The sequence below is a fragment of the Mytilus californianus genome, unplaced genomic scaffold (assembly GCF_021869535.1).
Source record: "Mytilus californianus isolate M0D057914Y unplaced genomic scaffold, xbMytCali1.0.p SCAF_3, whole genome shotgun sequence".
In the NCBI taxonomy this organism is placed as follows: Eukaryota; Metazoa; Mollusca; class Bivalvia; order Mytilida; family Mytilidae; genus Mytilus; species Mytilus californianus.
Genome location: NW_026262679.1, coordinates 83,311,623 through 83,372,038, shown reverse-complemented (window position 1 = coordinate 83,372,038; position 60,416 = coordinate 83,311,623). Strand labels below are relative to the sequence as shown.

The 60,416-nt window shown below is 33.3% G+C and overlaps 5 protein-coding genes across 5 annotated transcripts in view; all 5 read left to right on the top strand.

Moving 5' to 3' along the window:
* Nucleotides 1-8,585: 8,585 nt before the first annotated feature.
* On the top strand, nucleotides 8,586-18,651 carry LOC127735225 (multiple inositol polyphosphate phosphatase 1-like). The gene is made up of 4 exons (XM_052245342.1): nucleotides 8,586-9,741; nucleotides 12,413-12,534; nucleotides 14,369-14,478; nucleotides 17,528-18,651. Exons 1-4 carry the CDS (start codon nucleotides 8,970-8,972, stop codon nucleotides 17,970-17,972), a joined length of 1,449 nt encoding a protein of 482 aa, XP_052101302.1. The 5' UTR covers nucleotides 8,586-8,969; the 3' UTR covers nucleotides 17,973-18,651.
* Nucleotides 18,652-22,791: 4,140 nt separating this feature from the next.
* LOC127733665 (multiple inositol polyphosphate phosphatase 1-like) lies at nucleotides 22,792-27,735 on the top strand. The gene is made up of 4 exons (XM_052242978.1): nucleotides 22,792-23,446; nucleotides 24,284-24,405; nucleotides 25,427-25,545; nucleotides 27,239-27,735. The coding sequence occupies exons 1-4, from the start codon at nucleotides 22,798-22,800 to the stop codon at nucleotides 27,600-27,602; spliced, it is 1,254 nt and encodes a 417-aa protein (XP_052098938.1). The 5' UTR covers nucleotides 22,792-22,797; the 3' UTR covers nucleotides 27,603-27,735.
* Nucleotides 27,736-30,342: 2,607 nt separating this feature from the next.
* On the top strand, nucleotides 30,343-35,493 carry LOC127735226 (multiple inositol polyphosphate phosphatase 1-like). The gene is made up of 4 exons (XM_052245343.1): nucleotides 30,343-31,098; nucleotides 32,753-32,874; nucleotides 33,901-34,016; nucleotides 34,562-35,493. Exons 1-4 carry the CDS (start codon nucleotides 30,369-30,371, stop codon nucleotides 34,968-34,970), a joined length of 1,377 nt encoding a protein of 458 aa, XP_052101303.1. The 5' UTR covers nucleotides 30,343-30,368; the 3' UTR covers nucleotides 34,971-35,493.
* Nucleotides 35,494-46,187: 10,694 nt separating this feature from the next.
* Nucleotides 46,188-50,621, top strand: LOC127735227 (multiple inositol polyphosphate phosphatase 1-like). Its single transcript, XM_052245344.1, has 4 exons — nucleotides 46,188-46,979; nucleotides 47,677-47,798; nucleotides 48,637-48,743; nucleotides 50,264-50,621. The coding sequence occupies exons 1-4, from the start codon at nucleotides 46,268-46,270 to the stop codon at nucleotides 50,604-50,606; spliced, it is 1,284 nt and encodes a 427-aa protein (XP_052101304.1). The 5' UTR covers nucleotides 46,188-46,267; the 3' UTR covers nucleotides 50,607-50,621.
* Nucleotides 50,622-58,961: 8,340 nt separating this feature from the next.
* The window catches only part of LOC127735230 (sorbitol dehydrogenase-like), a 21,275-nt gene continuing 19,820 nt past the window's right edge, over nucleotides 58,962-60,416 (top strand). The window contains exon 1 of the mRNA XM_052245348.1: nucleotides 58,962-59,101. Coding sequence (XP_052101308.1) covers nucleotides 59,048-59,101 — 54 coding nt within the window. The 5' untranslated portion in view covers nucleotides 58,962-59,047. The remainder of the gene's footprint in view (nucleotides 59,102-60,416) is intronic.

Genomic DNA, 60,416 nt, shown 5'->3' with positions numbered 1-60,416 from the left:
TTTTTTTATTGAATTTAAAAAATGAGAATGGAAGAAGACACTGATTAACTCAGTACACTATTAGACTGCTCTTTGTGGTAAGTTTTTTTTAAAGTAGGTACTTTATATATTTAATTGCTCACTTTATTCTTGTCTAAAACTTGTATTTCAATACCTTTTAATCTCAAACAATAATAATCTGTTATCTTGAAACTATATACGAATTTGTCAATACTTTTATTGGTATAAACGATAATTTCTTGCTTTTTGTATACGGCCTTCTGTTGGGGTTACGACTTATGTTTTGCTCTATTTCCAGCAAGTATTTAATATTAAAGCCTTGACATTACAATATAATCTTCAATTTTTCATAGTATCAAACTCTGACAACGATCGACTTTATAGCTCAGTATCCAACCGTGACCGAAATTTTATTTACCAAAAACTTTTACTTAATCGGGGGTGTTTAATGACATTGTCATTATCCCGTTGAGGCCGGTCTCCATGATAGGACCAACAACCAGTTACCATAATATCTGATACAAATTATATATATAAACGTTATTTGTTCACTTGGATTTATTTAAGCCCTTAGCACGGTATTCGGTTGTGGTCGGTCAATCACAGTACGCTATTTCAAGCCCTCGATGTACCCTTTTGTACTGCTGAATCATTATATAAACACCCATAACCAATAAATTTTGCTATGCATAATCGCCTAAGAACTTGGATATTGTTATAATGATGAACACAAATAAATTAATGATTCACTGATTTACATATGAAAGTTGTAAAATGGCATTGGTGTTATAATAAAAGTTAAACATAAGGAATTCAGAAAAATAAATGCAAGAACTCCATTTTATATTAGTACTTATACAGCTCATTTTTCGAATATGTTTTAAATTTGGTATTTACATGTATAGAAGAAGAAGAAGATGTTTTATTTCCATTAAATGGGCTCACAAAGAGTATATTTCAATGTAAGACATTATTTAAACAGCCACAAAAACAATAATCAAGTATGCATATAGATAAAAGAAAAAGCAGTTTGAACATGAATGAACTACACACACACACACACATATAAAAACATATATATATATACCACACAGAAAACAATAAACTTGCGGAGAAGATGGTATACCGCAAACATGAGGTGCAAAAATTTGTACACCATATCCGGATTTCGACAATTAATGTCTCTTCAGTGATGTAAGGGATCGAAACGGTATTTGGAAGGCCGCATATAATTCACCTCAATTTAGGATAGACTCTTGAATTTTAAAGAGTCGAAATAGGATGAACGGATCATATAAACCCAAAGGAAAATATAATACAAGCCCAAACGAAAAAATATAAACAAGTCTAAATTGAAAACAACGTCCAAATATGTCTGCGCAATACTAGGCGGTGTTGTCGTAGAAGTTAGAAGTGGAAAGTACAGGTTCCAGCCCCGCTCGGGGAGGAAGTAAATAATCAGATCTACTCTAGCATTGTTAGGTTGATTTTCTAGGCACTTATATTTATATACGTTTACAAGTGTAATATATATAAACAAGACTAGCATTGTGGTGATTTGACCAGGAGCATGTTTGCTGCCTGACTGATCTCCATACATGAAGCATGTCCATGTTTGGATCCAGAGTACAATTAACCTATACCTGCACTACCATGGTTTGTATCTTCCGAGGGATAGTGTGCATGCAAACACGATTCGCACAGGGCCACTGCCCGGAGCAACTGAGATAACTTAAGCCACACATTTCAATTGATATTTTACATCCTCCAAATAAAAACAAATTAGCGACACAAAATTATAAACACAACTAAAGTTAATAAATAAAACCTCTTAAGTACTTTTACTGAAGTAAATATATGTAAATATAAGGCGCAATTTCCCACTGGAAAGCTCCGTCTAATCACCTACAGCCATACTGTTGTGAACCTGCGTCGCTGCATGCAATTGCTTGAGGTAACATGTAAATACTTAAGGGCATCCGATACAGTTTCTCGATATAATGTCATTTTTATAATTTTGAAATATGTTGTAGGCCTTGGCGAGTTATTAAATAAAACACAAAATAAAACATAGGTCACCATGCTTGTTTTCGAGAAAATTGAGGCTGAAAATTGGGGATTTGTGCAATTTTGTAAAAAAATTAGGCAATGTTATAAAATTTTTGGAGCAGATATTCTTCGTCGTAAATTATTAAGATCGGGTTCAATTTGAAGCTGTGATAAGACACAATAAGGAAAAAATAAATCCCTACACGAATGACTATACAATTATGCAAACCTTGCTTGACATTGCGGACCAGATGCTCAAAGTGGTATTTTTTTTAACCTAAAAATAGGGAAATAAAGTGTTTCTGAAAATGTCATTTTTATCATTTTTCTACATAAACTGCATTTTGTCATGCTTTCTCCAAATCTCAAATAAAAAATATATGTCACCGTGCTGAGTTCCATGATAAACGCGAGTTATCCTAAAAATTGAGTCCCCCCCTTTGGAACCTCAACGTTAGCGCTAAAATGCACGACGTCGCTGGCAGACAATTTCGACGTTATCTCTGCAAGTTACCGGCGACATTTTTATGATGTATAAATATTGCTTGTAAACAGCTACCTATAAATTGGTCAAATTGTTTTCGGAAATAAAATCATGTGAATCATAAATACCTGTCTCTGTTTGTGGTCTAAGTGAGAAACATCGCAAGAAAAGTTATTACGGACTGTTGATAATTTTACGGCTTTTAGAATTAAAGACTCGGCAATTTAGAACTTGACATACAGGTACATGTACTGTACACACTCGTATATTATTTTTTACAATATGTTGACCTCTAGATGTTGTTTTTTGTTTTGTTTTGTTTGGTGGGCTGCTGTTTCATTACAATACTCCTTAAAATCCTTTTATTCACGTTTTAATCATTTTTTTAGAATTTCACATTTATCCATAAAATAAAACTTTTATTACGGTCAATGATTGCAATTGAATAAAATTTATAGGCTTCTGAATAGTTTTAAAGTTCACTTGATAAAATTATCTCCACTGGATCACAGCACAAAGGTTACTTACATGAGGTCTTTTCCTGCAAACGGAACTTCTTTTTTGTACATAAATTAGGCCGCTAGTTTTCTCGTCTGAATTGTTTTACAGTGTCATTTCGGGGCCTTCTATAGTTGACTAATAGATGCGGTATGGGCTTTGCTCATTGTTGAAGACCGTACGATGACCTATAGTTGTTAATTTCTGTGTCATGTTTGTCTCTTGTGGAGAGTTGTCTTATCGGCAATTACACCACATCTTCTTTTTTTATGTTGTCAGAAAACAAAAACAAAATCTTATAAAGGAGAATCTTCAATTTGCCAAAGGATGCTTTTGTCCAGACAGAGAAACTAAACCATAATTTTGAAATTTTTGATTTGGCAAAACGATTGAATTAATAGCGAAAGGACTGGACATATTACCTATTCCCCCACCCACTCCCAGCTTTGGTTTTGTTTCTGTTCCTCTCCCAACTTTCCACACTATACCCACTTAAAGTACGATTGCAAAGCAAGTCAGTGGCGGATCCAGACATTTTCATAAGTAGGGGCCCACTGACTGCATAAGAGGGGGCCCGCTCTCGTCACGCTTCAGTGATTCTCTATATAACCAACCAAAATTTTTCCTCAAAAGGGGGGCCTGAGCCTCCCCCTGAATACGCCTCTGCACGTCACTTTTATAATCTTGTACTATTATATACTTTCTCTTCAGTTTTTAATGCTGTTTTTTTAGGGGGAAGAGGGGAGAGAGTGGGAGAGGGTAGCAAGTTGCGATTAAAATCCATGGCCAAATACTAGTACTTCTCTCATAGCGTAATTTTATTGGTAAATAACTATATATATTTTTTCACCACAGCGCGACGCATTGCGGGGTACATAAAATATCACACGCCCATTCCTCTGTCTGTCCTTTATGTCCTTCTGGTTAATAGATTTTTCAAGTGTACAATTCTTGCCAAATTTTTATAAAACTAATATCGTATGGACACGTTCGAAAATCAGTGCATATCAACTGTTCTTTAAAAGAGTTATGCCATTTGGAAATATTAATTATATTGGAAATTGCATTGTATTTGATGTCAATCCGTCATTTCTCTTATATATTTGTAAAAAAAATAAAGAACAAAATAAACAGCTGCGCTAAGAGCGCATGATACGCCCATCGTCTTATGAAAAAAACCCATAATAAATGTTTTTAAAATAACACGGGGGTTGTACAGGAATTCATGCTAAGTATATCCTGACTCATTCCTTGTTCTTTCTCAATAGGAAGTTTATATATCACATCATGTGTTCTATGATATCAAATTGAAGCTCAATAAAAATTCAAGAACTCAAAAATGAATTAAAGAATCATCACGAAAAAGTATACAGATCTTTAGATTAATTTAAGTAACAAGTATGTGAAGTTTTATGCAATAATTATAAATAGTTTCTGAGATACGGCGCGACATGTGAAAACCCCCTCTTTTTTCATAAACTCAATAACTGTAAAATAAAATTTTGAATCATCCCCAAAAAGTACACAGATCTTCAGATTGATATAACTAAGAAGTGTGTACAGTTTTAAGCAATAATCATAATTCGTTTTTGAGATACGGCGCGAACTGTGAAAAAAACACCTCTGTTTTAGTTACAAAGTCCTGTAACTCAAAACGTTCACCAAAAAGTATACTTATCGTTTGACCATCATAAAAAACAACTATGTTAAGTTTAATGAAATTTGGATATTTGTGCTGTACTATGTTAAAGACGGACAGACAGACGCCGGACATTTGTATACCATTATTACGTTCCGTCAAAATTTTTCGGCCGTTAATATTGTTGACTTTTGCCTTTTGTTAGATAAAATACGTGCAACGTGGAAGAAATAGGAACTTTGTTGTATCATTTTTAATATTTGCGGCATACCATTATTTATTTTAGTAAATTGTTCAGTTAGGAAATTTACTTCTTCGTGTACCTAAATTTTCGGTATTAGTTTTAAAATATCATTGGTTTTCTGTGCTGTAATAAAATGTCAGAAAATCGGATTCGGACCAAATCATAGATGATGAATGATAATAAAAATGATAATTGACATGCATTATATTAGTAACATCAAAAAAGGGTCAGTCGTCTTGAGATTGCTCACTATACGATACTTTGTTGAAGATCTGACAGAAACAGTAATATGTTTTATTTCTTCTGATTTTATTAGACTGTTATCCTGTTAGAATCAAATGCACTAATATTAATGGTTTAGAAGTTAGCATGCGGGAGAAACAGAAATTGAAGCATCGAAAATCCACATTACGTTTCTTATTACGGAAAATTACACGCATTACGTCCCGCAAAAAGTGACGTTTTGCGGGAATTCAAACGCATAACGTCGCGCCAAGAGTTAACTCCCTTGAAACTGTATCGGATGCCCTTAAAGCGTGATTGGTCATTCCCTTAAATCATTGAAGCCAAGAAAAGTTTGATGAAATTTTCCTTGTATAAAAGGCGTTGTAAAATTTTAAACTATCGGCAAGCAGGAAGAGGCTGCACGGCAGATTTTAAAATTGATTACACCTACAACTCAACATTATCAAGCTGAAGACCAAATATAAAATGATTCCCTTTCTTAGAAGCCAAGAAACCTTTGACGAAAGTTTTCTACCCTAGGTTTTTCGGGTATACATACAAACGGACGGGCGTAACGTCGGGCGGGATCGAGCGGTTAGCGACGCTTTTTACAAAGACTTAGGGAAAAGAAATGCCGGGATAATGCAGTATTGTTTTCCCAGTCTTCAGCTTTACAAGGACAAGAAGAGAGATTGAGGACATCAATATAAATTTGAACGTCCATGATATACATAGCAAAATTTGCATTGTGCATGAAGTGACTTGTTTAACCCACTCAGGAAATGAATCATCGGAACTGCAATTTAAGAAATACATTCGTCTGTCTTTAATTATTATAAATGCTAATAGTGATGAGTCAATGAAGCAAAAGTACAACATACGATGCAAGTATTAGATGCATTCATAAGGGCGTTGGCCCGATTGGGTTTATATAATTTGCACCAAGATATTATGGCTGATGCAAAAGGCTAGCAGTTATTAATTGAGGAGAGGGTTTTATATATAAATGTAGGTTATCCAATTACAAATAATGACATCTTAGTGTAAATTGTGCTTTATTCAAAAATAAAGGAAGAATGTGTCCATGGGGATACAGATGCCCCCGCTTGTAAATGTATGGCAAATATTCAGCAATTTTCCCATGTATAAAGGGACATAACTCAAGAACCCTGAAAGTGACGACACTTCAATTCAAACTTGATAGGCGTTAGGTGGTAATAAGCATTGTATTTAAGTTTCATAACATTTGATTGGGCAAAGTAAAGTAAGACTGCGGAAACGGCAAATTCAGCAATTTTGCTATTTATAAAGGGGTATAACTCTAGAACAGTAAGTCACTCACTGCCAAAATTCGAACTCTTGTCTGCTAGTTTTGGTTTTCAGCATTATGTGTGAGTTTTATAAAATTTGCAAGAGGCAAACTTATTATATAAGTTAAGAGTGCAAAGTATAAAGGAACATAACTTTAAAACGGTAAGTGACTCACTGCCCAAATTCGAACTCTGTCAGCGAGGTTTGGTTCTTAGCATTGTGTATGAGATTCATAAAATTTGGATGAGGAAAACTTAAGTTAGAGTGTGGAAACGAAAATGGGACGGACGGACGGTCAAGGTGGGGGCAGAAAAACTGAAAGGTTATTCTCATCATGCTCGGTTGTTCATTATAAACTAACTGGAAATAATTAAAAGAGAACAATGATAATTCATCTTGTGAAAAATACAAATCATAAAATTATAAAAAAAAAATATGAATATGTATATACTAAGAGTTCCCCTCCCTCAGCTCTAAAGACTGTTTTAAAATGAAACCTGGTTTTCTTATATACTTGATGTAGATTTGAGGGATTTAGAAGGATTACTAATTTTCAGTATTGAAAATATTTGGAAATATAGGATTATCTATGTCAAAGTCATTTAAAAAGAGATATGTGCGTATTTTTTTGTTATTTGACAAGTAAAAATAAATAGTGGTTTTTATCTTCTATGGTGTTGATGGTTTACAGGTTAGACACGTTCTTTGTTGTCAATGTGAATTGATTTTGTTCATATTTCTACCAGTTAGTCATAATCACCCATTCTTAGTTTTGTAAATAAGCGTTTTGAGTTTCAAAATTTGGATGTCTTAGAAAAAAATTAAAATGTACCTATATGTGCAAATTTTATTGCAATTCATGGATTTTTCCAGTGCTTTATCGCAGGGGAAAAAAAGGGGGGGGGGCACATTTTGTATTTGCAACTCCTCACCTTTATTAGTATTCATTGAAACTTACTCAGAATTTTAGCGATACAATATGTCATCTTATGTGTACTTTCTTTTTTTGATTGTTCATCCAAATTGTTTTGGGGTTGACTAGCAATTCTTATAGTTTGCCAAATATTGTGCTAATTTTGATATGTTGACAATTAAAGATCAGTTTATTTGGTTAATGAGTAATGAAAACAAGGATATCTTGTATGAAATGTGTGCTTTCATAAAACAGAATGAAAAATACTCATAATTCATACCATTGTTTGTGTTTTTTGTGTATTCTCTTTTTTATCTCAGAGCATTGCGACAAGTTGTGCTAGAGGCTGCATCCAAATCCAAATATTTTTACACAAAAATTTTACACAATATATTTCTATGTCCCTTAAGCGCCTGCCCTTGGTGGCTCCTTCATTTGGATAACTACATATTAATCTTAATTATGTGCATTAGCCACAAGGAGGACTATAATATAGTAATTATATTAAGTATTAGTTTATGCTTGTTTTGTAAAGTGTTTAAGTGTTCATATTTCTGTGTATTGGCTTGAGTGTCCTTTAAGCACCTGCCCTTGGTGACTTCTGCATATGAACAACAACAATACTATTTGTTCATATGCATCAGCCACGAGGAAGGACTTGACTCAAAAGCTTTTTTTTTTATAATGGATATGATGCTGGTTCTGGTGCATGGTCAATAAACACTAAACATACTGGTTTACGTGACTACATGTATTATTAACTATTATTTCATGGTTTTTTTTTTTCAGTTGTATTTCTTTTTTTTATTTTCTTGTGTATTGTCTATTGCAATTGTGTGATATAAAAAATCAAAGTACTGACTATGCCTATAATGGGTCCTCTATTGGAAATAAAATTTATCTTTATCTTTATATTTTGCCATACATTTATATCAGGGTTCATCAGGGTTGGGGTACCAGTTTGTGAGCTTTTGTAAGCGTACTTTCATTCCGCCGTGTATTTATTCTGGGTAACTGTTTTTCACTAGAGAATATTGGATGTAAATAGTGTGAAAGCGTCGATCTTGATATCGTTGTTTTGTTTATATTAGTCCGGTTTATTGTTTATTGTTTATTGTTTATTGTTTACATAAATAAATGGGTTAAATGGATTTTCTTCCTCCGGATAAAGTAAACTGGCGGAATCAAACCACTGTTACACTTTGCTCGCAGTACTTCTATTAGTCCAAATAATTATGACGTCTAGGAAGGCTATTTTAATTTTTTGCTTTGACGCCTTCCTGCGACAATGTGGGATCAAAAAAAGTCAAAATCGAAAAATACCCACAGCAATCGGCATGATTATCTGGACTATACTTCTATATAACAATAAGTAAGATTGGCAATGAGAAAACGAATAAATTTCCTGTAATTACAGCCAAACTTAAAGCCAAATCTTTCAATCTATGAAACAAAGGTTTCATGTAATTTGTGGTAACAAAATCCCTGACTTATACAATAATTTTCTAGTGATACACAAATTACGTACATTAATTGAAATCAACAATTAACGTTACTACCGACAGCACAGCTGATTGTTTACATTACACATGTATATGTGCTCGGCATGTGTGTAGATATTGGAATATTTAATTATAAATTGCAAATATTGGCAACATTTCTAGAAATGGAATGTGTCATTTTATTGACAGTTATGTTATTTTCAATTACCAAAGTGATTCCTCAAGACAATTTGAAGAAACCAATCTTTAATGCTATGACTCCGCATTTTTGGGTAAAACATATTAATGAAACTATACTGGAGAATAGAGATGGATCATTTATGTATGGAGGACATTCGTGTCATATTAGAAATTTCCACTACTTATTCAGACACGGTGCCAGATATCCATCTCTACTATGGATACAGAAAATGGATAACATCTCCACAGTTCTAAGAGAGGATACATTAGTTGTTAAACAAAATCCCTTTATAGGGAACTGGAGAACCCCATTTCCAAAAAGCAAACAGTATCAACAGTCTGCCGTTGGAGATGAAGAAATGCTTCAACTCGGGGAGAGATTCGGCAAACGATTTAGAAACAATGTACGTAAAAATGCTGGGAAGTTTATGTTTGAAACGACGTCGAAAGCTAGGACAAAGCAAAGCAAAAGCAAGTTTTGTCTGGGTTTGGAGAATGTAATCGGTAAAAATTCAATAACAACATCTACTGACGATAGATTACTGAGGTATTACGACTATTGTGGTAAATACATAAGAGATGTTGACCAAAACAAAGAAACTTTAACTGAATTTTACAAATTCTTAAATGGAAATGAAATGACATCTGTTGTCAATAAAGTGAGACAGAAAATTGGAGCTTCTGACATTGAACCAGGTAAAACATGTTTATGATATGTACAGTGCTTTTTGTCCTACGTTGCTTTTTGTCTGAATAAATTTGCTTTTGGCGGCAACTTTTGCTTTTTGTTCGGCACAGTCGCTTATTGTCCGATTTGCTTTCATGATGTCCGAAAATTTAGCTTTTTGTCCGAAACTTTACTTTTTGGGGGTCGCCCGATATTTCGCACAACATCCAACGCCTAATAAGTCCGACATCCCCATTTATCCGACACCCCATTAGTCCGACATTGCTTAATCAATTTTTTTTCATAGAATCGGTGTTAATGCGGTAGCTGTATTTTGTCCCCCAAGGGTTTTCTTTGGTATAGAAACAAAGTCTTCCCTGGACTTCTCGCGTCCGACAGTAAAACTCTTCGTTAAAATGCGACATCCGTTTGGCTGTCCGGGATGTATAAATTCGCAGCCACGTCCTGTCAGAACGAGAACGTTAAATCTGATTCCTCGTTTATAAAGGCGAGTTCCGTACTCACTGCACATTAAAGAACCTTTGCAACATCCTTCTGAGGGATCCTTTTTGGGTGCCCGGCTGCAAGACAAAAGTTCTGCTCCTATATATAACTAACTTGCCTTCATTTTCCAGTGGCAGTCCAACTTATCGGCCCTTCACTCCAGTTGGCCTACTTAGCAGACCTACATATATATGAATTATTAAATTGTTCTGGTCTCAAAATACGCTTGATAATTTGCCACTGGACTCAAAGCAAGCAAGTTTATATCAATCTATCATTATTTCGAGTATATTAAAGCAATCGATATATACCGCCCATCTGGTATCTCAGAAATATCATGACCCTGTCCCTATGAGGAAATTGAGAATATTGTAATATTTTGGTTTACGAATACAAGTATGGTCGGTTGGATAAAAGTACTACATTAACAAGAATTCGAAGAAGTGTCCTTACTATAGTTTTGCAGCATATCACTTCTTTTGAACTTGTGTCGGATGGTTGTCTCATCGGCAATCATACCACATGTCCTTATTTTTATATAGTTACGTTGTTAATATGCATATTAATAAAATTTCAAACCCTTTTTTTACTGTACAATACATTGTGATTGTCATTCGTGTTATTAAATTTGTTGCCCCTTTAAAATCATAATTAAGTAATAGGTGATCTGTTCTTCCGGTTTTACATAGAAAATCGCTAATTTATATTGATTGAGCAGCAAAAGCAAACACGTCGTGTGAAAATAACTCTTTAACAACCCATACTACTATTTTGGACATTGCCATTGCAATAAATTGAAAGTTGGAATACAGACAAGCTTTAGGAGTACAAAAAATAAAGCGAAAACAAGAAATTACGTGAACATTTTTAAGAAAGAAATATGCATTAATTCGTGAAATTTGGGAAACATCAACTCTTTCCAGCGCACGAGCAGATTACCATGTCTCTATGCTTTCACAGAAGCTCAAATACTCCGATCTGTTTAAACAGAAATTTCGGATCAATTCTTGACAAAACTGTTAACTTATTATCGGTCACAGCTGTTTGCCGTGGTCCATTTCTATACAAGAAATGTAGAAATGACTTCAAATTATATCCCGGAAATTGTTTCATATATGTACTTTAAACTTTCCTGTTAATTGAATTTATTTTTCCTTCTTCTGCGTCTTAAAAATGTCAAGGAACGAGTCAGTATCCGTTTGTTGGTTCAGCTAATATGATATAAGTGTTTTCCAGTTTTTGCAAGTGACTTTGTTCTTCCGTATTATACAAAAAATTACCTTGAAGTTGAAGTGATCATTGTAATATTTTGCTTTACGAATATATATGGAAGGGAAAGAAGCATATTGATTTCGGAGTCAAAAGGCCAAAGAATTAGGTCACTGTTGCTCTCGACCGTCAACGATTTTGAAATAAGATGGGTTTAACTATATATAGATGTTTCGCAGTCTCACTTTCAAATATTGTTATTGTTTTTAACCACGACAGATATTTTTTCCAGCTGACCATAGGTTAAGTATTATTTATACCATGGTGTGTTTTAAAATGTACTATTTTCTTCAAACCAAATGAAGTGGAGACGTAGTAGAGATCATTGTGATCGTAAATTTTTGCGGTCATAGAGATGTCGTATCGCGGTCGTAACGTCTATATAACTGGGGCTTTTAGAAACAGATATTTATCGGACATTAAGCAACATTATCGAACAAAATAGAAATCAAACAAAAAGGTAAAATTTCGGACAAAAAGTACTGTATCACATGTACACGAGAACACACATTCACCAGCATGATGAATACACATTGAAAGGAAATCTGATAGCATGTTCTATCGGTTTTTCGTTTTTCCCTTTACTCTATGTCTTCAGAATTTTTTTTATTTATCCAAACTTAATATACCAATTTGAAATGAAACATAACTTGTGTTTTGCAAACTGAACAAAACAGTTACCCTGCGAAAGAAAAGTCAAGTTAAATAATGACACAAAATTCCTTCATGTACGTACTTATAAAATCAAAAGCAAAGAAACAGAATACAGAACAGAATTGCTGCTCTTCACCAGTCGTTAATATCACACGCAGTAATGCCTTTTAACACTGAACTTTGATTACACGCAATGTGTTCTTTTGACACGACTGAGAGTAATCTATTACCACACTTAAGAACTATTTTAATCTAATGTGTCTTATTTTCTAGTGGATGTTGTTACCATACAACAAATATGTGCGTTTGAACTTGGTATGTTAAACAAATCAAATTGGTGCCAATTCTTTGACATGGAAGATCTGCTGATCATTGACTATCTAATTGATATTCGTGTAAGTACAATCATGTGAATTATAGTAGCCATGTAAACTATTATCAAAGAACTTATCATTAACTTTTTGAACAAATCCTATGAAAATAGTGGAATTAACTATTTTTGAAGTGTAAACATTCTTTGGATGTTTCAGATAAATTGCGTCCTTTTAATTCGATTCAAAATTATGACTTTCCAACTCTTTACACTACACTTTCACAGAATCTTATCAAACAACACTTTAATTAGATGGCCGTTTAAAAAACCTGATTGAAAATGTATCTGCTGCAACTCATATAAAGCATGAGTTTAAGGTAAATATGGTAAATATACTTACTTTTTTCATTGTTGAAGGCCGTACAGTTGCCTATGATAACTACATAAACTTCATTTGAACTTTGGTGGATAGTGGTTTCATTGGCAATCATACCACATCTCCTTATTTTTATATAGTAAATACCACATATCCTTATTTTTATATAATTAAACGTGTGATGAGATGATTAAAGCTGTAAATTTTCTCTTTGACAAAATTTTTGTAGTTTCAGTAAAGTTTATTGACAGGTTGTGGGTATTCACATGAACACCAATAGTACCCCTTTCAGAGCACACCTGTTACTGTATTGTTATGAATCACTGTTTATGGCCAAACTCAGTAAAGACCCGTCTGCATTCCATTTAATTGATAAATTAAACAACACTTACCTTTGTCTTGATAATATTTTTTCGTTAAATAACCAAGAACACGGGAATCTCTACATAAAAAAAATTACGAAAAAAGAGACGATTTTTCGTTTGAATTGTTTTACATTTGTCATTTCCGGATCTTTTATAGCTTGCCATGCGGTATGGGTTTTGTTCATTGTTGAAAATAAAATTACGAAAAAAGAGACGATTTTTAGTTTGAATTGTTTTACATTTGTCATTTCCGGATCTTTTATAGCTTGCTATGCGGTATGGGTTTTGTTCATTGTTGAAGGCCGTACGTTAACCTATAGTTGCTAACTTTTACAGCATTTGGTCTGATGGAGAATTGTCTCTTGACAATTATACTACATCTTCCTATTTTTATATTGGTCAAACTCATATATAGATCTGGAAGTCAATGTTAGCTAATCTTTCATGTATCACGAAGTGTTATAAAAATTTTCTGAGATAAGTAAAACAGTATGACAGTAAGACACGAAAGTAAGATATTCCAGGGTATATAGCTAACATCATTATTGGAGTGTAGGGTAGTTCGTAATGCCGAGGCATATGCATTTTTGTGTGTGCCAGTGTTTATCCCTGTTTTTTTTGCGTCTTATCTTTATTAGTTCATTGATTTATTGTTGGTTGCTTAACGTCCAGTGGCAAATATTTCATGCATGTTCAGGACGAGAACAAATTAACAATACATACGATAGGTAGGACCTGTAATAGAGGCCGTCCGGGATGAAGGTCGGGAAAATGGGTGTATTTTAGATAGGGACAGAAATTTAGCCTTGCAACATGCGACCTACGGACACTTCAAAGAGTTGTTGCAAGGATTCTTAACGTGCCCAGAGCGTGGCACTCTCGTTACACGATGCATCGGATTTAACGTACCCATTCTGACCGGACGTGGCTGCGAACTTGTACAGTACACCCCTCGCAGCCAAACGGACGCCCCATTTTGGCGAGGGTTTAACTGCCGGTCGGAGGAAGACCAATGGTGACCCTATTTCTATTCCCAAGTCACCATTCAATAGTTTTTTTAAATTTATTTTCATTTAAACGTTTCTAGTTGTTCTGGGGGTTGGAACCCCCATTTTCAAAATGACTGGATCCGCGCCTGGTATCTAATTTTATATGGAAACTAATTTCTTCTTTAGAACTACTGGGAGATGGGATACGGCTTCACAATTAATTGGCAGACATCTTGTCCATATACTTCACGGCTGTTTAAAATGTTCAGAAATGTTGTGGATGGAAAACGACATAAGTGAGTATATGATATTAGTAACGACGTTATGTGTTCATTATATGGATATGTAGTGGTCATCAGAAGCGGTCGTAAATACCTACATGGCATTATAAAATCGGTCCTCACCCACTATTTCCTTTGCTGTTTTTAACATATTTATGATTTTCTGTCAAATCGGTATACTGCGTGTATTGATTAGTTTTAGGAGTGATATCACTATGAAACCTTTACCACACATTTTCTTTAGTTTTAGGAGTACAGTCACAAGAGACATACAAAACACACCTGAAGATCTTGTCTTCGGTCATCATTTAACCGTTACGTTTTGTACATAATTTGTTATTTTCTTATCTTTTGTTGTTTTGAAAATCATACTTACTCTGATATATGATTTTTTATTTTTTTCTCTTTTATAGTACTATCAAAAATGAATTAGAAAAAGTGTATTTTTTATACCATTTCTAAATTCTATTCTTAAGGAATTTCCTTATGTTGTTAGCTTAGACATATCCGTATTGTATTAACATCCCCCTTTTTGTGTAAAAATATACCATTGGTCGATGTTAAGGAAATGAAACTCTTACAATATATCACATCTTTATAATAAATGTTTGTACGAGATAAATAGTCTAATATATCAGTTGATCTCGCCGGAACAGCATCCAGAAAACAATTTAATTTGTCTACCCCAAGCAACCGTATTTTAAACAAACGGTTTTATCGCTAAACACATTAATCTTAAAAGTAAGCATGACTAATGGTACCTGTTATAATAGTGCCCAAAGCGGAAAAAATTGCCAATCGGTTTTTATTTATCTGACATTTCCTTTTCCATTTATACTTATGTAGGCGTTATTTTGCCACGGTCGATGTATTATACCGTCCAGTGCCTTGTATTTAAATTTTAAAGTGCTATCTAAGTAAAAAGTACAATATTGTTTTTGGTCTTTAAGTTTGTCTAAAACCCCACGATCGTAAAATTGTACATTTCTTCACTTTGTAACAATATTAAACGCTTTTGTCAAGTAAATTGCACCTCATTGCACATCGCCTCGAGTGTGGCCACTGGGAGTACTGGGGTTCGATCCAAGGCCGGGTTGATATTAAGACTTGACACTTGGCGTTTGTTGCTTCCCGCAGCATCAGGAAAAAGACCAAATACTCGTCGGCTCTAAGTCAGAATAATTTATCCGGTAAGGGTAACAGTCTTCTTGAGAACTGGTATATTGTAGCACGTCAAAATCCAGTTCAGCATGTCTGTCTAGTACAAAGCAGAGTTCATATTCATATCATATTTACAGGTTATCGTTCTGATATGCATGTAATGTTTGTAACTGGACGTTTACCAATCCATCCATCAAGTAATTTGCACATGAACAATCGGCGTAATCGGCCGTTGCATATTACTATTATCATACATTGCTCGTCGGTGTTCCTATAGTCTGTCATATATCAGAATGCACTGAAATAGGCATTTGGCGTCGATAGAAAAATAAAGCGATTATCTTTAGTTAGTAACTTTCAAAATTGATAGCCCAACATATTCAATCTAATCAAAATCAGATCTTTCACTCAGCTCCGTCAGACTTATTGAAACAAATCCAACTGATCAGAGTGAAAGATCTTAGTTTCATCAGTTTACAGACTTCTTTATAATTATTTGACGATTTTATATGTGCAATTGTCTGTACGAATATCAACTTTTTAAACATTTATTAGATGTTTTAAAAAAGCCGGCAAAAGTAAATGGAATAAAATAATCGAAATGCAAGGAAAACATTTAATTAAAGCTTTCATAAGGAAAATGAAATAAACCTTTTACTTTTCAAAATATAATTCTGAACCTCAATTGATAAGAAAATTGTATTGCCAGCGACAGAGAAGTTAACAGAAAGAGTACTGTTTTCATCATCAGTTAAAAGAAGTAAACTATAGGCATCAATACGCTGTATAAAATGAGCAAGGTAGTTCAATAGCATTTGAAGTAAGTTAACATAAATGGAGAACGTTAACAATAATTAAAGTTTGTTTCTATAGCACCACATCGATTACTAGGAGGCCACAACCTACTATATAACTTAAAAATAAATGGGAGTGTAAAGCGCACGAGTTCACTCGTATATAGGCGTGCATGGAGAGATTGTACAATGCAATTTCCAAAATAGTAATATGTGGGAAACTCCTCCTGATTTCGCATTGTCTAAATTTACAGGTATCTTTTAAAATATCCCATAATTTCAATGTTGCAGGAAAGAAAATTCTAAACATGAGCGAATTTTTATACTATATAAAAATAAGGAGATGTGGTATGATTACCAATAAGACAACTATCCACCAAAGTATACAAATGAAGTGGATGTAAGCAATTAAAGGCAACCGTACGGCCTTCAACAATGAGAAAAACCCATACCGTATAGTAGTTTCTAAACATTTTGCCTTTGCCTTGTATTATGGTTATGTTTACTTTCTACTAAACCTGGTATTTGTTCAAGATAAACATGTTTTGTCATAAATTATTTTTTGACAGAGTAAGTCTATCGACTTAAAATTAGTTCCCTTCGTTCCAATAACTTTTTACAATGAGTTTCAAAACATAATTTTTCAATATTCGTCAGTTAACTAATCTTCCGTAACTTATAAATATACTTCTGTTATAATATTGCAGAAATATAACATTTGAAAAATATTTCACAGAAAACAAAATTCATTGCATAAGAATAAATGTTTGCTCCCGAGAATGTAGACCGAAATGTTTGTTGGACCTTGTTGTCCGATAATATGTTTGTTCCCAAACTCGTTCTGCGAAGTTTTGATTTTATGAACGAAAATTTGAAAGTTATTATATATGTCCAAGATATCGCAAAATATTTATGTTGTAAGTTTGGTTATATCACCTTTTGACGGTTATCTGTATGACTTTAAAATTGACATTTGAAATCGATTATTTCTACCCCGTTATTACAGAAATCTTGTTATTTCCTAAATCTAGTATTTTTTTGTCTATCTGCGTCAAACACTGCTGCCAAATAAAATTAAATCTACTTTACTTGTATTTGATACATTTCAGTGAGACATACCCAGAACCTTTTGTAATACAGTTTGGACATACTGATACTATTATTCCACTGTATACGGCTTTTGGGTTGTTCAACGACTCACAGAAATTTTTAGCTGACAATTACCAAATGAACAAGAACAGAACATTTAGAACAAGTTTGATTGGTCCATTTTCAGCCAATCTTGGGTTTGGATTATACAAATGTGACACATCCATGGACTACCTTATTAGATTATTTGTAAACGAGGAACCAGTAGTTATTCCGGCATGTGGACAAAGAAGTTGTCTGTTTTCAGAATTTGAAACATATTACAAGGATCTTGCGAACTGCGATGTTGAGCAGATATGTAAAATTAATACCAGCATGTCCAGTAACAGTTTCATTTTGAGTTCAGACTATATGCTGGTATTGCTATTGACTTACCTGTCTTGCATAAGGATACTGTTAAAATGATATTTCTGGTTATCATTTATTTCACACAAAAAAAATTCAAGTAATGATTAATATTTCTAATTAAAAGACGACCTCTAACATACGGTCCCAGACATACAACCTTGACATGTGTCATAATGAATTCAGTACTATATACATTTATTTCCCGTGTCGGAGGGAGATATGAAGATTTGTTCACCCAAGAATATTCATATTTCACGAGGGCTCTGCCCGAGGGAATTATGATTTTTCGAGGGTGAGCAAATCTTCATATCTCCCGAGGCAAAGGGAAATGAATGTTTTATTCCACTGCCTATGCTTTGTTTACTATCAATACATTAAATATTATTTTGCATACATTTTTTTTTCTTATCCGCTTGTTTTTGCATACCCATTGATAAACAGTAAGGATCAAAATTTAATTAGAAGTCTTTTTGTTTTATCGTCTGAAATAAATTTGAACATGATAATGATTTTTGCTATCGCTATTTTAAGAAGAATAAGAAGTTCAAAACGTTATGTACATTAACCGCGCGTAACGTCGTGCGCACGAAGTAATCCCGACATTTCAGAGGGGAATATGATCCTCAGAATGGAATATGAAGATTTGTTCAATGACACGTGGGATAGTCTCAACCAATCAAATATTGATTAAACTATCAATATATTTAAACAGTGGAATAAACTTGTTTGTTCAATATTTATTTATTCTATATGGACAGTTTGTTGAATTTTTCAATTGTAATAGTATAAAAAAAAATAGGAGATGTTGTATATTTGCAAATAAGACATCTACGGTATATAAATATAAGGAGATGTTGTCTGATTGCTAATGAGACAACTATATAAAAGTAAAGAGATGTGGCATTGTTGCCAATGAGACAACTATTCACCAGAGTTCAACTGAAGTGGATATAAGCAATTATAGTTCACCTAACGGCCTTCAACAATGTATGCTTTGGTGTTATTTTGCTTTGTTTGCATTTTGATGACTTTCTCAAGAAAATTAGTTTTGGAATTTCAGGTTTTCTGTAAGAAATAATTACACATTTATACGATTCAAGATTAATAGACGCATTTGAACGCCAACACACATTGATTTTCCAATTAAATAAAATACTGACATTAATTAATGCACTCTTACAAAACAGAAATGATTGAAGTTATTGTTCATGCTTGATACAGTAAGAATCATGTTCGTTTTGGAGATAGAGTGTACCGAAAAAGTGATTGGTATTCCAACGGAAACTAATTGTGCCCCTCTTTTCGCTTATTTGTTCCTTACTGTTATAAATATAAAATAAAATAATTAAATTCATCCTTGCACCTGAATTTATTCTAACTTATGCCATTATTTGTCAGTTTGACGGACAGTGTTTCATTGGCAAAAGCACAAAATATGATTATTCTTGGAGAAAAGGGAAATAAAAAGACGAAAAATCAACCCCACGAACAACCCGGGGGTTGATAACAAAAGAAAGACAAAAAGATGAAAAACAACAGATAGCTCATTCATAAGCTTATTTAGTTCCCTTCTATCTAAAAAGGGGCAGACGATACTAAAAGAAAAGCAGAAGATAACAAACGGATATTCAAACTTATAAGTCGATGACAAACTGGAAGAATAAACCGAAAAACGACCAAAAGACAAACAGTATAGAAAACACAACATAATGACTGAGCAACGCGAACCCAACAAAATCCGGGGATGATCTCAGGTGCTCCGGAAGGGTAAACGATCCTGCTCCACATGTGGTATTCGTCATGATGCTAATGTAAGTACAAACTCGTTGAGGCAAACAATCACAAGTCGACGGAAAACAGACAAGAAAAACGACACAAAGACAATCAACAGTCTACAAAAAACTACACACAAAACTAAAGACTGCAAAACGAGAGCCTCCAAAACCTGTGATTTATCTTGTCATGGCATAATAGTTCCTTTATAATATTAGTTCACAAGGGAAGGAATATTCTAAAATATCATTTCCACTGGAAGAAATACTACAGTTTTGTTCCTAACGGAATAAGGGTATACAATATGTTTTCCAAAAGAAACCGATATTATAAATGGTGGATAGTTGTTTCATAGGCAATCATACCACATCTCCTTATTTTCATAATGATAGCGTTTTTAATAACAGTTCTAAACTGAGGAACTTCTGTTAGGCGGAACAAATATACTTTGTCTTTTTGACACTCTTCCTACATCTTTCTTTTTTACTAACTGTAACGTCAATGTTATATAGGCACCTACGTTTTAATATTGTGTCATAGATCAAACTTATTCGTTCAGTGTATGTTTACTTGTTTTTGTTTAAATGTCTTTTTGATGGAGCTAAGCCGTTTCAATTGATATTTTATAGTGTGTCTTTTTATATTGTAATGTTACACTACTGTCTCAGGTTAGGATGAAGGTTGGCGCCTGTTAAAACGTTTAAACCCGCTGCATTTTTATGCACCTGACTTAAGTCAGGAGCCTGTTGTTCAGTGCTTGTTGTTTGTTGATGTGGTTCATAGGTGTACCTCGTTTCTCGTTTTTTATATAGATGAGACCGTTGGTTTTCCTGTTTGAATTGTTTTACACTAGTCATTTTGGGGCTCTTTATAGCTTGCTGTTCGGTGTGAGCCAAGGCTCTGTGTTGTACATTGTGACTTGGATGAAGAGTTGTCTCATTGGCACTCATACCACATCTTCTTATTGAGTTTGATAATTTCAAGTGCTCCAGAAGAGCAAACAGATCCTGCTTTACTAGTGACATGATTTCAGATTAATACTGAAAATGCTCTTGATGAAAAGTATTTTTCTCCCTTAAAGTATTGATTCAAACACTATTATAGGATCGTAAAGCAATAAAATCTGGGTTTTTTGTGTGCATATTCCTATGACTAAATGTTCTAAAGCAATGGTCCTGTATCACATTTTTGTTATTCAATATTCCACATCTAATGCCATCCTATTCATAAAATGTTCTGATGATTTTAGCAATGATCAATACTACTTTTATGACAAAATTAACAACCGAGCTGAAGTACGGCCATTATTCATTTTTTTTTATTTTTCCGAACAAAGGTATGAGGATTTTATTGCACGTTATATTAGATCGGAACTATTGATAAAATACCACAAATTAAAAACAGAAAATAATCAATGTCTATTTTTTTCATTAAACATAATTACAAATCGAATAAGGAATATAGTCATCTTCAAACTTGATAAAATGAAATGACAGATAAATGCGCGATTTCAACGGATGCCACCACGAACTGGTTGATTTTTACAGCATCTCAGTATCTTGGAATGAAATGACAGGCAAATGCTCGATTTCTACGGGCGCCATCACGGACTGGTTGATTTACAGTATATGGATGTCTCTCAATTTACTAGCTAGTAAAATAATAACTATATCATAAATTCCACATATCCACAACTGCAGCGTCCATATGACATTATCAAGACTTTTCATAGTAAGAAATATACCTTCTGTTAAAATCCTTCGTTTCACTAATGGACCGATTTAGAAATTCTGTTTCATAATGTTCCTGTCAGGTATTATATTATAGGACCTGTACCTGATTTTGAACTCGTATGGCGGATAGAGAAAAAAAGATGCGGAAGATACAAATGGGACACTCAAAAATTATAAGTCGAAGAGAAACTGACAACGCCATGGGATAAAAGATAGTCGAAGAAAAGACAAGGAAGTCCATAAAATTCTACATAGAAAACTAAATACGGAGCAGCACGAACCCCACCAAACATGGGGTAATCTCAGGTGCTCCAGAAGTGAAAGCAGACCCTGCTCCAGTTGGCACCCATCATGTTGTTCATGGTAAGTACAAATTCGTTGATAAGTCTCTTTCGGTGATTCACAATCGAGGAAAAGAGGACGGTACTGTGGTTACGACAATGGAAACATATACATGTACTTGGTCATCTGTGACATAGATATTATATAACAGTCAACCAACTAGTGATGGCGTCCCTAAAAATTTCAAAGGATGACTTCAAATTTACAACTTGGAACCATTGGTTCAATAACTTCTGGGCGTAAAGCTTGCGTAACAGTAGATGCTTCTTTACTGCTGCTTTCCTCAGTTTATTAGTTGTTCATCTTTTCTCTCCGAGACAAATTAGATAGTTTCATTTAAAGAAAAATAAAATGTCATCTTTTTTAAGCAATAATAAGGAAACTGTATGCGTTGAGTAAAAAACATTGACGAAACACATAGTACATTGAAGATTTGTGAAGTCTTTGGAAAAGTGAAACGAAAGTGAAGGCAAACAACATACTTTTTCATATGGTCTAATGAAATAAGCACTAAAACTTGTAAGGGTATATAAAAACTTATGATGCAAAAGATGTTATATCATGCAGAAACAATTCAAAGGTGTTAGGAAGACTTTTGAACTGGCACTGTCTGAACACTCATACTATTCTGTTATTATAAATAGCCACGATTTGTAAAAACTCCATCATACATTTGAATATTTTTAGGTTTTCGAGGAATAATTTTTAAAAGAAACACGTTTTAGAATGTGGCTAAATTGATAGACGTGATGAATATAACTCGCTGTTGTCCTTGAAACAATCAAGATGACTAAAGTATGTTTGATTAGAGATATACTGCATAGATACTAGTATATTGATAGTATCAAAAGTGAACCCATATTCCTTATTATCCTAAAATAAAGTTAAAACTATAGTGAAGATAGAATTTAACCCATTTTACACAGACGTTGCCATTTATATTGTTACATCGCTCTGCCTTCAGTATGAAGCCGTGTACTAATTTTGCTTATATGTTTTTATTTTGTACAACTGTGCTAGGAAATGAATCATTCATGAAGCCGTTGTTCAATACAAAAACGCTTTATTTCTGGGTGAAGGATCCAACTGAAAGTATACCAGAAAATCAATATAATACGGTAAACCATAACGGCCAGACATGTCAACTAGAAGGACTCAATGTTTTATTTAGACACGGAGCCAGATTTCCCACTATAAAGTGGATTAAGTGGATGACAGCTTTGCAAATCAAATTAGGAGGCGACTCGAATGTGATTTCCCGGTATCCATTTATTAAGCTATGGTCCAATCCGTTCCCGGAAGCTAAAGAGGGGACCCTAAGTCTTGTCGGAGAATACGAAATGTTAAGACTCGCTGATAGATTTGCAAAAAGATTTAAATCTTCCTTACAGGGAAACTTGAATCATATCAACTTTTCATTTACTCACAAAAACCGAACTCAGAACAGTTACAAATTTTTCTATGAAGGACTTAACAAAACTTTTCAAACTAATACAAAGGAACCAGAGCCTAAAGTGGACGACGAAAAACTTCGATTCTACGATAACTGTCACAAATACAGTGTAGAAGTGGAAGACAATGATAACACTACCACTGAGTACGAAGCCTTTCTTCGTGGCAAGGAGATGACAAACGTGATCAGAAAAGTTGAGACTAAGCTAGGATTTTACAACTTGTCTGCAGGTATAATATTGCTAATTTAGTCATTAGGTTTGAGTATGCAATGCTTTCTTCAGTAGAAGGATGTGAGAAGATACTCTTAAACGGCTTACAATTATATTTCTGAAAGGTACAGACATTTCAAGTCGAATTCCTTAACTAAAATAAAATGGAAATAAAAGGGAAATAAAAAAATAGTTATATTTTTCGGCAGTAACTGTTAGTGGTGAACCTTTTTAACTACAATGAGGTATGTTCGTGTGTTTCTTTAATGAGATTGCGAGTGTGTGTGTGTGCGGGGATGTAATTTTAGAGAAATATTTCAGCACTCTTATAATAAAACAAAATACATTTTCCTCAAATAATTTTTAGATGCAGACAGATTAAACAATGCTACTTTTCTGTTATGGATCTTACTAATATGTATAACAAACAAAATGTCCCCTTCGATTGATTCGATTGTATATCTCATGGCGGAATCGTCTTCTAATGTTGCCTAATCCAATCCGTGAAACCATGATGAAAATAAAATGTAACACTTTGTTGTGGTGTAAACCTTCAGCAGAAACGCCCAAACTCGAAAAGTTGAAAGCCAACAAGGATGTTTGAGTAAGTTAGTTCCTGAATAAATTCAGAAACCAAATACACGATACACACAAATACTACACAAAAAAGAGATACAAGTCAGACTGAGCCCATTTAAATTGTGAGAAGATATTGACTGTAGATATTTACAGGCGGACGGACAACATATATATATCTATACCGTATGCATCCCTTTGTCATTGTATTGTGTGTTTCTGTAGATAATGTTATAAGAAATAGTGAAAGTTATACATTTTGCCATTCCTATATTTTTAGTTGAAGTGGTTGTTGTTAACCAAATTTGTGCGTTAGAGTTGGGGTTTTTCAACAAATCTGATTGGTGTAAACTCTTTGACGTAGATGACCTTCTTGTCATTGACTACCTGCAAAATATAGAGGTAAGTACTTTTCTATCTTTTGTGAGTCGGAAATTTGAATACTCTTTTTATGCCCCCGCCGAAAGGCGAAGGGGCATTAAGTGTTGCACTTGACCGTCCGTCTTTCCGTCCTTCCGTCTTTCCGTCTTTCCGTCTTTTCCGTTTTCGTTTGAAAAGGAAGCTTGAGCGGGGGCATTCGTGTCCTCAGACACATTCTTCTTTTATGTTTTGTATAGTTTAGCGATCGATGGGTATGTAAGTATTTTTGATTATAGTTTTACATTCAAGAATATAAATGCCCATAAAGACAAAGATGTGAACAATTACAGACCACCGTACCCCTCAACAATGAGCAGTACCCATGCAGTATAGTAAGTTTTGAATTCCTAGAATGACAAAATGAGAAAACATTAAAAAAAAGTCAACGGCCTGACTTATACAACAATAAACGAAATATACACGTGTCACGGTCAGAAAGACGGAAACTAATGGAATACAAGATCCTGGCTATGGACGAACATAAAGATGTTTTGTTAAATATGTTTGTTACAGAGTGTTCAACCCTTCACCTAACCTGGAACAGTTGTTTAACAACACTCTGACTTGTGAAAAAAAATACAAAAAACAGTTGGAAAGAGCTTGGCTCAACAGGTCGATACTAAGCACAAAACAAATAAACGAAATAAGACATAGAGTTCGGATCGTATTAACACTCGCAGTTACAGAAACCTAAATTTACTCATAAATATCAATTTTTTATTCCAGTTACTTTCATGCTACAGTCACAATCACTTAAAATTACGAAACCAACTCAGCCGTTATACGTATAACAAAGCACTCCAAATATTTATTGTTGTTTTTGTTCTCGGTCAGAATATTTCTGTAATTTTGTGACGAAAAGCGTCCATCAATCGACCATCAATCAATAAATCAAGCAGTATTACAATATAAAATGACTTAATCAATAAATACTTCTGTTTTGAAATACCATTTATTTCGCGAAAATATATGATTTTAAGCAATTATATGTTGTTTATTGTAGGATTATTATGAACAAGGATACGCTTACCCTATCAACTGGAAACAAAGTTGTCCATTTACTTCGTACATGTTTAAAACGTTCGACCATACCGTCTCAACTGCCAGTCTGCAGCATAATAAGTAAGAAATAAAGAGTCTATAGCATAAATGTTTCAAAATTTATGTCCACGTTAGATATTATAATATATCTTTTGAATTTTATGTGAATCGAGCTTATACGTGAAAATTTAGCTGTCTATTTAAGTAGTATTGGAGGAACACGCGATTCCTACAAGAAAAGAAATAGAGAAAAAGAAATTATTATATAGGGTTTTATTTTTTTCTACAGATAAAGATATTTTAAGGAAGTCTTTTATAAAAGACATTTGTCTATGGTTCTATTTGAAATTGACAATTTTATAGCAGAAGTTCTTTACTGGACTTCCGGTAGTAGTCATTAAAAAATTCAGAATAACACTCGATAAATTGTATGCGTTCGAGGCACTTTTTTGTATTTATCTTCATCATGAATGCTGAAAGCCAAGTATGTTTCCAAATATTTGAAAGCCAAGTGCATTTCATTGTATTATGCGGACAAAAAATGAACATATTGCACAACTTATACCTTGACAACAGGATAATAGATATTGGAATTCATTATTTGGAAATAACAAGACAGTGGACCGCGAATTAGAGGACATTAAAATGATCTGTTGGGTGCACAATAATTGTAATACTATCGTTCACAAAAACGATGCAGGATTTACAATAAATATATCATAAATTTATATAGACCACACATATTTGTAAAGTAAAATGGCCGTTTAAAAAAAAAGCATTTATGTTTTGTACTTGTAAAACAGGTCGGTGTTTAAGATTTTTGTCAAGTTGTTTCTTTTTAGCTCATCTGATTCGTGACTTGGCTACGTGAGCTATTTTCATCACTTGGGGTCCGTCGTCGTCGTAAACTTTTTCGAATATCCTATCCTCTGAAACTTGTGAAACAATTTCAACCAAACTTTGGGGATTTCATGTTTATGGTATCTAGTATAAAGTTTGTGATTTCCCCCGTCGGTCAAAAAAAATGGCAGCCATCGCTAATAATAGAACATAGGGGTTAAATGCATTACTTGTCTTGCATCTTGTAAACCATACTAGAAAGAGAAAACCTGTGGGGTCAAACATGCTCACAAGGTCAGGTTCTACTTACTTCTCATTTTACCAAATTTTTATATGACTCCTCAAGGAGTTATTGCCCTTAAATGACGATTTTGGGCAAATTTTCATGTTTTTGCCTTTATCTCAAAAATTATATTAAATAGGGAGATACAGTTAAAGCAGAATGGCCGGCAATACAAGATCTCCAAAAATGTCAATTGACCCGAAACCATCGGATGACTCAGTAAGGAGTTATTGTCCTTAGAATAACGGTTTTTACTAATTTTCGTGTCCATCGTAGTCTTTTTCAAAGATCTTCCCCTCTGAAACTACTGAACAATTTTCATCAAAAGTTAGAGTGCATGAGGGTATGTAGTATAAATTATTTTTGTTCAGTCATCAAACTTGGCCGCCATGTTGGCAATGAAGCATAATGGTAAAATGCATTAATTGTCATTTATCTTTAAACAATAATAACAAGAGAAAATCTGACAGGGACAAAAATGCTCAGAATGTCATGATCTACCTTCCTAAAATTTTCACCAAATAATTTTGTTGCATTACATCGATTTTTTATTTTGGCAAAAAATGCCTGATGAGCGATACAGGCTCCTGGAAGCCTCTTTTTTTATTTACATGCAACTTTGTTAGTATGACTTTATACTGCTAATTCCAGAATTCCACAGTTGGATATCTCATTTGGCCATAGCGAGACAATAGTTCCAGTTTATACAGCATTTGGTCTATTTCACGATGCTGATCCACTGATGGCAAATAACTTTGATGCTAATAAAAACCGAACATTTCACGGTGCTGTTATTGGACCGTTTTCGGCAAATTTAGCAGTCGCTTTGTACAAATGTGACGGAAACAGTGATCACGTGATTCAAATGTTTGTCAACGAAGATCCAGTAATTATACCGGCTTGTGGGAAGACAATGTGTGGATACAGTGATTTTAAGAAATACTACAGTAAACTGGTAGACTGTAATTTTGACCAAATATGTCAAAATGATCCACACAAACCAGCGTTTGGATAGGAAAGTAAATAGCATAGGATGAAATTCATAACAGCTTAGATATGCGTATCAAGTAGTTGTTTATTTTACCGAACAATAACATATATCGTATTTGTCAATGACTATCGATAACAATGATTTTACGCAATAAAAATCTGTCAGAGGCCTTTTAATGGGGTTGTACATGAACACTATTTCGACATTTCCATTAGATAAAATGAGTTCTTTCGGGTTTTTTTGCATACAAATTTAGGAATTTGCTTAAAAGGTAATTCTTAATATCATCATACCGCTATATTAGAAAAAAATACATAAACATATTGACTTTTTTTTGGAACAAATATTAGTTCTTTGGCTGATTAAAAAGCCTTACGAGAAAAATATTACTACGGTTTGAACATTTAATAGCTACTATCAATCAATTTTGGTCTTGAGATTTTTTTTTTATAAATAAAAATCATTTTAGCCCTCTGGACTATATATATTTCGCATGGAACGTTGAAGTCAGGTCGAAGACACAAACGGTAATATATTTTTTGATATACATGTACAAGTATAATTGCTTAGCAAAAATTACTCGAACATATCATTCATGTAGGTACACGTGCGTTTGTAAAAAGACAACGAAGAGTTTTTGCTTTATATAAAAATTTCTTGTTGGTTTGAAGTTAGAATTTGGCGTTATATATATTTTATGAAAAGAAATTCCATATCATTAATGGCATCGGTTTACAATTCTTTTGTTGGGCATTATCACCATGTGCTTTTTTCTACATTATATACTCACAATGTGAATAAAGTTTAAAGAAGAAAAGGGAGGTTAATACAGAGTAGGGCTACTATGGCTCAGTAAGATTAAACCAGTTTTAACTTTTAGACATATAGAATGGGACTAATATGGTTCAGTAAGATTGGACCAGGTCTAACTGTTTGACATATAGAGTAAAACTACTTAGACTCAGTAAGATTGTACTAAATTTTAACTGTTTGACAAATAGAGTAGGGGCACTTAGGCTCAGTAATATTGTACCAGTTTTAACTGTTCGACACATAAAGTAGGGCTACTATCATGACTAAGTAATATTAGAACTGTTTGACACGTAGAGTAGGGCTACTTAAGCTCAGTAGGATGGGTCCAGTTTTAACGGTTTGACATATATAGTAGGGGTAATCATAGGCTCCGTAAGATAAGACCAGGTTCAACTGTTTTACATTTAATCGAGCTCGATAGACCAACTAAATAAATGATCAATTTTTACGATTAAATAAACTTGATTTATATTTCAGAATTCTATGATAAAAGAGATGGGAAAGACACCAAACGGACATTCAAACTCATAAGTCGAAAATAAACTGACAACGCAATGGCTTAAAAAAGAAAAAGACAAACCAACAAACAACAGTACATAAAAACAACATAGAAAAGTAAAGACTGAGCAACACGAACCCCACAAAAAACTGAGGGTGATCTCAGGTGTTCCAGAAGGGTAAGCAGATCCTGCTCCACATGTGGCACCGTCGTGTTGCTCGTGTAAGTACAAACCCGATGATAAGTCTAATTAGGTAGGTCACATTCGGGGAAAAGGGGACGGGATGTAGTTACGATCGAATGTTAGTACATAGAAATGGAAAGTTCACAATTGCCAATTTGGGAAGCTGATATCATCTCTTTTGTCGTAAAGTTTTGTTTCCAACCGACCCTCATTGTCAATTTCTAGATGTACCTTAAGATACGAGGCATACTTAACTGTATTTGTTGTATCTTTTATCTCAAGTTCGATTGGATAGATGCGTTCAAACCAAATTTTGAATCATATAGTGAGAGAGCATCATCTATATAGCGGAAAGTGAAGTTAAAGGATACTGCAAACTTCTTTTCTTTCTTCCAGTATGAAGTCAGAATCATATGAATAAAGGAACAAGTCGACACGAGTTGGTTCCCATGGGAATGCCGATTGTTTGTTTAAAAACATGTCCTCCAAATGTAATTGCTGTCAATCAAAAAGTCAAACATCTTGATAATGTCAGTTTCAGAGAATATTTTTTCTTGAATCAGAGTGATTTTTTACACAGTACGATTTATCCCTCCCTACGACAAGATACTTGTATCCACGTTGGCCATTCATTTTTACGAAACAAAGCGGGACCAACTCTTTCAATTTGTCTTTCAGTTTGGAATGGGGAATACTTGTGTAAAGTGTAGAAAAGTGTTTTAATACTATTCCAAGATGAAAGATTTTTGGAATTTTTTAGTATCCATATCTAATTCACGCCACCTTTTGAATAGGTAGTTTCACAATGACTTTGAAACCCGAGTTAGGTTGCTGATAAATTTTATGTTAATAATTCATTTTTTTGTGTTTTTGAATGACTAGCAGGAGGCAATTCCAAAGGAATAAATGATCATGATTAAAATAAGGTTAATCAATTGTATGCATGCATATGCTAATTTTCGGATGATATCTTCGGATGTAAATTGATAATCTGTAACGACATCAACCCAGATGTACGTAACAGAAAATTTCTATTACAACAGGCATACACTGATGTCACAAAAAAGAAGGATGCATTAAAAACCATAGGTAGCCTAACCACCTTCATGTCAAAATAATATATTAGGGTCAAGGTAATTTTTACAACTTCTTGTACGATGCTCGAGGCAAGATGTGTGGTGACGCATTACATTGCAAAGTCTCAATAACATACGGCAAAGAAAATTAAATTGAGACATGTCAAATGTTAAATAATTATATTGTGCGTCAGTGAAGTGCTTTTATTTACTGAAGGATGGCGTGTTTGTTGCAAATTGTTATTTTAAAATTCATTTTCTGCTTTGTTTTTGTGTATAGTGATAATCTGTTTAAGAAACCATTGTTCAATACGAAAACTCCTTATTTTTGGGTTAGGAATATATCAGACGTTATTCAAGAAAATGAATTCAGTACAACAATTCTTAACGGGGAAAATTGTCAACTGGAAGGCCTGAATATATTACTTAGGCACGGTTCTCGATTTCCTACCTTGAAATGGATCAAACGAATAACAGCTTTGCATTCTAAGCTTAAAGCTAATGCAGCTATTCTCTCTAAGTACCCGTTTATGAATAAGTGGACCAATCCATTTCTGGAGAGCCAAGAGGGGCTTCTAAGTTCCCTTGGAGTTGATGAAATGAAGAGATTAGGCAAACGATACGGAACCAGGTTTAAAGTATTATTAGACGGAAAACTCAAACAAGTAAAATTCGCAACATCTTATAGAGATCGAACAAAATCTAGTTTTAAATACTTTTACGAAGGATTAAACGAAACATCTCCAAGCAGTGGAACCACACCCGAAGCAAAAGAAGATAATACGAAAACCAGATTTTATGAGAGATGTTCAAAATACACGGAAGAAGTTGATGATAACGACGAGATATTAAAAGAAGCTAATTCGTTTGAAGCTGGTTCGAAGATAAGTAATATTGTCCAGAAAATACAGACAAAACTTGGAACCTCCAATATATCGATAGATTTTGGTAAGTAACGATATCTCAGGTGGACGAATATGGTAAACACCATTTACAAGCATGTTATACTGACAATTTCCTTGTTTCATTGTAAGTTTAACGTACATATATATTGACGACACATTATATTGCAAATGTTTGACAACTGGACAACTTGTAATAATATGCTATACACGAGGAAAAACATGATTGATTTATTTTCTTTTATTACATATAATCAAATACTGACGCCCTAATAACAAGCTGATGGCTGGCAAATATATAGTACAGAATTCAATCTCCATGAAAACTGCTAGAAGTAACTAGCAGTTGTTTTCTTACGTACAATGTCAAATATTTGAATAAAATTTAGGACGGTAAAACATTTAGCAGTTTATCAGTTTTGTAAATTTTGTCGGCACACGGAGGGTTGACTTCGAATAGGTCCATGAAAGAGTAAGGTGCAAGGAATGTCTGAACGGCGGATAATGAATTCAATAAACATTCGCAGTCCGATTCACCCTTGTCAATTCTTGTCACACACAGGTATATAGTATACTAAAACGAGGAACGATCACATTCCCAAGTGTGTGTTCTACTAACAAGGTCAAAATCGGACCGCCAATGAAACCTAGTGGAATTTGAAAATATAAAAGTCCAAACAATCTGCATAAAAAACTCGTCAACAATTTCCTGCATACATTGTATCTATAAAACCAAAAAATTATTAAGTTCTATATCTTTCTATGAAAGACCAAGCAGTTTTTAACAGCAAATAGTGAATGTTTTTTGTAAAATTTCGTATTAAGAATCAATTAACGCGTATTTAAAAAAGACATTTGCATAGAGGGATTGTCTTTATTATATCTTTAATGTTTTTTTTTAAAGCAAATTTCTATTTTAATGAATTGGTATCGAAAGGTGATTTTTATAGCCTTTGTTTTATTCATATACAAGTTTTAGAGAATTGGGACAATCTTAAATCTTGTATAGACACATGTCTACTGTGGAAGACTTTTGATCTCCCTCTGGATATCTTTTTGGTTATTTGTGTCGTAAGGTAACTGTCTCATAGACGTATACCCAACAGCTTCTTTTATACATATCGATATTTAGCGTTGTAAATTTTAATAAGATCATAAATATAAACTAATGATATCAACCGATGGGGCAACGGTATTGTCCATCCATAATCGTTTACATTTTGAAACGACTTGTTAAATCATTGAGCTATCAAAGATGGTGCATGAATACAAAATTTATAATTTATTGGTTACTTTTTGTCAAAGTTCTAGTAGCAAATGTTTTATGCATATACAGGACTAGCAGCTTTTAAGATAAAAGACAACAAATTGCTGTAAATATATTGTTGTTTGGTATGGTCTGCTTGTAATTAACTAGACTGAAAATATGCTCAAGTTGGACTTTAAAATTGTCTGGTTGTCTTCGTATGTAATTGATTTCTATCTGTGAGGCTATTGTAACGTTCTTTATACCAGTAGTCTCTATCGACCAGGGAATTATAACTATATAATAATACTGTCCGCCTTGAAATTTCAAGAATATAAATAAAAGGACACTTAAGCAAAGAAAAGAAATTCAATATCACATTTATCATCAATATTTGTATTATAAAAAAGTACTAAATTTTATAATGAATCTTCTACAATTTTGATTGTTTCAGATGACGTGTTTGTAATTCACCAAATATGTGCCTTTGAGCTTGGTCTGAATGGACAGTCTGATTGGTGTCAATTTTTTAATATTGATGATCTGCGAGTAATATCTTATTGGGATGACTTAGAGGTATTATTTCTTAATCTAAATCCACAAGGTGTGCAATCGTAAATCCAGCAACAACCGAAAAGAAGGCTTATATTGATTTAGCACTATTAGAAATAAAACCACCCAAAACGCTAATTGATTTCCTAGAAAAAAACGTACATCACCTGCGTATACTTGCTCAAATATCAAGCAATATCAATTAATAATCTGCACTAGGAATATTTTTTCTATAACTTAACTTTACTCTTTTGTTCATATAACTCCTAATCATTTACCATTTGATAAACACCCCAAAATAAAGTGTACAAAGTCTTGCGCTGTACAGAAAGTCAAATAGTAGACAATCATATAATTACTGCACCCCAGCCAAAGGTCTCGTCTGAACATTTGACTTCTACGTGTTGGTTACTTACACTTCACAAAAAACCGCCATATTTCGTTTTATTTCGGTTTCTAGTAAGTGTTCTACAACTAATCTTTCGGTCCATTTAATTAGTTCCCCGACTACAATGAAAAAAATATTATATTTTTTGTTTAAAAAAGCATATGAAAATGATGGAATTGATTACCTTTAAGTGTAAAAAAACGCCTAGAAGGTTCTAAATAAATTACGTGCTTTTGATGGTCTTTTCGAGTCGATCGACAGTTTGACTTTTCGAGTTTCTACACTACACTTTCACACAAGCTTATCAAACTGAAGTTTTCTTATTCATCAAATGACCCTAATCAAAATCTGATTGCAAATTTATTTGCTGTTACTCGTGTAAAGCCTTTTTTTGTAACGAAAACGGTAAATATAATGGATACACTTACTTGAAATCCCTCACCCCTCCATCAACATCAACGTACTTATCGGCAATATAAAGTTTATCAACAAAAATGTAGGTATTCCTATGGGCACCAATTGTACCCCTTAATATCAGACTTGCTCCTGAATTATTTGTCAGCTATTTCACACATGATATATAATAATATAAACCTGTAAATTTCAGATTAGTAGCATATTTCACACATAAAATTGGACTTTTATGTGTCTTAATCTTTCAGGAATACTATAAAACGGGATATGGCTACCCCATCAATTGGAAACAGACTTGCCCTTATACGTCTTATCTTTTTGAACGATTCGAAGAAGCTGTCACGAACTCTGAAAAACCAAACAGGCAAGTACATACAACACACTTTGAAACAATCAACAGAGAAAATATAAACGTCGTTTATAAATGGCCACTATGTTTTCATGGTGAGAAAGTCTTTAAATGAAGTATATATTTTAACGTGAAATCGTGAACCCATTTGAATATTTTCTATGGGAAAAATTTTAAATATTTAGAGAAATTGTTATTTTTTTTAAATCGGCAGGCAAATAGATAAATTTTATACATAAAAAAGAAAAGACCACTTTGGATATTTTTCTTAAAACTTCCCAAAAACGTCAGAAATGGCTTTCGCGAAGATTTAGGGAAATGATGACACTGCTGCTACGCGCCTCATTTTTCCACTGTACAAGTTCCGAAAGTTGTAATAATATAATCTAGCATTATAGACGACAGCATTATGGTTAACAAGTAAATGTTGTCACAAATGTTAGTAACTGTTTGTCTATTCTTACGTATAAAAACAAAGATTTGTTTATAAAAAAATAATCTAAAACTTGTTTGCAATGTTTTACTTTATAGTATTTATGATATGTTACCTTAAATTTCAGCATCCAACCAGTTGACATTTTCTTTGGGCATCAAGATACAATTTTACCCATCTTCACTGCTTTTGGATTGTTCAAAGATTCTGAACCATTCACAGCAGCAAGTTATGATGCTAATATTAATCGAAAATTCAGTACGAGTGAAATAACTCCGTTTTCTGCAAATGTTGCATTTAGTTTATACAAATGTGGAGCAAATGGAAAACATGCATTTAAAATATTTGTAAATGAAGAACCAGTAAATGTACCTGCTTGTGGTGGAATGGTATGTTCATATTCTGACGTGAAGGTTTACTACAAAGAGCTAGCACAATGTGACTTTGGCAAAATTTGTGATACCAGTTCTGCTGTACGATTCAGAGGATATACAATTTTGTCAGTTGTCTTAGTTCTGATTACAGTTATGATTTAATCTGTATAATGTCTTCGATTACAGTAATAGTATAATTTCTATCATGTCTCAAATCAAAAGATTGTAATGTGATACTCGTGACATAAATTTATTATATTAAAAAAGTTATTATATTGGCGTATCATGAGGTATTCCGATATTATAATATACTAGTAGAAGCTGCTGTTATTGATGATCAGTATATTTAGCTATAATTTGTCCATGCACAATCTCAAATGTGGTTAAACATCCATTTTCCATCATTTTTTTACATGAAAAATAATATTTCAGTAAAACAAATAGTACTGAAAAATGTGACTAAGCCATTGTGTTCAACGCGGAGCTTTGGGTATATATAAAACTAAGAAAAAATATATATAAGAGCAATGTACATATCAAAATCACAAACGCTTAAAACTCTTATGCAAAAATGAGTCCAATAAAAACGAAATATATCGATTTTTGATTACTTTATTTATATTGTGCTTTGGGTTTTGGAATATTTATATATACCTCAAAGGCAGACAAGTTGACGAAAACGAGATTCGTGGTCGTGATATTATGAATAGTCGTAGGTGCTTCCGCAATGAGAAGAGGAAACCTAAATCAAAGCATATATTTATTTGGATATTAAAATAATTAATGTGTGTCTTACCCCGGCCCGAGAGGCATGAGAGTACATTATATGGAAACAAAATATTGTGCACATTCAGCAAGGTGACGTAGGATTAATATTTAACTGCCAAAATAGGTTTAATTTGGGCACAATAACGTTACACATAATGATATGCCGTTAAAAATCAAATCAGAAACATTTTTTTTATGAATTCCTGACCTAGTATATAGCTGTATTTATTCATAAGAGAAACAATAAAAAATCATTCAATTCCATTTCACGTAATAAATAAACACACACCTTAAAAAAAACAGCGATGTTAATTATGACTTGTCCGTAATTAACATTGTCAGATTGAAACATTAAAATACGTCGTTCCACACAATTTTATAAATATCTTTGGTAATATTAACTGATTTAAGGACAAGTAACACAAGCTCTATCGGCAATTTTATTTATTTGATGGAAGGCAACTGTGGAAGTAGAACTTGAGGTTGGGACTTCTAGTATTAAGCTAGATATGTTAGCAATATATTGCCAATTGCCGAGTAATACTTTTCATGCATATAAGAATAATAAGATGTGGTATGATTGCCAATGAGACAACCCTCCACCAGATACCAAATGACATATTGGCCATCGTACGGCCATCAACAAAGAACCAAACCCATACCACATATTCAACTATAAAGGGCCCCGAAATGACAAATGTAAAACAATTCAAACGAGAACACTAACGGGCTGATTTATGTACAAAACAATGAATGAAAAACAAATATGATGAACAGCAACAAGCGACAACCACTGAATTACAGGCTCCTGATTTGGGACAGGTACAAACAAAATGTTGCGGGTTTAAACATGTTTCCTGACGCCTCCCCCTAACCTGGGACAGTAGTATAACAGCACAACGTATGAACAAACTATAAAATTCAGTTGAAAAGGACTTAACTCAGATATATACAAAGCAGAAAAGCAAGTGACAAAAAACACAGACCGGATGTGACAGAGTACATATACATCCCCACAACAAAAAGATACCAAGTACAGATCTGAGAGTACTCGCAGTTACTGACAGCTAACCCAAAGCATAACATCACCCTTGATTTGGCCTTTCAACTGTTTTGTATTGAGTTCCTCGAGCAAGTTAAGAAGAAACGCTCGTCTGGCGTAACAGATTATTTGCCTGGTATCTTTGTTGAGTTTTTGTCTAATAGAGGTAATAGGTGAAATCAACAAGTATACGTCAATTAAATATTAACCTAAGACCCCCCCTTTAAAAAACATAAAACTAGAAGAAAAATAGTAACGAAACACATAATCACCAGCAAAAGCAACAGATATAACGCCTATCTATACAGTATATAAATTTCCTAAATGACCCGAATCTAATAAATCATGAATAAAATTCGACAGAGATTGTTAAGGAACAATACCATTAACCAAAAATTCTTCAAACAAAAATTCATGACAGCCACTGACGAGGATCTTAACTATTAAGGGCTGGCCTTTAAAGATGTGGCGGGGTTTAACATTCTTTTCTAAAACACAACCCTCCCTCATTTAATCTCGGTCAGTGGACAAACAAAAAGTATACTGTGACAAAAGAATATTCAATAAAATTAAAAACCAATTGTTCAGAGAACAATTGAAGGTCTTTCCACAGCAATTTTTAAATTTATTGAAAAGAAGCTAGTTCGTGTTTACTCAAGTTAAAATTGGCATCTTATCATCAGTTTCTTCATACTGATGCGATAAATAAGTGGTTTTTATATACTTCTGAGTGAAATAAGGGAGATAATTAGCTAATTTCGGTGAAGTAAATGTCTCTTCCGGTCTCATATGATAGTTTCTTTCACACTGATCCCAAAAATATATAGTTTCTATATATTTTTGCTGGTAAACCAGGAGATAATTGGCCACTTCCGGCTTATCGAAAGTCATTTCTAGTCTTCAGTGATAAGTTAATGTATTAAAATTACAAAATACATGGATTCCGAGTACTTTTCTATGAAGAAAGTGCACGAATGGCTACTTCCGATTTTCTCAAGGTCACTTCCGGTTGTCATTTTTCAAGGTCATATGTCATCCAACCTTTTGTTAAATCTCATATGGCTTTATAATGAACCAAGTTGAAGTAATAATCAATAAACCTTATAATTGGACATTTCAGGGGCACTTACTCCTATAAGATGCCATTCGATTGTTTCAGACCAAATGTAACATATCTTCATTATAATAAAGCAAACATTTTGCACTTGTTGTTTCATATATATCTTTAAAAGTGTTTGAGAAAATGCAAAAACAAGGAAAAGTCAAAATTGAGAACTTGAACATGACCTTTGATCTTGACCTCATTTTCTAAGTTAGGACCCAGGGACCTCAAATAAAAAGATTCCAGGGTTATACGGTTAACGGTTTATGAGTTAAAAAAACATACCGACAAATTTATTTGGTAAAGGTAGATAACTCCTTTAAAATTTCATCGAATCGCTTCAATCCAAATTAGCCAAAAATTTCTGAGGATGTAACGAACAATTTAGAAAAAGAATTTTGTCGATATCTTTTTTTGTTACGAAAGAGATGCACACACTTGATAAACAGTGAATAGGGAGATAACTCTTACAAAGAAAATTGTTCGGCTTAAAATGGGTGAAAATAAAAAGCGCATAAACTGTATGATACTATATAAGAAATATCTTAGCGACATATTGCGAAACAAAAATTTTACGCGATAACAAAATTTGGCAGAAGAAAAAAATAATAATCAGAAAAATACAATAGGTCTTTCCACAGAAAAGTGGAAAGACCTAATAAATTTTTTAGCATTTTCAGGACAAACCACTTTGAGGATAAAATATCAAGTCGCTGTTATGGACTTGTTGTTTGGTATTATCTAGGTGTAAACATATGATTTTGTTGGGCTTAAATTTCAGGTTGTGTTGGTAGGTGATAGACCTCGTCCGCTCGGCGCATCTACTTTATCCTGTAAAGCAATCATTATCGCTCAACCACCTGGTTCCCGCAATGAATACAACCGACCGCTTTAAAATGTTTAGAATATATCTGTTAGCGGCAATAAGTAAAATTAGGCATTACGCTTAAATCCTAGGCAATAAGCTAATTTTCAGGCATTACGCTTATTTCCTGAAATATAATGATGACTATTCAACCTATTGCCAACCATCATTTCAGGCAATAAGTGAATTTTGAGATTTTTTTTTAATCTTCCAAGTAGATTACAATCGATAAAATGTTCTTAATTTAAAGTATTTTTTTAAATTGTATTCCAAATATTGATATACACTTGGTCTAATTTAACAGATTTTACAATGATAATTTTTTAACTTTTAACTTTTAGAATCCCCAGAAAAGATGGCAACTATAGACTACTGCAATTAGAAAAAAACGTATGACATTTTTTCACCTTAGGGGACTTTGAAAGATTGATAAAAAGAGTAAAGGAGAATGATGAGAAAAAAATTCAAAATTATTTTTTTTCTTTATCGTGGTACTTTGGAAAAAGGAACATTTAATATTTTTCTTGTTTGGGCGTTTATTTCATAGTCGACTATATGGTATGGGTTTTTCTCGTTGTTGAAAGTCGTAATGTTGGCTATAATTGCTTACACCAACTTCATTTGAATTTTTATGGATAGTTGTCTCACTGGCAATCATACCACATCTCCTTTTTTATATAAACAGGTCATGGCGACAGAGACCGTATGATTCAAACAACCTAGTAGTGACTATATACAAAGTCAAATAACAACAAATACCGAACTACAAGGAAAATTCAAAACGGAAAGTCCTTTATCAAATGGCAAAATCAAAGCTCAAACACATCAAACGAATGGAAAACAACTGTCATATTCCTTCTGTAGAAAATCTTGTTTTACAGCTAGCTAATCCTTTCACTCGTATGACAACAATGTTTTACCAAAACAAACAGACATTTTAGGTAAAAGATCAAAAATTGGGGTACAGCAGTCAACATTATGTTATAATCTAATTCACTATAAAAAATAATAACAATTTCAACAAAGAAAGACGAAATGGCATATAGACACTTTATAGACAAAGTACATAAGCAGAAATGAAAGACAAGAATACAACAATGTCAATATAAATATTTCTTCTGATTCCATGGCTATCAACATCAAACAATGTTTTTCACTTTGGGAAAATTGTAACATGAAGAAAAGGTATTTAGGAAAGGGAGTAGAATGGAAAGCCATTTTATCCGAAGAGTTCAACAGTAGAGGACATTGATTTAATGGATTTCCAATTGAAACAAAATGGAAACTATAAATGTCTTATAGCATACCAAAATCAACTTACAAAAGTTTTTAACATTAGATTTTGTACGTCAAAATGTGCTTAAATAGAGGTGACTTTTGTTTTAATTAAGGGTTTCATATTTTTAATGTTTTTATTTTTTAAGTGCGTCCCATAAACTGCATTATCACAATGGTCGTGAATTTACAGCTTTGGTTATATCCGAGTTTAAAAATAAAGTGGTCAGAACTGGTGACTTTATTTCAAGGAGTTGACATTTTAAACTTCAGTTCTTATCATGTTATTATGTACCAAATGTGTTTTAATTTTGAACAAATGTTTTTTTTATTTACTCGCATTAACATTTTAGGCATTAAGATTAATGCCTGGACACATTTTTCAGGATTTAAGCTGAAATCCTAGGACTTAAGATTAATGCCTAACACTATTTAGGCAATAGACTTGTTGCCTAGGCGTTAGCTTATTGCCTAGGATTTAAGCTTAATGCCTAATTTCACTTATTGCCGCTAACATATCCAAATGAATGTTATAATTGAGCAACCCGACTCTAATATCGAAGAAGGTATCTGTCAGACATCTTTATTTATAATTTGAATTTTTTCTTGACTATCAAACAAAGGGCTAATCTGTCAAAATACCCTGATTTTGAAATCTTGTCATTGGTATTTAGTTATGAGCCAAGGTTTTACTCAAAAAGATTGTTTGCTCCATGATTTATATACCAAGTATTGTAATTGTTAATGTGTGTAAAATATCTTTTTATTAGTAAAGCCTTTGCTCACACATATTTTGTCCGAAAACGATGTGTAATTTTTTTAGGTCAAACATCTCGACATGTTTATGGCACCAGGGCGACAGCTATGTGAACATTCTGCCATTTAGTGTCCATGTTATATCAACCTGTTCGTAAATCAATAAAATTAACATCCTTTTGATAGACTTGGATAAATCTACTTTCAATAATTTCATCATTTAAAGTTCAAACGTTCTAAAATATTATTTTCTTCAAGTGAAGTCCGTTTGATTTATTAACTGTGTCCTTTGAGCCCGGAACAATCTGAATGATGCCATTTTTTATACTAGTAATCTGAGAGTAAAATCTTACTAGGGTCATCAAAGTTTCTTTTTAAATAGACATCCTCACAAGGATGCCGTTAAAAACAATAAAATTTGTGTTTTAATGTTTTAAAGAAACATAGCAAAAAGTACTAGTAAACTGATTGTGGTGTGGAAAAAATATACAGTCCTATACTATGTTCAAATATCGACCAGTATCAATCAATGGAAACACAGGTTCGCTAGAAATATATTCGGTACTGCATAAAGTAACCATGTGATCAAACACACCCAAGTAAAAGCACAAAACAGAAACATAAACGACACATAATAACCTATTAGGAAGAGCCAATCAAGGTTACAATTAGAAACTGAGAGAATCGTATGCACTTCAAAAGGGGCGAGACCATGTAAGTCGACAGGGTAAACGTTTCCTGCTATGCATACATCAAATGCCATGAGAATTCATACTCATTAAAAATGTCACAATCGGTAAAATTACAAATCAGACGACTATACTGGTACCTACAGATCTAAGTAGTGTTGCTAGTGAGAGATTCTGACACATGGTATTGGTCAAACAATTCCAAATATTGATATACACTTGGTCTAATTTAACAGATTTTACAATGATAATTTTTTAACTTTTAACTTTTAGAATCCCCAGAAAAGATGGCAACTATAGACTACTGCAATTAGAAAAAAACGTATGACATTTTTTCACCTTAGGGGACTTTGAAAGATTGATAAGTAGAGTAAAGGAGAATGATGAGAAAAAAATTCAAAATTATTTTTTTTCTTTATCGTGGTACTTTGGAAAAAGGAACATTTAATATTTTTCTTGTTTGGGCGTTTATTTCATAGTCGACTATATGGTATGGGTTTTTCTCGTTGTTGAAAGTCGTAATGTTGGCTATAATTGCTTACACCAACTTCATTTGAATTTTTATGGATAGTTGTCTCACTGGCAATCATACCACATCTCCTTTTTTATATAAACAGGTCATGGCGACAGAGACCGTATGATTTAAACAACCTAGTAGTGACTATATACAAAGTCAAATAACAACAAATACCGAACTACAAGGAAAATTCAAAACGGAAAGTCCTTTATCAAATGGCAAAATCAAAGCTCAAACACATCAAACGAATGGAAAACAACTGTCATATTCCTTCTGTAGAAAATCTTGTTTTACAGCTAGCTAATCCTTTCACTCGTATGACAACAATGTTTTACCAAAACAAACAGACATTTTAGGTAAAAGATCAAAAATTGGGGTACAGCAGTCAACATTATGTTATAATCTAATTCACTATAAAAAATAATAACAATTTCAACAAAGAAAGACGAAATGGCATATAGACACTTTATAGACAAAGTACATAAGCAGAAATGAAAGACAAGAATACAACAATGTCAATATAAATATTTCTTCTGATTCCATGGCTATCAACATTAAACAATGTTTTTCACTTTGGGAAAATTGTAACATGAAGAAAAGGTATTTAGGAAAGGGAGTAGAATGGAAAGCCATTTTATCCGAAGAGTTCAACAGTAGAGGACATTGATTTAATGGATTTCCAATTGAAACAAAATGGAAACTATAAATGTCTTATAGCATACCAAAATCAACTTACAAAAGTTTTTAACATTAGATTTTGTACGTCAAAATGTGATTAAATAGAGGTGACTTTTGTTTTAATTAAGGGTTTCATATTTTTAATGTTTTTATTTTTTAAGTGCGTCCCATAAACTGCATTATCACAATGGTCGTGAATTTACAGCTTTGGTTATATCCGAGTTTAAAAATAAAGTGGTCAGAACTGGTGACTTTATTTCAAGGAGTTGACATTTTAAACTTCAGTTCTTATCATGTTATTATGTACCAAATGTGTTTTAATTTTGAACAAATGTCTTTTTTATTTACTCGCATTAACATTTTAGGCATTTAGATTAATGCCTGGACACATTTTTCAGGATTTAAGCTGAAATCCTAGGACTTAAGATTAATGCCTAACACTATTTAGGCAATAGACTTGTTACTAGGGTCATCAAAGTTTCTTTTTAAATAGACATCCTCACAAGGATGCCGTTAAAAACAATAAAATTTGTGTTTTAATGTTTTAAAGAAACATAGCAAAAAGTACTAGTAAACTGATTGTGGTGTGGAAAAAATATACAGTCCTATACAATGTTCAAATATCGACCAGTATCAATCAATGGAAACACAGGTTCGCTAGAAATATATTCGGTACTGCATAAAGTAACCATGTGATCAAACACACCCAAGTAAAAGCACAAAACAGAAACATAAACGACACATAATAACCTATTAGGAAGAGCCAATCAAGGTTACAATTAGAAACTGAGAGAATCGTATGCACTTCAAAAGGGGCGAGACCATGTAAGTCGACAGGGTAAACGTTTCCTGCTATGCATACATCAAATGCCATGAGAATTCATACTCATTAAAAATGTCACAATCGGTAAAATTACAAATCAGACGACTATACTGGTACCTACAGATCTAAGTAGTGTTGCTAGTGAGAGATTCTGACACATGGTATTGGTCAAACAATTCGTGATGGTAACCGTAAAACTTATGCGGTGTCGATTTTCAATCGTCCTTCCTCACAACTCTGCAGTTTTTGTGTACAGAGAACACCCCTATTAATGAAGTCCGTATAGTGTGAACATGCAATAGCGTAACGAGTTAACTGATATTTGAAAACGCCACGAAGGTATGTTACTGCTGAGAAATGGGAAGTGGACAATTGGAAAGTTGAAATCACCAAGTTTGTCATAGATTTTGTTTGAAGTCGTCCATCTGTGTCAATATCGAAGAAAAGATCAAAATATGAAAAAGACCTTCTACTATTGGTATATCCCTAATTTCAAGTTCACGGGGATATGTGAGATGTAAGCAATCGTTGAAATGTAGGTTATTAAGTGACAGAACATCAACAATATATCTGAAAGTGAAATTTAAAAACTATGCAAAATGCTTATTATATTTGTCTTTGAGAAGGCTCTGTGTGAATTCTGTTCCATATGAGTGCAAAACAAGACTGACAGGAGTGGTGCACAATAAACACCCATTGGAATATCGACTTCTGTTGTTATATTATTCCTCCAAACTCAACAAATTTGTGCTATATTTTGATGGTTTCTTCTTCGATGTATCTGTAGTAGGAATCATTGTAGTTCTTCACACAGTAAGATTTTTCATGACCTAAAGCAAGGAATTAATATCTACGTTTCCCATAAAACGGAATATGGTTATTCCATTATTCAGAATCCGACGTCATATCGTTTTTTGGCAGTTTAGAAGAAGCTATTTAGAACTTTGAAATCCCAACTAGCAAGTACCTGGTTCTCTTCGAAAGAGCAGAAATGTCGTTTCTGATACTTGATGTGTATTTTTATGTATGGTATATTTTTAGTATCTAATCGATAAATATGCAACCAAACCAATTTTAAACAATGTACCGAAAATCTCGTAGATAAATTTCCTATCATATGCCATGAAGTTAAGTTTTCTATCCCTATCTTTCATTCTGAATAAATAGATATCAGAATTTAAAAACTTGCAGCAAATTTCAACAAATATAAAGATTTTATCCGTTATACTAGTAAAAGAAAAAAAAACCGAATTTCGACAATTTGTAGAATATGTCTCAAGAACTCAAATCAAGCATTCTAGTGTTTTTTGTTGTTGTGGGGATGTATAAGTACCCTGCCACGTCCACTCTGTGTTCTTGTTAGATGTATTTCTATTTGTATCCATCTGATGAGTTAAGCCTTTTATAGCTGAGTTTTATAGTTTGTTCTTATGTTGTACTGGTACACCACTGTCCCAGGTTAAGGGTGGGTTGGCGCCTTCAAACTACTTTAACCCCGCCACATTCTGTATGGGCTTGTCCCAAGTCGGGAGCCTGTAATTCAGTGGTTGTTGTTTGTTGATGTGTATCATATCGGTTTTATGTTCATTATTTTGTACATAAATTAGGCCGTTAGTTTTCTCGTTTGAATTGTTTTACATTTGTCATTTCGGGGCCTTTTATAGCTGACTATGCGGTATGGGTTTTGCTCTTTGTTGAAGCCGTACGGTGACCTATAGTTGTTAATTTCTGTGTCATTTGGTCTCTTGTTGAGAGTTGTCTCATTGGCAATCATACCACATCTTCTTATTTTTATATTCTAATACTTTTTGTCAAGGTCTTAAACAATTATGAATCGTTCCAGTACGGCCTTGTGATGTTCGGGAAAAAAACCAGAAAGTTCGATGGTCACAGAACTGCGTTTGAAATATAACGGATAGAGAGCTCGGGAATGCAAATTGGTCAACGTATTTTATAAATAAAGTATAAACATTAATTTTAATGTCATTTATATAGAATTTAGCCATAAGGATTTCAAATATGGGAGCATGCTTTCGTTATATATTTTCAAAAACTCGGAATAACGAAACCGCAAGAATTCTTTTCAATATTTATTTTAATACAAAGTAGACCAAATGTTGTAATTTTTACCATTTTTTGTCTTTAAACTACAGAAATATACCTACTGTCTGGTGAAAAGTCAGATATTGTTAATCAATTGATTTTTACATCGGATGACCGTGAGGGCATTCCGGTGTATTGCTGTCGCCTAGATTTCCATTACGTCATTTTCGTGTTGGGATTGTAACCGATCTATACACACGATAAATACGCGGACATTATCGAGTGCAAATAATATATAACAACAAACCAGATTATACTGATTTGTATCACTTCAATATCATATTTATTACGGTGAGGTTGAATTCCCTGTCATTTATTTATCATCCACGCACGAACTTGTCTAAGAAAAAAAAAATTAAATCTGTACATTAACCTCACTTTCAGGTATAGAGATGTGATTTTTTTTCTGAGACAAGTGCTTGTGACCATTCACAAGAACTTGCAGTCATCCGATGTTCAGTACTTCAGTACTTTGATTAAGTAAAAACGTCTAAGGAAATGATGTACGTAAGACAAATTGGATGTAATGGGAGTACTAAGTACATAACTTATGGAAATCAAATGTGTGTGTAATTGTATTAAGAATGATAAGCATGACGACATATACATAAAATATGTATAAGACACATTCCTTTTAAATAGGTACAACGTTATAGTTATATAAAAGAACAAGCAATAAAAAACAAACACTCAGTTACATGTTGAATAATAAATAATAAATTTTAAAAACAGAAATCTTATTAATGACTCTTGTCCGTACTTTACCTTGTCATATTATAACACCGAAATACGTCGTTAACACAGTTTTACATACTTTCTTTGGTTCAAGGATAGTAAGACAATGATATCTTCTATTTTGTTAATCGTAGTTTTGGCAACTCTTGTAGTAGATCTTGAGTGTGGGACTAATTTCATGAAACCAGTATTCAATGCAATGACAACATATTTATGGGCAAAAGACATATACAGCAATGAAACAGTAACCGATGAAAGTACTGTCATGTACAATGGGGAAGTATGTCAGATTGTAAATTTAAATCTGCTGATGAGACATGTTGCCAGGTATCCATCACTTTACTGGATACGAAGGATGGAAAATTTGCATAATATGATCAAGAGTGACCCGGATGTAGTTAAGAAACACAGATTCTTGAAGACATGGATAATCCCGTTTGCAGAAGAACATGCATATTCCATGTCCGCACTAGGAACCGAAGAAGCGACAGCTCTAGGCAGAACATTCGGAAAAAAATTCAAACAGTTATTTGAAGGGAAAACTAACCTAATAGATTATACCATAACAAGCAAGGAAGTTACTCGGCAAAGTTTTGTTGCGTTCTACAAAAGTTTGAATGAAACGTTACTAGCTGATGCATCTAGACCAAATCCAGCGGTGGACGATTCAAGACTCCGTTTTTATTCAAAATGTAAGAAATATAGAACGTACAGCGATAAATCAAATGTAGAATATGATTTATTTGTTGGTGGAATACAGATGAAAACAGTTGTTGATAAGATAAAGACACTACTCGGGATGGCAAACTTAAACGCAGGTACTTACTTTATGCTTTCCCACTGAAATTAGGTCGAAAGTTTATAATTTAGGTATATCGGCAAAGAAATGAAAAATACTGATGTAAATCGTGTTGGCAAAAATCAATATATTTATTAGAAACTCATAATAAATAACAGGCTTCATGTCGGAGGCTTTTAAAGCCGACTATACGGTATGAGTTTTTCTCATTGTCGGCAATGATACCACATCTCCTTATTTTTATATAAACATTTGTACACCAAACGAGCGTTTCGTCTACAAACGACTCATCAGGGACATTCGAATAAAACAAGTTAAAAAGGCCAAATAAAGTACGAAGTTGAAGAGCATTAAGGACTCAAAATTGCGAAAGGTTTTGCCAAATACAGCTATGGTAATCTATTCCTGCGGTAGAAAATTCTCACAATAGAAGAAGAGACAGACCTAAAGATAAAAGCAAAACAAAAAATAATTATAAAAAACAATCGTGCAAGGAAGAACCACAACCTGTCGTCGCAACAGATATCAACATATGTTTTAGACAAGTTCTTCATCTTATTTACTTGATTTGTTGTATGCATTTATTTTTCACTTAGTTATTTACATGTGATATCTAGACGTTTATTTAGTTCTTGTTTGTGTAACTTTTTCAGATTTAAAATTTTAGAAATATATTTTCTGTCAATACATGGTGACTAGAATGTTTATCATTTCAGAACAAGTCATCACCATGCATCAGATTTGTGCCTTTGAACTTGGAATGTTTAACAAATCAGACTGGTGCAGCTTTTTCACTTTGGATGATCTTAACGTGTTAGACTACCTATTTGATTTATCGGTAAGATAGTGAATTTTTTTAAACTTTGGAATGAATGATATTTCCTTCAGCTTCTATCCCAGATAAAGGATGTCCTAAAATGTGTTATCTAAGATAAAAAAAAATCATTCACAACTCTTTGAGAAAATAGTCAAATAACGTTTTTCAACGGGACAAACGTACCCGTCATGCATTTCACAAGTGCCTTTTTTCGTCCATAGGTACTTGAGGACAGGACATTTTTTTTAGATCTTCCCTTTTTTCCAAAATCCGTTATTTTTTGTTTTCTATTACTTTCAATTATTATAACTTTAGTTTACTATCCACAGCGGTCACTGATATATTATATAGAGCTTCTCTCTCTATAGTAAAATTGGAATTGATATTAAATAGCAAATACAAGTTATTTCTAGTATATTTATGTTCATATAATACAGAAAAACGCGAAAATAATTGAAATTAATAGAAAACAAACAAATAACGGATTTTGGAATAAAGAGTGATGGCTAAATAAATTTGTCCTGTCCCCAAGTACCCATATTCTCGTCAGCAGTTTGATATATCCGTGATCTATGACTAACTGAGTGATTTATCATTTGTCACAATGCCCTTTGTAGTAAAATTTGCGCCTTGTCAACTGTTTAACCAAATATGATGTGCAAGTTCTTAAGGTTTTATTTTTAGTTTTTACATAGCATGCATAAGGAGACGTGCTGTTTAAAAAATAGTCTTGTGTCTGAATAACTCGGACATCCGATGTTTATTAAGGGAGAAAATCTAATGTAAAAACAAAAACGTCAAGCAAACTAAAAAATATTATCATATTTCGTGATATTATTTATGCTTGTTTACTTTACAGCACTACTGGCAGAGAGGTTTTGGTTACGCAATAAACTGGCAAATGACCTGTCCTTTTACTAGTCACATGTTCAAACGATTTGATGACACCATCGCAAATCAAAATGAGTGAGTAGGAAAGTATAAAGTTGTGGAGCCCTTTTTTAACACATTGAGAAAAAAATCTTTAAAACTGAGTTTAAAAGTCTGACACTACAATCATGCATGTTAAAACGATAATTCAATGTAATTATTGTTGTGTATGTCCTTGGTACGATAATGTTCCATTTGGTGAGAAAGGTGCTTATTCATTTTGGGGTCTTAAGGTCACAACAGCTATTGATAGAATGAAATTTTTGCTAAATTTTAGGTTCCACGTGTTGTCTTTGAATTATATATTCAACAACTTTTCCTCTCCTACACGAACCCTGTGGGTTTTCGTAGGTGGCCTGTTATATCCAGGTTCCCTCCATAAACACCATTCCCTTTGTTTTCCATTAGCAGTAAAATTCCCGTCACTTCCTCTGGTTCTATCTACTATGAACACCTGTTTAATTAATTTACTGCCAAAATATATCTTAGTTCTAACATGCATGATGGAAGATCTCAGACGGATAGTCTTTATTAAATATATTCACAATGTTTCCGGTTCTGGAAGATTTCGAGTTTGACACTTAATTGTATATACATGTCCTGCCTATTGATAAACATTTTGTGTTGATCTCCGGGTGTCTCGTTTTTTTTTTGTCGATGAATTGCTATCTCAATAGCACTTACCCCACATATCTTTTCATTCATATAAAATACTTGCCACTGGATTCAAACAACAGTCAACCAATCACTTACAATCAATCATTATGCAGCCGTGTTAAACCAATATTACCTACGTGAAAGGAAGTTTAACAACATGTTAGAAAATTACAGAAGCACCATCTGTTGATAACTTACGTCAAATGGTTGGGGTCGTCAAAAATATGGTTCAAAAGACAAATTGACGAAACCAAAAATTAGCATAAATTTCATTCTATCAATAGCTTGTTTGGGCTTGTTTTTTAACCTATTGATCTCAAAACGAATAGGAATCATCCAGTGGCGCATTATCGAACCAAGTTTGGTAATAACCAAAAATTACCAAAATGTCAGTCTCTGAATAGCTGCTGCGTATTTGTACTATAAACTATGATCTGTAAATCAATAGGAGTCTCTCCATCTCATTGGGCCTTATCGAACTAAGCTTGGTTAACAAAATGAAATATGGTACAAAAGATAACATCTGAAAACAAAATTGTTGCCTCAATTTCAATCTATTAATAGCCGCTATGACATTGACCTTTGATTAACGAATCCCAAGATCAATAGGGTGTCTTGTACTCATACTCCAAAATCAACCAAGCAAAAGGCTGGATTTCATGTTTCGAGCACGATTTTTGTGCTCCGAGCACTGAGCAAAGTTTTATGACCCCAGAAGGCTTTGAAAATATTTCTTTGTCGCAACTCGGTTTAAAAGTCAGAAGAAATGTTCTAAAATAATATTAGTAAAAACAAATCAACACTTTTAGCACAATAATTAACAAAAGATGTGAAAATAGGAGTGATTATTCATGTAAAATCTTAGCCATACGTCTATATTTTTGTTATTTTCTTTACAGGACTACAGTAGCTGATATCCAATTTGCGCATTCTTACACACTTCTCCCTGTTTATACAGCATTTGGATTATTCAAAGACTCTAATAAACTTTTAGCTAACAATTATGAAGCAAACAAAAGTCGCCGATTTCGGGTTAGCAGGACATGTCCATTCTCAGCAAATTTAGGTACTGGCCTTTACAAGTGTGAAGTTAGCGGGAATTTTGTCGTAAAAATGTTTGTGAATGAAGACGCAGTTGACATTCCTGCATGTGGCAGTAAAGTGTGCCTTTATCAGGAGTTCAAACAGGCCTATAAATTTCTCGATGATTGTAACTTTGAAAAGATTTGTAGAACACAATAAAAGTTTTCTTGAATATATATGTTTCGAAGTCGTCTCATACAGCAACGAACCTGCAAAAATAAGCAACCTGTAGTTGTTAATTTCTGTGTCATTTGGTCTCTTGTGGATACTGTGGATTCATTATTATTCGTGGGATACCAATTTTCGTTGATTTCGTGGTTACAGGTGAACCACGAATTTAAATATTCAACGAAATACAAATATTCTCTAGGCTTGTATGCAGACCTTAATAAAACCACGAAATCAAATATTCACGAAAATACAAAGTTTCCTCAATCCACGAAAATTGGTACCCACGAAAATAAATGAATCCACAGTAGTTGCCTCATTGGCAATCATACCACATATTCTTATTAATATAAGTCAGGTATCTACAGTATATATGTCAAGAATTTAATCGCGCAAGTATAGATGAGTTATTAACATATGTAACAGAATTTTTATCAGTGATCTCTTTTTGGCACAAACTTCAGAAAGTAACTATCAAAATATGATAACTTGACTGACAAGGTTTCTGGGTTAGGACGCATGAACAATGTGAAAGGGTATTGCAGTGTAGAGAGCAGATTTAACTGTATATATGGTATCCTTTATATTTATATATTCACAAACCTTAGAATTATTGAGTTAGATTACTTATAGTTAAACAGGAAGTTAAAGTATAAGATTCGGTTCTTTTTATGTTTCCTGAGAAGCCCCTGTATGAAGTTTTTTGTCTTACGAATAAAGTAACAAGTCGGCGAGAAGAGGATCACTTATTCTTTCCATATGAATGTATATGTTGAAATGATTCGGTGGTAGTCTGTGATTTGGAACGTGCGACTACACCTGTCAGTTTTTGCACACTCTGTACTATAGGGTTTTCTCTCAATCTTCAAACTTCATCTAGCCTTCATCTTTTGTACTGTGTTGCTGCTCATGTAATGTTTCTACATTTTGAGTTTGGTGGACGATATCCAACTATTTATAGGTCTATATCAAAAAGAGAGGCGGATGATGAACGAATTGATAATGTCAAGGCAAAAAAAAACCACCGAAAATCGACCAAAAGACGAACAAGTTTACAAAACGCAATGTAGAAATAAAGACTGAGCAACAGGAACCCAACCAAAAATCGGTTTTGTTTGGGGGAGTATCTCAGGAGGCCCGGAGGGTAAGCAGATCCTGGAAATATACGTCTTAGTTCATCAATTTCAAAACCTTCACAAAAACACAATTAATAAACCAACAGTGGTAACTGATCACAGTAGCACATAACTCGATCCGGTCATTATATGTGATGCAATGCAATTTTTTTCTGAAGAACTTAATATACCTGTTAAGTTTTTTTTATATCTATAAATGAAATATAACAACGGGTCATTAGTTTTCAAATAGTTATGTGTATGAATTACTTGTAAACATCGAGAAACATTAGTTCAACCTTATAGCATCTAAATATTTGTACTATGATACGGTTTTGAAAATTGTATTCATTGTGTGTTGACCAGCTATACTACATGTACACGTCTTGATTCATTAACATTATACACCCTGTTCATACGCACTTTAGTTTGCGTTCACAAAAATTCCGGATAAGATGTCAATGAATCCGGAGTCAAAATACTTGAGGTAGGTAGTTTGACATCCGAATTGAACTACATGTATTAAATTAAAATATGTGATGACGCAAATGCGTATTCTTATCCAGAGTATCAGTGCATATGCTTTCTATTTACTATTTCTTGCGCAAAAATACCACGTTCAGGCATAAATATTAATTTTTTCTCGCGAATGCGAATTTTCGCTTTTCTGATTTAAATTCTGGACGCGGTAGTAAGAGCTTGACATGTGATTTTCAAACACGCTCATCATTGCTTACGGTATTCTGACCTCTAGCTGTTTCTCTTTTGTTTTCTTTTTTGAGTAACTATCCTTTTATAAATTTTGACATTTTCGAAATGCCAAGGATTTTCTACCTGAGGAATAGATTACTTAACTTCGTACTTTATTTGGCTTTTTTTTTTTTTAACTATTTTTATTCGAGCGTCACTGATGATTCTTTGTAGACTTAACTCAAGTCTGGCGTACAACATGTTTATCCTGGTATCTTTTCATATCTACATGTCTTTTTATTTAAATTGGTTCTTTTGAGATAAAATTGAGAATGGAAATGGGGAATATGTCAAAGAGACAACAACCCGACCAAAGAGCAGACAACAGCTAGCCGAAGGCCACCAATGGGTCTTTAATGCAGCGAGAAAAAATTAAGAGTATGTTTATGTATTCATAAAACTTCTGAAAATAAGATATTCTTCAAAACCAAGTTTCCCTGTAGAATATATGGATTGATTTAAGAAAATCAGGAAATCCTTCAAATTTGAGATGTTTTATGAGACCAAAATAAATCTAAATGCATCCAGATTATAAAGCAAACTGAGTGCTTAAATTTGTATTGTAATTGGTTTGTGCAATTTGCATTATACATCCGGTTTGCACAAACTGGGATTTGCAATAGGTCTGAAAAAATTATGTACAATCCCAAGTAACAAATGAGATAGTTGATCTTTAAAATGTATATTGAAATAGTAGCTGTGTATAAACTATATTCACACATTTCTATTCACAACTATCCAACATTACTTTCAACTGACTTGTGCAAGAATGTACACACTATTACATATTTTTAATAAAGGTAGTTGAACTTCATCATTATCTTCTTCTATTCACATTCAATTATTTCAATTCAAATGGAAACAAAAATTCAGCAACAATCTTTTGGTGACCAGTCAGCGGTTTTAGGTTCACGTATTGTTTTTCTTTTTTTAAAGAAAGCAACTTGTTTTGTCCATTGATTTTTTTTCTACCTACTTCGTGTTTTTTCAATAGTAAAATAAAGAAACTTAAATTTGAAGTTATAAACATGATTGAAAGTCCATGATATTAATTTTCCTAAGAAAATAAGACCAAGGACTAAGGACACATGAACATATTTACCTAGGAATATTAAGAACATTGACATGTTTACCGAGGAAAATTAATTTGTGGACTTTTATTACTAACATCGGACTAAAAATACCAGTAAATTATGTAGCCATGGACTTTTTATACTTATAATTTGAGTTCGCCTGGACACGTTTTTCCAGGAAATATAAATAAAACAAAAACGAACAAAAACGAACAAAAAAAACCCAAAAAAGTCGTAGTTTGTGTTCATTTTACAAACAAATCACATCGTATATATTTAAGAGTACGGCATTGCAAAAGGGGCGGAATTTATGAATATTTTTCAACTGTTAAAATATTTGTTATGAGATCCACCCGTGATTTTTTTTCTCTGAAAATGCCAATTTTGAGAAGAAACGGAAACAGAATTTGAAATCAAGAAGGTAATAGGCCGAAAAATACGGGCATCAATAAAAAAACACTTAGTGTGACAAATACACAGATATTAGTTCACGCCTTTTCAAATTTTACTCCGTTTTGCTCTCTGAACATTTTTACTCCGACTTGGGACACTACCAGAGAAGAAGAAGAAAAATTAGTAGATGTGATATGGTTGCAAATAAAACAACACACATGGCAGACATGACAACCACTGCAAAACAGGTCCCTGGCTTAGGACAGGCAATATATGCCCTCAATATTAGAATTCATTCATACATTTATGTAAATTATTGAAAATTATCAGTCAAAATGTGTTCTAAAAGGATCACCAGTCCTTCGCCTTTCATATGATACCGTCGAAATTACCAAAATATATTCTACATAGTTTAATATTTACACTTATTACATTGGTAGCATTGAATTACATTGATTTCCCAGTCAAATAAAAACCGATAATTTCACATGTGAAATAAACGTGGTTATTTCACTCTCTGACGTCATACAACAATAGGCGTTGTCAAGACGTCGATAACGTCGGATCAAAACAAATTGTGAATGCGTAGAAAAAAGATATAGTTCCTTACATTTTCTACATTAATTTCATTAAAAAAAGCCATTTGCCAATGTAATAAAAAGAATAACTAATCAAAGAATTCAAATATCGAAAAATATTCAACTCGTGACCGAACAACACTGATAATTAACTCATGCGCTACGCGCATTCGTGAATTAATGTGTTGTTCGGTCACTCGTTGAATATTTTTCTCTATTTGAATTCTTCGATTAGTTATTCTATAACTATGCGTAGGAAATAGTTTGTTTTAAATATGTACTACTTTCAATAATAGAAAAAAAAACAAAGGATATGGGGTATCCATCCATGTACATGCACAGCAAAAAAACACACACATAAAGCAAAGGAACGGCGCTTTTATTGCTGTTCATCATCTCAAAGTGACAGTGAGGCCTTCAACACAGACAAAAAAAAAATGTTCTTTTTGACAGGGCCCGATTTGGTGGTGTTACATCTTACAAAGTCTATCCGAATTATTATGCAAAGAATTTTTTGCAAACCGGTGCTAGGTGCCGTTTTAAACTTGAAGTGAGATGAGGGTTACTTTGAGGGTGAAGAACAGCAATACAAGAGCTGTGCCTTTGTTTTTTGTGTTTTTTTGCTGTGCAAGTACTGATTTTGTCCTGATTTTGAGTCATGGATGGATGTCCTATATCCTTTGTTTTAATATTGTAAGAATCATGCGGGGTTGATATATTTGTTGGCACAAAACCCTCCTCCTAGTGGGACAGACGTGTAGCAAAACAACACGTACATTGTGAAAATAAATAATTGCAGATGATTGTGCAAATAATTATAAAACTGTGCACTTCATTTAAATCCATGCAGAATTGTGAAAATAATTGTAAAACTGTGCACTTGAATTGAATCATTGCATAATTATGCAAATAATTGTAAAACTGTGCACTTGAATGAAATCATTGCATAATCATGCATAATCATGCAAAAATTGCAAAATCTGTGCACTTGAATTTAAATCATTAACGTTAACTTTTATATAAGACATGAAATAGGAATTATGCAGCATTTTGCTTTTTGTGTTCAGTACGAATAATGCATGCCCGATTAGTCTGATATAGGTGTATTTGGGCATGCCCAGTTTGTACCATAATTGTTTCGCATCACCGGCGGTGCGGAGCTATTAGTTTCAGTCGATATACACGCCATCTTGTCTTGTCTTGTCTTGTCTTGTCTTGTGTGAAGATCCTGCCTTTCAAAGGCACAACTCTGGTTACAGAGTAGAATATGGTGTATTTAACACCCACTAAATGTTTATTACACTTTTAAAATCTAAAACAAAAGATAATATTCACGCCTTTGACTGAGTGGTTGCAAGCTATCCTTTCTTTTGATTCACCGGCAATGTTAATAATATTGTATTACGTCTAATGTGCAAAGTAAAGCAAAGTTTTCTACTTATGTATTCTACAAGATGAAGAAAATCTGTAAATCCAGATTTACATTGACAGTTACAGAGCAAGGCACTAGCATCCAATATTAGTTGTGTACTGATTAAGAAATAATTCATGGAAGCTATAGATTTGTTGGAAATTTACACATGGCCCAGGTCATGTGTAAATTTACAACAAATCTATGGCTTCCATGAACTATTTCGATTCTAATAGGATAAATACGGTCATTAAAAAACTGAAGCGAGGGTGGGTATCAGCTGTGTGTGTGGCTATTCTTCTTTGCTCCCTGTAATGTAAAGCTCAAACATTCTAATAAATCTGTAGCTTGTATAGATTACTCGTGAATAACCGCGAGAAAAAAATCTGTTTAATTCTTTTAATTCTAAAACCCAACATTTGCCATTTTTAATTTACATGTTTTTCTCATAAGCTACCGTCAAATCAAAAGTTGACATTTCTTAACTAAGGAGCCGCCATGTTGACTTGCTGAAATCAGTAAATATGCGAATAATGCAATAGAATAGAAAATAAAACAAAACCTACCTCAAGAATCAATTTTAATACAATATTATACGAATTTCGATGGTTTCACCTAACGGAAAACCTTCAACTCTAGCGTTTTCATTGTATGACGTCATGTTTTGAAATGACTTAAATGCGCCGAAAACATTAATAGACTTTCGCGGAATTTTATTTGCTTTTGATTTTGTTGATTTCTCCGAGCTCTTGTGCATTAATTCTTTTTATTATGCATCCGAATAAGAATAAAAATTCTTTTGTCTTTTTTTAAATGCAATTTTTAAAACAATAAAATCGGCAAAGGGTTTGCAAATAGGTTCCAATACATGTGGATTTACGTGGGAGGTATATTGTAACATTCATTATTATGTATATCTCTGAATCTGCGCTAAGTATAGATATATCGAGAATTTTATCACGGTGTTGTTTACAAAGCGAAAGAAGCACGTCATATCAGAATTTCTAGTTTTTCTAATGTTCTACATTTCGGACAGAGCTCGCTTTTATTGATAATATTTGAAAGTTCAAGCAGGTGATAGTTTCTAGCAGAAGCTTAAGCAGGATATGAATGAATGAAATGATCTAATGTTTCAGCGTCCTCCTCGCATAAGAGACATGTTGGGTTGATGTCAACTTGGTTGAAAGCTGCCCTATTACACTACTGGAGAATGTATGTACCAGTAAGGAGTCTAAGTTTGATGGGGAGACGCTGGATGTCTTTTGCAGAAGTCTGGACACTTGCTAGAGCATTGTATAGATGACCAGTTTTATAATTGGATTTAGAAATAAATGAAATACTCTTGTAGTAGACAGACATGGTAACCACATGTTCAACCCAGAAGGTGTCAATCGCTTTCCTGATAGAGTTCTTCCATTTTAATTTTGAAGGTGGTTCATCTAAAATGTTAAAGATTGATGGAAGGCTGTATTTAATTAATAAAGATCTGATTTTTGTGAACCAACTGTCCTTTACGGCTGTTGAGATGAGGATTTGTCTTTCTGCGACTTGTCTGTCTATAGAGTTCTCTTGTCTTGAAATGTTTCAAAAGTTCCCAAAGCTAGTTTATGGATTTTAATAATTACTGGAATCGTACCCGACAGTATATACACAGCCATGTCTGTTGTGTTAGTGGGAATAGATAGGATTTGTTTGATGCTTTTCCGATAGAAAATTACAATTGGTTCCAATTGTGTAGAATTTGGCAATAGTATTTCTAGGCCATAAATGAGTACTGGTAACACATAAACTTGGAATAATTGTAGGCATGCTACAGGATTAAGGCCGTTCTTGCCATGCAAGCCTGTCCCCATCAAACTGTACATTGTTCTCCTGGCTCTTGAAATGATTTTTTGCTTTATGATGCGGCTGAGATACAGGTGGCACGGTAGCAGTATTTACATTCCGAAATTTAGGTTGCTCTTTTGTGTACCTTACTTAAGTCAAATTGAATGTATCTGAACAGTGTGATTGGACAAAAAATACAGTATCTACTGAACAAACTTTCCCAAACTGAGGGACGAATCAGGTGTAGAAAAATATGAAATAATTGTACATACTGGTGAAAATGAATTTTTGAGAATTTTTTTAAATTTTGTATTCAGTGCATGATAATTCATGTTCGTCTTATTATGCATATATTGCACACTGAAATTCAATATTGAAATATCGTTTATTAATACGTGTTTATTTGCTTTGTTAATCTGCAATAAGCGCGATTTGTTTTGCTAAACAATATTCCTATACAATGTTTACAAAAATGCATTATCTCTTTTTTATAACTTCTACCAATCTAGGCATACTTTCAGAGAGGCACACCTCCAGAGTCGTGTATATTTGTAAACTGTTTTAATTTTCAACAAGTAAAGTGAACAAAATTTTAAAAGCATTTTAACGCACACTCTTAAAGTAGAACAACGTTGTTTTCACTGAAACTAAATATTTATTGCTGTTTCTTATTTATTTTAACTGTTGTAAATATCTTTTGGTTGTACAAGTCTTTGTTTACCCACTCCACAAAAACACATTGACAACTAAACACTGAACAGCCAGTTTAAAATTTCAGAAAAGTGCATCTTAATATATACAAACATTGATATTCCAAGTCTAAGACATCCATTTTATATTAATCAATATTTAAAAATACCACATTTCCAATACTTAATCAACAACCACATGCACATATATTACTTTAAATCATGATAGAGCGAAGCAGACCACAGCTTTTTAGAAAGCTGAAACTTGGTGTGGATAAGATTATCTTCCATATAAAGAGGGATAACTCTAATAAATTTCGTAACATTTTACAATGAAAAAATATTATTGAATATAATTAGTAACACAATGCATTCAAACTTATTATAATCTTACATGAAGATAACAATGTGACACACACACACACATATATATATACATATCTGTATAAAAACTTATTTTAAAAAGTGTTGTTAGTGCATCATCTGACCAATAACCCAAAATAAAGGGGACATAACTGTGTAAATAAACACAACATCTGCCTGTGAGAGGTTTTTTAGCGATAATGATAAGATAAACCTACTTAGAAGAAGTCAGAATGTCGGACACAAACTTAACTGCAATTTTAAAGAAGCAAGGAGATATTCAGCTCGTACGTACAACATGACATTTCCATTTAAACTGTTTAAACCAGCATTTCTTGTTTATTAATATATTTCAGTTGCAATCAGCTGATTCAAACACAGTTCAAAGGTGCACTTCAGAAGTTCAAGTGTTATCATAATATATAAACGTTATTGTGACCTGTCTGAATTTAAGACAGCCCTATCTTCTTCAGCAAACATTTGTTTGTACATTGTTAGGATGCATTTCCAACTATTAACTGATTAGAGTGGGGTGCTCATTTTCGCCATAATTTCCATGTTTTCTGCAGTTTATGTTGAGGTCTTTATGTTTTTGAAGTATACTGATATTTCTATATGAAGATAACATCAAAAGCAAAATATTCTTAGCTTGAAAACGTGTTTCTTTGAAAAATTCATCTGAAAAGTTAGATTAAAGGCTATTTGAAATTTCCTGATGTTTTGTCAAAATGGGACACATATTCGCCATTTTTACACATCTATTTAAAACCAAATAACTGCAGCTTTAAACAATATTTATCAAATCAATTTCATTATAGATGAATAGCAGACATTTCAAAGGTGTAAAGAACTGAAATTTAGGGCAATCAGTCAAAGAATTACTAAGAAATACTTCTTTAAAATTGTGTTTTTCATTCAGGAAATTGGCCGAAAATCGTTGTCTGTTTTACGGTCCTTTGCGGTAAGTGCCGACATTTTGTCTAAGTTTAAAAAATAATCATATTTGTTATAATATTAATTACCGGCATATTTCTTCCATTTCAGCCATCCTTTGAAGTTTTTACACCTCAAAATCACAAAACAGCGAAATTGTGTCCCCGGCGAATATGTGCGCCCCACTCTAACACTTAAACAACAATTTCATGTAAAAAATGCCAAAATAATACTATAGGCCTAATAAACTTAAAGATAATATTTATTAGCTCAAACAGTCACATTTACAAGAAATGGTTAAGGCATGATTATAAAGTAAAGACAACGAAACAGACAATTGCACAGTAAAAAAGAAAAAGAAAAGAGGGTGGTCGACAGCAGTGGCTTTCATATGAGAATAAAAAAAAATACGATACGGTGCAGTCTAGTGTATTCGCGCATCTAAGACTTTTGGCTTCACTTTGGTAATCTCATAAAACCAATATGGCAATAATCGAATAATATTGTGTGAACAAATTCATGACATACTTTAATTTCATGAATTCTTCTTTATGCATGTTATGCATGTTTTCACTCTTAATACATTTGTATTTAATGTACCGGGTAATGTGTGTCTAAAATAAGGGAAACCTGTTTGACAGTTCTTCAAATGTCCGGTGATTTTCGCAC

Coding starts and splice junctions, on each gene's coding strand:
- LOC127735227 (XM_052245344.1), top strand. CDS start 46,268: ATGATATCTTCTATTTTGTTAATCGTAGTTTTGGCAACTCTTGTAGTA. Junction 46,980..47,676: donor GATGGCAAACTTAAACGCAG/GTACTTACTTTA, acceptor TTATCATTTCAG/AACAAGTCATCACCATGCAT. Junction 48,744..50,263: donor ACCATCGCAAATCAAAATGA/GTGAGTAGGAAA, acceptor TTTTCTTTACAG/GACTACAGTAGCTGATATCC.
- LOC127735225 (XM_052245342.1), top strand. CDS start 8,970: ATGTGTGTAGATATTGGAATATTTAATTATAAATTGCAAATATTGGCA. Junction 9,742..12,412: donor AGCTTCTGACATTGAACCAG/GTAAAACATGTT, acceptor CTTATTTTCTAG/TGGATGTTGTTACCATACAA. Junction 14,479..17,527: donor GTGGATGGAAAACGACATAA/GTGAGTATATGA, acceptor GATACATTTCAG/TGAGACATACCCAGAACCTT.
- LOC127733665 (XM_052242978.1), top strand. CDS start 22,798: ATGAAGCCGTTGTTCAATACAAAAACGCTTTATTTCTGGGTGAAGGAT. Junction 24,406..25,426: donor ACTACCTGCAAAATATAGAG/GTAAGTACTTTT, acceptor TGTTTATTGTAG/GATTATTATGAACAAGGATA. Junction 25,546..27,238: donor GCCAGTCTGCAGCATAATAA/GTAAGAAATAAA, acceptor TGCTAATTCCAG/AATTCCACAGTTGGATATCT.
- LOC127735226 (XM_052245343.1), top strand. CDS start 30,369: ATGGCGTGTTTGTTGCAAATTGTTATTTTAAAATTCATTTTCTGCTTT. Junction 31,099..32,752: donor CAATATATCGATAGATTTTG/GTAAGTAACGAT, acceptor TGATTGTTTCAG/ATGACGTGTTTGTAATTCAC. Junction 34,017..34,561: donor AACTCTGAAAAACCAAACAG/GCAAGTACATAC, acceptor CTTAAATTTCAG/CATCCAACCAGTTGACATTT.